Here is a 63,381-nt window from a genome sequence, read left to right as displayed (position 1 = left end):
TAACCCACCACTTCAAGCCTGTCAATCCTTCTATATATAAGCAAATGGTTCTTTGTCTTTTGCAGGTACCTCATTACTTTCTTTGCCGCTCTCCAATGATCCATGCCAGGATCACTTTGGTATTTGCCTAGACCATGTGCAAACCTCAGCATACATCAAACTCCCAATTGCAGATGCATAAGGAATGTTTCTCATTTGCTCCCACTCTAGGTCATTTCTCGGACACTAGAATTTACTAAATTTATCACCTTTTACTATAGGGGCAATTCCACATTTACAGTGTTGCATATCAAATCTTTTAAGAACCTTTTCTATATAGGTTCTTTGTGACAATCTAAGAATTCCACGAGATCTATCTCGATGAATCTCAATACCAATGACAAATGAGGCTTCACTAAGATTTTTCATTTCAAAACTTTGAGATAAAAAATGTTTAGTCTCGTGTAACAGGCCAATGTCATTATTAGCAAGTAAGATATCATCAACATACAACACTAGAAAAATGAACTTACTCCCACTGACTTTCATATAAATACACTCATCAATAATATTTTTTTTAAACCCATATGAAGTAATTATCTCATCAAATTTTATGTACCATTGTCTTGATGCTTGTTTTAACCCATAAATAGATTTTCTTACCTTGCACACCATATGTTCTTTGCCCTCAATTTCATAACCCTCGAGTTGTTCCATATAAACTTCTTCGAGCAAGTCATCATTTAGGAATGCAGTTTTTACATCCATTTGATGTAACTCCAAATCAAAATGAGCTACTAATGCCATTATAATTCTAAAAGAGTCTTTCTTTGAAACAGGAGAAAAAGTTTCTTTATAGTCGATACCCTTTTGTTAAGTAAAACCCTTAGCAACAAGTCAAGCTTTATATTTTTCAACTGTACCTTTTGAGTCTCGTTTAGTTTTGAATACCCATTTACAGCCAATGGGTCTGACTCCATCTGGTAAGTAAACTAGATCCCAAACTTGATTATTTTTCATAGAATCTAACTTATCTTTCATTGCATCTAACCATTGTTGAGCAAAAGTGCTACTTTTGGCTTCTGAAAATGATAGTGGATCATCTTCTTCACCAATGTTGAACTCAATCTCTTGTAGATAAACTTCATAGTCATCTGAAATAACACTTTTCCTTTCTCTCCTTGATCTTCGTAATGGCATGTCAACTATTGGTTCATTTGAGATTTCTTCTATGTGAGGTGTTTGCCTTTGAGGCTCTTGATGACTTAAATCACCATCTTGCATGGTAGCGAGTGGGACAACTACATCATCCCGAGGAACTAAATTTATATTTTGATTTTCCTCAAATACCATGTGCTTGGGCTCTATACTCCCACCGGTATAACCATCCTCAATGAACATAGCATTTAGGGTCTCAATAAGTTTTGGTACTATATGATGGACAATAAAACCTATAACTTTTTGACATTTCTGGATATCATACAAAATAACAACTGATTGTTCTGGGATCAAGTTTCCTTTCATGTAGGTTGTATAATTTAGCCTCTGCTGCACATCCCCAGATACGCAAGTGATTTAAACTGGGTTTTCTTCTTATCCACAACTCAAAAGTAATCTTTGAGACTGCCTTAGATGGCACTCGATTTAGGATATATGCAGCAGTCCTAAGAGCTTCACCCCACAAAAAATTTGGTAAAGATGAATTACTCATCAGAGCTCGCACCATATCCATAAGAGTGCGATTCCTCCGTTCAGCTACACCATTTTGCTCAGGGGTACCTGGCATGGTGTACTGCGCAACTATACCACACTCCTATAGATACTTAGCAAACAGCCTTGGATTACGACCTGTATGATCGTGCCTTCCGTAGTATTCACCACCACGATCAGATCATACTACTTTAATTTTTTTATCAAGCTGACGCTCGACTTCTGTCATATAAATTTTAAAAATATCCAGTGCTTCAGATTTCTCACCAATCAAGTACACATAGCCATAACGAGAATAATCATCAATAAATGTTGTAAAGTATTTCTTCTCGTTTAGTGTAGCAGGAATGAAAGGACCACATATGTCTATGTGTATAAGCTATAAGAGGCCATTACTTCTAGTAGCACCCTTATGTCTAGACTTGGTTAACTTTCCTTTAGCACAAATAATGCATATGTCATAGTCTGAAAAATCTAATGTGTTCAGAACACCTTCTTTAACCAATCTTTCTAATCTCTCTCTAGAGATATGACCTAAACACCTATGCCATAACATAGAAGAAGAATCATTGGTAAAACCACGTTTGGTACTCACATTAAAAGACAAAAGAGATTGTGAAAAATTTAGGTCAAGATTTAGAAGATAAAGATTATCAATTAATGAACCAGAACCAATAAATTTGGAATTATAAAAGATATTGATATTACGATTACTAAAACGAAATTCATAGTTCAACATATCAAGTTTAGGTACAGAGATCAAATTCCTGGACATTTAAGGAACATACAAAACATCTTCCAACTCTAATACAAAACCACTACTAAGGATAAGATGAACAACTCTCACAGCTTTAACTTGTACTTCTACCCCCTTACCCATGGTGAGTGTCCTTTGGATGGGATTGATTTTTTAGCTCCTTATGAATCCCTGCAAGGAATTAGAAATATGAATAGTAGCCCCGGAATCAATCCACCAAGTATTTGGCGGAACAATGGCTAAATTAAATTCTGAACACACTAGACAATGGGTGCTACCTTTCTTTGCTAACCATTTTTTGTAACTAAAGCATTCATTTTTGACATGGCCTCGCTTGTGACACCAGAAGCATTGAACTTTCTTTTTCCCCACTTTATGTGCCTGACTGAGTCCAACATCATTAACCTTTGTACCCCTTTTCCCAATTTTCTTATTATTTTTCTTGACTATTTTCTGATCCACAATGTGTGCCATATAAGGTTTATTGTGTCGGGTTTGCTCTTCTTTTTGTGTACACATACTAATTAGTTCTGTTAATTTCCACTTATCTTTTTGCGCATTATAAGTAGTTTTAAAAATATTGAATTGTGCAGGAAGATAAGTCATAATAAAGTGAATAAGAAAAGAGTCACTAACTTCTATATCCAAAATTTTCAATTGACATGCAATATCAGTCATTTTCATGATATGCTTACGCACACCGCTAAGACCATCATATTTTGCGGTTACTAATTGGGTCATAAGAGTGCTAGCCAATGACTTAGTTGAAATAGTAAAATGTTATTCTAGAGCCTTAAGGTAATCCTTAGCCAATGGTTTATCAAGAATGGCACCCCTAATATATTTAGGAATATTATTCTTAATATACATTAGACTAAGTCTATTAGACCTGTCCCATTCATCCCATTTCTTTTTCACTTCTGCACCACTAGTGTCTGTAGGCTTAGGTGGTTCATCCTACCTAATGGCTAAGTCTAAATCCCCAAGTCCCAAATTAAAAATTATTTCATCTTTCCAGTCCGAGAATTTAGACCCACTCAGGGCCTTCACACATGGTAATGAACCAACTGCCATGTAATAATAATATAAAATATAATTCACATAAAATCAAAATAATTAAGGCCATAATTAAATAGTTTAATTGATGGGAAAACAATCAAACTTTCCAGAATCAATAAGTAATGACTCAAAATAATTGACTCCGAATGGGATCAACATCACATTCAACAATATTTCCTTTGGGCCAATATTGTTAAATTTTAGTCTCCCACTAATGAAACAAATTTCACCTTTGAGACTAATTAATCATAGATAATATAATATCAAAAATAAATTCCTTTGAGAATAGTATATTAACTATTATATATTTTACATTAATTATCTCAATTCGTTTAATTGGACAAATCTCAATAATCCACCTTTGGATTAGATTATTGCTCGTCTCAACTAAACGCAATTCCAATCCTTTAACTTTAGCAAAAAATATAATTTTACCAGTAGATCCAAATACTATTGAAATTGTCATAAATGTGACACTTTGGTGACTAAACACACATTCCAATTTCGAGAATATTTATGCTTAGGATTGTTAAATGATTTAATTTTTCCAAATGAATCCAATTTATATATACACAATATGCATCAATATAAACATGAGGCAATATGCATAATAATGTATATGTTGCCAATTTCAATACATTTATAAAATAATATCCAATTTAATTAATCCATTATAATAACTTTAATTGGCAAAGGATAACAAAAGTAAAAGAAATGTCATATTATAAGACTTTTACATCACTGTAGCATAGACATACACATGACCCATATATATATATATATATATATATATATATAACAACCTTTAGATCAACAATATTTATAAAACCATGCATTATTTTCCATCATTACTTTATTGTACAATACCTGGGTTAAACAATAAATATCAATATATAATCATTTGACATATGGACATATATTACTTATATGCGAAATTATAAACATATACTCAAATAGTAAAATTCATACTGTTTAAAATAATTACTATATATCAAATACCAAACAATGGATTTCAGATAAAGTTGACAAATATATATTTAGTATATTCTATACACATCAATATTCTATCTATTTTATTCATATGCATGAAATAGAGTGATAGACTTCAGAACCAATAATATATATACATATATTTATATATAGATATAGATAATACATATATATATACACACACACACACACACACACACAACCAACCGTGTCCAAGGCATGTTCAAATATCATGTCAAGTCAATTTAGGTATCTGGGTAGTGGCAAGTCCAAGTTCTACTCTTTTGAACATGTGACCAAGGTATCAGTCATGCCAATAAAATGTATGCAGCACAATTTCACTTCAAGTAGAACTGAATAAAATGTATGCAGTACAATTTGACTTCAAGTAGAACTGAATCATTGTAGAAATTGCTCATATGAATTTTAGATGTATTTTTTTATGCTCAAACCCAAAATATAATGAACTGTAATAACGGTGTCAATGCTTGGAACGGTGTCCAATAGATACAACCCAATATGCTGGACATAGGAAACAGAAACTTCTGCTTCATGCATGTGTGTACATATATATAAACGTGAGATGCAGAGTAATATAAAATTATTTCATCCACAATATATATCAGTGTCCCTTTTTATCTCAAATAGGTATATAACATACTGTACTAATAATATATACAACCAAGAAATTTCATACGCAATATCAAAAATAAATTTATGCATTAGAGTCCATGTGAGGCTATGATATCGCATGTAAGCAACGATATTAAAGTACATGGTTCTAATGCATAAAAATTTAGTTTAGAAAAACATACCTGCCATATTTAGCAATTTGAATTTGAGATGAATTATATTAGAAACACTCTTCAACCCTCTATCTTTTCCTGTGAAACTGAGATGGTTTCAGACCTTTATTTCACGTATATATAGAGGGCTGGGACCGCCTCCAAAACCTTACCAAAAGGAGACATGTTGGTTCCATTAACCAACACATCCCTCTGTAATTAAATAACTGTTATAAAGTAAACAGTGTTCATATGATACAACGTTATATCTCCTAAATATAGATAATTATAAAGCAATTTAAATAAAAGTTAGGATTAATTATTATAATAAGACCATTGTATTCTTACATTGCATTTTTAGTATTTTTTGTAACGATCCAAACCTGAAGTCCGAATCACTAACCGGGTTCTTATCCGAACCTGAGAACGCCCATGAATAAAACGGTTAACTAAGGCATGTAAATGAATGATATGACTCTAAAACTAATGTAAACTAACCTCAATATATGAGGAGTAGTCCGAACTGAACACTCATTTTACGCAACATACCCTACCCTAACTACTAACTACTAACTATGTAACCGGTTCAAGGATGCCCCTAACTACATAACATCGTAGTATCCTCCAAATTGTTTGGGATAATATGCGAAAATTAAAATTAGGCATTGTTTGTGGTGGGATCTTGAGCTTATTTGCCAGACATGAACTTGATAATTTTAAAAAGACTTGAAGTGGATGGTATTTAATGATCCTTGACAAGTCCATTTTTGGTGTAAAACTTCAAAATGAAGTTCCAAATGTTGATAAACTTTTTTCACATACCAATCTAAATTCAATTTCAGTATTGAGGATCTCAGCTCTTTAATAAGTCTTTTAACACTAATTAGGTTACTAATTAAGTTAATAATGCATAATGAATTAATGAACTTAGTTCTCTGTCCAATTCAATCACATATATAGCCTTATGCCAAGTAAGATTCACGCATGGAGGTATAATTGTATTCATGCATGTATATACCCTTCTAGCACTTGCTAGCTAGTAGCTATTAATTAGAATTGTCACCGTATAGCTATATGACCAAAATACTGTCTCTAAAATCCGAAGCATATGTTAACATATCTCACACACACACACACACACACACACCCGTGTATATATAGCAAGGGTGGAGGTAGGTCAAGCCCACCAAAAATTTTTTTTGACCATATTAATTTTAGCCCAGTTAAAAAAAAATTAAGTAATATAGTATTAGCCCACTCCAAAATTAGTCCACCAATAAAGCCCAAATCAACTCAGTCACTATACTAAAATAAAGGTCCAAGCCAAATAAGTCCAGGACCGGCCCTGACCCAAGGCTCCAAAGGCGGTCGCCTAGGGCTCAAAATTTATAGGCCCATGGATGATGGGTCACCAGAAAACAAAATATTTAGGGCAAATCATTTCAGCCTCCCCAATCGCCTCCATCTCTGTTATCCTTCTCATCTCTGAACTTGCCCCCCCCTCTCTCTCTCTGCATCTGCAAACTACAAGATCTACAAGAATTAGAAGTTCTAAACCCCATATATTTCAGTTTATCTATCTGTCTGCAAGAATCAAAAGTTCAAAACCTATTACCTATATCAAAACCCATATTGGCATATCATTTCAGATTGTTCAAAAAATCAAAACCCATATTTCAGTTTCCATCGCCCGCTTCCCCAGTTCGGGTTCGCCGTTCGCAAGCTTCAGCCGCTGGCCCGCTACCTCTCAACTGTCAAGCTTGCCCCCCCTCTCTGCAACTGCTAAATTGTATGTATGGGTTTTGTTTTAATTTTATTTTATTTTAATTTTATTTTTTATTTTTTTTCTAAATCAACTAATCAAGATCTGTAATTCTTGTTTTGCAAACTAAATCCTATTTGGTGAAATTTTTTATGATCTTTTATATATATATATATATATATTTATATATTACCATATAAAGTAACAAAAATTGTATTGTATTTTGAGGTAATCACCGTAATCTAAATTTTATTTCAGCAAAACAAAATTTATTTATTTCTATTTCTGTTTTTTTTTTTTTTTTGGTCAATTATGTCTACAAGAAAATTTGAATCTGGCCATGAAAAAAGAAAAAAAAAAAATAGAATCTGAATTGGATTAGAAATGTGCAGAGATTGAATCTGAAACAATTTTTATCAACATGCCAAGCTTTTTGAAGATGGAAATCTTTTCAGAACTAAAAAAAAATCATTACAAAGAGCTTGTAAAGCTCTAAAGTTACTTCTTGAAAATTAAAATACTTACAAAAAACATGCTTTTGAGTGAATTGCATAGTGTTGGAAGGGGCTTGCCATGAACTACCTCACACTCTGCTTCCACTAGTAGATTCTCAAATAGGATTCTTAAATTGGTCAAAATAAGAGATAGGGTACTGAGTGGTGAATTGTTCAGAAATAAATTGGTAATTTTTTTTTATTAATTACCCAAATAGGATTTTCTATGCCTTAATCAGTCAATTGTCTAAAGAAACAATGTTAGTTAACTCAAATTGAATTAAACAACAGTTGATTTTGGTTGATATATTTTGATTTAGCCCATCCCATTGAGAAATTCTGTGTAATGCACGAAGGATATAATATTCAATCTTTCTGCCATATTTTTATTTTCAAATTTTGGTTTTTGATTTTCTTTTGTTATTAGAATGCATAATATCAGGATATTGATTTGTTAATTTTGAAGATGATTCCTAAACTGATGTATTGTACTTTGTTATTGGATTAATTTAACATATGAGCTGAGTATAATATGTGCTAATCACACCTCTTTCTACAGAGAGGTGTCCAACATTTTGACTGAAAGCGTAGTTGGGTTGGGTTGATACATGATACAAATAGTTCTTAGAGGTGGTGTTTTAATTGTTATGAGTGAGATTGTGAAACCTTTTCCTCACAACTTGAGTGTTTTCTAATTTGTAGGGTTAGCATGGGGCCTTAACATTCAAGAAGAACAAGGTTCAAGAAACATGCCTCCTCAGTCATCAGGTAACAAACTCTTACTTTTTCTAAAATTTTAATTTGCATTTTTAGCTATTAGTTACGTTTATTTATTCATGTTTTACATACTAATTTTTTGTTTTTGTTTTTGTTTTTGTTTCTACATACATATATATAATATTGATATGATTTGATGCTCTAACAGTTTATTAATGGGAATTAAAGACTTAGAAGTTTAGTTTTCAATTTCAGAATATATGTTTTACAAGTTTATTAACACTGTACTACTTTTCCTCTTTTGTCTTAATAATATAGGTGTCTTTTCTGAAAGAGGAGAGTTGAAGGGAATAGGTGGAATAGGGAAAAAGGTATGTTTTTTTTGCCTAGCTAATTGAACCATATAAATCCCCTTATCGTTGTAGCAGTGATGTTGGTTTTAAAATGACCAATTATGATAGGAAGTCTCTTTTCAATTTATCTTAATCAAATGTATATCTATGCAAGAGGATTACGTGATTCTAGATGACAATTCTAGATGAGGATGTTAATGTCAACGTTATGAGGATGTTGATGTCAACGTTGACTCTAGTGATGACGACTGATGAAGGAAATTTAGAGTTGAAGACATGCTATTGAGCGTAGTGTCTAATTCTTTTAGTTACAAGAATTTTGGTCACTTCACACACGATTTTTTAGTTCCTGGGTGTGTAATATGATTCATCTACTTGGGCTCTCTTCTTTTTTATCTTCTAAACCTTAATTTTATCTGTGAAAAAGAAAAAGAAGACTATATGCAATTTTAATTTAACTTTATCAATTTGAGCATTGACAAAGCTTCTGAAATGTTGAAACTGAAACAGCAAAGAAGAGAGAGTCCACCAATAAGAATTACCCAACTTAGGACAAAATAAGCTCTCTGAGCGTCTTGACTAATATTGGCTTGGGAGACTTCTATAGATATGGACTTGTAGAGAGAAAGATATATGGTTGGGGGCACAAAAGTGTACGACAACTGTGAACCAACGATAGGGTTGTGAGCTTTTGACTTGTTTCATGCATCGGATCTAGGAAGTGTGTAACAATGAAATGGAAAGTTCTGATGCACTCAAAGTTACAGACAGAGACAATAATTAATATTATATATTTGTAACTTGCTTTACTAATCTAATATGATACTACGTATATCATACATACATATATATATATACATACATACATATATATATATATATATATATATATATATATATATGTTTGTAACTTTATACTTAGATATATTTTGATTTAGCCCACCCCATTGAGAAATCCTAGATCCGCCCTTGGATACAGAGGTAGAAATGCAAGTTTCTTTAATCATATATATATCATATATGTGTGTCATACTATGCGTGTACATAGCATAGTGCTGTCAATTGACAACTTATGGAGATGCATGAATTCATATACCGATTTGTTTCATTATCGAGAATCTTCTTTTTTTGGTTTTCTAGTTGTTTATGTTATTAGCATATCTGAATTGTCTCTAAATAGATAAGTTGAATGCATATCTGACTTGTGTATAATGCATTCCTCAATAATCACTAGATTCAAAATCAATTCTACTGAATTCCGTTACATTTTTGAAGATTCCACTAGTCTCAAATGCAAAATGTAGCACTCAACACTTCAATTAATGATGCATATTTACCGGAATAGGGTCCCACATGCTCTCTCTATAGAACCTTGATCCACATGCTCTCAATAACCCTAGTTAAGTTCAATATAACTAGGGTTAAATTGGTATGTAAATAACCGACTCTCAGCTCGGAACGTTGGCGCCATTGTTGAGAAACAGAATCAAGCTTTGATCAAATCAAGGGCTTTCTCTATAGAACTCTCTTTAAATAGATAATGAAACGTTGATGGATATTTTTGTTGTCGTAAATACAGTTTGAGAAATAAATAATGTACGTTCCTTGTCCAAATCAAGCATACATAGCGCATACACACACACACACACATATATTTTCAGTACTTGTCCATATCTCTGAATTGTCCTTGATTTACCGAGTTTTGTTATAGGATTTGGTTTCCCCTTATGGTGTTTATATTCCTTATTCTGTCCTATCCTTATGGTGTTAGGCTTATTAATTATAAATACAGATTTAGGACCATTTTTTCTAATCAAATTAGAATTTCTGAATATTAGCATCTCTGAATTGTCCAGTTGATGGATATTTGAAACTCAAGGATGGCATATCTGAATTATACCTATTTGTTTCATATGCATCTCTGAATTGTCCTTGATTTACCGAGTTGATGGAAGTTTCCTTATATTGATAGGTTTTGTTATAGGATTTGGTTTCCCCTAATGGTGTTTATATTCCTTATTCAGTCCTGTCCTGTCCTTGTGGTGTTAGGCTTATTAATTATAAAGACAGGTTTAGGACCATTTTTTATAATCAAATTAGAATTTCTGAATATTAGCATCTCTTGATGGATATTTGAAACTCGTGGTGTTTTAAAATATACTTTGACATTTGACAATAAAATCATCTAGCAGTGCTTATGAATTCTTCTTTTTGGTTTTCTGAATGGTTGCTTTTGTAGTTGATGTTATTAGCTATCTGAATTGTACAAGTTGACTTGTGCTTCATGCATTAACTCTTGTTGTTTAAACAGAAAAAAAAAATCGTCAAATGTGCGGTGTGTAGACATAAGGGGAGCGTAGACATAAGGGGAGCGATGCGTGGCTGGATCCTGTATATACGAACAATTCTTGTGTGAAACCACTCACACAAGAATCTCTCTATAGGACTCACTTTCTGTAATTTTCACTTTTTATAATTTTCTATCTCTCAAACTCTATTGCGAAAAGATGGTGAGAAGGAAAATTCGTATGCCTAATTACTCCCATATTGCCTGACTTTCTAAAGCTGCTATTCATATATATATATATACAGCATCTGTACCATATGTATCTTATTGAAGAATCATCTAACACATTCTAGCAATTAATCTCATTTTCTAAAAAAAATAAATGAAAAAAAGAATTGTTTATGTTTTCATTTTGCAAAAAAATTCTAATTATTTTGAACTAGAGATATGTTATTATATTAAAATCTGAACTGTCAAAGTCATGTATTCATTGGAGTTGCAAAATGCTTGTGATTTGTGAAGATAATCATAGATAATGTTAGAAGTTCAAGTTAATTTTTCTTTTTCTTTTTTTAGTTCATGTAATATTTAATTAAACCACAAAAAAATTATTTGATAATTTTATACCATTTAATATTTGGTGGACTTGTTCAATTCACACTGTTGTTTGTTAAGATGTGCCAATGGTACGGACTCTAATAGTTTCTCAATCGACCCATTTGTTGTTTGTTAAGATGTGCCAATGGTACGAACTCTAATAGTTTCTCAATCGACCCATTTCTTATTTCAAGCCCATTCCCCCCTTTAATCTATCATGTTATCCTCCTAGTCTTGGTCCAAAAACCCTAATTACAATAGTTGAATGGTGGGTTTAAATTTTCTAGTGTGTTTTTTATTGCAGGATTTGCAACCACGTGTGAATTTGTACACGTGTAACGGTGTAAGGATCATGGTGGTTGTTAGATGATGATGAGGAAAGCTGATAATCTGATGGAATGTTTTGTTTGGGGTTTGTGGGTAAATTGACTTTCTTGCACTTTTAAACTTTGTTAGGATTTTCGGTGCGGACTGCGCTAACTTGATGACAAATCGACTTTAAAATGACAATGAGGGGAGGGCACCAAAGACCAAATCAAATGGGATTCTAGAGAGGAAGGATAATGACTTCCTCAAGAAGTTTGAAGGAAATGGTGAAGCTAAAGACTCTTCCCACCCTCTTTCATTTTTATTTTTTACAGAACACTTCGTAATTCCATCTATTTTGAATAACATATTTTAACCAAGGGCTTTGCCTCTAATTCATTAATTTTTTCTTACTTCATAAAATAAAAGATTAACAATTCAAGTCTTTATAGAGGGCAAAAGTAAATGTACCTATATATATTTATGTTTCCTGTCAAGGTATAAAAAATAAAATACATATTTTAGATCTTGAATAAAATTTGAGACCTAAACATTTCCCGCTAGAGTATATAGGTAAATAATGTTTTTGGTAAATTTCTATTTAAGGTTAGATTTTTTTAAATTTAAACCACCTGAGCAATGCAGAATACCTCAAGAGTAGATGTCTCGATAGCCCCGTGGGTGCTAGGGTTCGACTCTTTGTATCTATCAATCTAACTTCTAACACTTCTTGTCTTGAAAATAAAAATAAAAATACCCCAAGAAACTTGTAGCAATAAGGTAGTTGATAACTTTCCAAAAAATAAAAAATAAGGTAGTTGATAATTCTTAAATTTTGTGAGTCTTAAAGTTTGGTGTAGACAGTAGTAAACTATGGAAATTGCACAAACACCCATTGAGGTTTCGGTCAATACCACGCAGATGTTTGGTTAACGGATTTTTGGACAATAACACTTCCTAAGGTTTCAAAAAAATTCATTGACACCCCCCCCCACACACAAAATGACCATTTAACCCTTTGACTTGTCAATAACCATTAAATTTACCAATATAACCCTTTCTAGCTAATTTTATAGGACAAAAATAACCTATCCATCTCAAGCTAATACCCACACTGGCCGCCACCACACCCACAACCAACACCCTCCCACACTTCCAATAGATTAAAAACTTTCTACAAAATTTGGAAACAAGCAAATAACATGATTGATCTTTTTGCTCTGTGAACAAGATTCTAAATTTTCATTTCAATCTCAACTTTCGTTTTTTTTACTAATTTCGCTCTTGCTATTCGTCGGATCTCTTAACGACGACAACAACTGCTACGTCGTTCGGGTCGCCATCCAACCAACACCGGCCACCCCATCCTCTAGCACGGTGGTTTCCCCCTTCATAAATTGATCCATGGCTCAATCCCAGCACTGGCCGTGCTACATCTGTGCCGCACTAGTTGCACCTACTCCAATGACCGCTTCTACTGCAACATCGGCGACTATGACAGCGGTTTTCAGATGGTAGCGATGTTGGTGGTTCCGGCTATTTGCCATATTTTTCCTTGATTTGATTTTTTTCTTCTCCGATTCAAACTTTTAAGAGTTCTAAGACTGGTTATTTATTTATTTATTTTCCCATACTGCCGCGGCGGTGGAGAGGTGGTGGGTTGAGAACAAACCAATTGGAGGTGTACAGTTTGGGTGGATCAGTGGTTGTAGTGGGTTAAATCGGTGAGTTACATAGAAGATGGGGGTCAGGTAGTGGGTCTGAGGGTGGCAGTGGGTTGTAGTAGCGATGGTGGGGGTTGTGGTTGCGGTGGGTTGTGGTGGCGATGGTAGAGGATGGGCGGTAGGTTGCGGTGGTGATGGTAGGGTTGTATCGATGGTGGGTGTAATACCCCTAGTTTAAAAGGATATTCCTGGGTTTTTTTTTAATTTTATTATTTAACTGCATTTTATTTTATTATGTGTGATTAGTTGAATTAATTGATTAATTTGATTATTTAATAGGAATTATTTGTTTAAGTGTTTTAATTAGTTAATTGACTTAATTGTCTTATTTATATGTTATTTTTTTAAAATTGCTTGATTATTTGAGTTAACTGTTCTAATTATTTATTTGGCTTTAATTTCATTAAATTGTGTTATTTGATTAATTACCTGATAGAATTGTTATTAATTAATTGTTTTCATTTTTGAATTTGCATGTTTATAGTAAGTTAGGTTTACAATTTACATGGGTAGCCGACGTTGATTATAACCTAGGTACCTATGGGCCGAGTTATATCTTTATTGACTTAGGGTTATCAGGATTCACCTATAAATATAAGCAATACGGTGGTTTAGGGTTTTAGAAAACTAAGTCAAATTCTGTAAAAAACAGAGAGACCTTGAGGTACGGAGAACAACTGAATCTTTTGTGAGACAAAATACAGAGAGAACCTTAAAAGATTAAAGGAGGGATTCAAGGAGGAGTTCGGGACTGAATTAGGAGCAGTAGAGGTAGTTTAGCACAACCGACGTTGCCGGATTTGATAGAGACGACGGTTAGAGATTTTAATCTAAAGTCTCAAAGGCAAGTCTCTGTTTTTCTCTATCCCTTTAATCTGTGTTCTGTGCATGCTTAGGAAGACTCCAGGGATTAAACTAAGTTTTAATTACATCTTTTAAACATGTTTAATCAGAATATTGAAGCATTGAATAAATTCGGTTCCAATTGTTTTAACAGTTCAGTGTTGAATCTTATCATCATTGCTTTAAAAGTTGATGTTTAATTAAATTCTAAGTTGTATAATTCTACCTTGTGGTCAATCTGGGATGAGGATGGAACCTTAATACATGTAATTTAACTATATTCAGTGTCTAGAAACCACCGGAGTCGGATAAGACAAGCAGTACAGGGGAAACGGCTCTTAAGGGTGAGAGAGACGACTCTCAAAAGGAGGGAGCCGCCTCCCACAAAGCTAGAGCGGGCTCTCTAGGGTTGAGAGCCGGCTCTCAACAGCCTAGAGCCGGCTCCCAAGGGTGGGGAGCCGGCTCCCCTTGAATGGAGAAGGCTCTCCAAGTTTTAGAGCCTTCTCTCTCTTTTGTTTTTGCGCGTACTGAGTTTTAATGGACTGTTTGGCTGAGACTGAGTTTCTGAAACTGTTTCAAGGCTACTGAATGATGTAATACACTGCTTAAGACTTGTATATGAATTGAGAAGCAAGCTTATATCCAGGAATTTGGGATGGAATTAGCCTAGGTTTCAAAATAAACCTGTATGGGGTAAGGTTTGACATAAATTAGTAATTACTAATTGTTTTAGTAAGTTGGTTTCTCTGCATGTCTTGGAATTATAAATCATGTTTTGCAGCTGTGTTATAAGCATATTGTTGTTTAATAATATGCATGCTTAGTGGGGATTAACTGATGACTAAATCTGTTATAAATTGTATCTATTATGACACTGTTCGGAGGAGTTAAGTGTATAGTTTGATTTTGCCATATTAATGGACGGTAATTGCGATTTAAATTCTTATATTGGATGCATAAATTGGTTATATATATGTTAAACTGTATTTATGCTTGTTCTGGGAATGGTTGATGACTATTCAACACTGTATTATCAACCGAATTAACTGAAGGATGGTATGTACTGGTATGGGACGGTGACATACTAGATATGGACTAGATTAAATACTAAGTCCTATCTAACATGGATTAATCATATAGGTTAAGTCCATCACCTACTTATGTCATATCAATTGAGAATTGAATGACCTACTATGGTTTCAGGATGGATTGGTTATACATATATCAGACCACTACACAAATGGATGGTATTTTGTAATAGGAGGAGTACGGACTTTATATATATATTATATGGTGCTGTGGTATGAGCTTGAGTCTCATAACCATGGTTAGGGCGCGTATATCACCTAGGATGGATAACTGGACATAGGTGTTGTTCCCTGGTAGGTCTAGGTACTCATGCCCACCCTAGGGTGCGTATTCGCATGTTGCCTTCTATTCAGGCTGAGACAAACCTACTGGACTAGTGAGCGTCTTATAGTGTGTACAATATACATATATGGACTACTCTAGATATTGTTGAGTCTTCCTAGGATGTATCTGCGTATCGGATTACTGTTTGGATTGTAGTAAAGCAGTACTTGCATGTGGGCCTGACCCACTTCTTTATTTTTCAGGTGCTCGTCAGTTCCAGGGTTAGAGTTTGGACGTGCAGAGCAGATACAGCTATTCATTCCTCCGATTATGTAAGAATCTTCTCTATGTTAGCTTTGGATTTTATTTTTATTATTATTTCAGTATCTTTTGGAGAATTTTAATAAGGGGTTCAATGGATGGATTCCCGAGTTGTAAACCTATAGAGTTTGGGATTTAACAGTTTTCAATAATTATATTATTTTAAGGATTTTAAATTAGCATTATTTCAGCTTATTATTATTATTATTATTTATTTCATCTTGTATTCTGTGTTCGGTTACATATTAATTGTTTGGTATCCCTCGGGTTTTGGGCCTGGGCCTGATCAACCCGTGTCTCGGATCCGAGGGGTATCACAATGGGTTGTGGTGGTGATGGTGGGGGTTGTGATCGCCATGGTGAGGGTTGTGGCGGCAGGGGGATTGTGGTGGCGGTGGTGGGGGGTTTTGGTGGTGATGGTGGGGGTTGTGGCTACTGTTTTATGGTTGTCTGAAATTAGGATTAGTTCATTTTAGGTTAAATGTATTGTAAATTTTTAAGGGAGGGCTAGTTTGGTCATTTCATATGGTTGATGTTTTTTATATAAATTAATTTGAATTAGAAGTTCAGGGGCATTTATGACATTTCAAATGAGAGGGGGTGTCATTGAAATTTTTTGAAACCTCAAGGGGTGTCATTGCCAAAAACTCATTGACCAACATTTGAGTGGCACTGACCAAAACCTCTGCGGGTGTCAGTGCAATTTACCTTATAAGCTAACCAGAGTGGCACTGACCAAAACCTCTGCGGGTGTCAATACAATTTACCTTATAAGCTAACCAGAATTCCTTGAGCGCCTAGAGCGGACTAAACCCCTTGTTCTATGCAATTGGCCCCTTGAGTGACACCCCTAAAAGCATTTCCAGTGGGTAAAGGTTTATAATAAGTTAATAACCCGGGTATTATACCTCCAAGGCTTTTAATAGTTAAATATGGTGGTGGGACCCACCTAAGGATGGCAACGAGGGCGGGTTTGGGCGGTTGTACCCTCTCCCGTATCTAAAACCATTTAAAAACCCCACCCTCGTCCACGCCCAAAACCACAAAAATGGGGGGACTTTCCACCCCATCCATGCCCCCGTTTAACATCTTTACTCTCGCGAATACCAGCCCTGCCCCGTTTAAGACCAAAAATTCTCTTCCATTTATTTATTTATTTTATTTATTTATTTATCAACTAAAATTATAGAATTATTGAAAAGATTTATAAAAAAAAAAAAAAAAAGACAATAAATAGTTTAACATAAAATTCAACGTTAAAAATATTTTAAATGGTCGCGCATGCTACTTGTTCAATATTTTTAGATTTTGTTGCAAAACAAACTATCTCAATATATATACTAATGAAATAAGGGTACTAATGCAAAATATATATATATATATATATATATATATACACACACACACACACACACACACACAAATGAAATAAAGGTATTTAAATAATTTATCTATCTAAACGGGGTAGGGCAACCTCCCCCCGCCCCCGCATCAAACCCGCGCGGGTTTTTAATACATCAAACCATCCTCGCCTAATTAAGCTAAACGGTTCCCTAAAACAGCCAAAATCGGGGTGAGGCGGGGCAGGTACTCGTGGGGGCGGGGCAAATTGCTATCGCTAGACCCACCGGATAGATGATCCAACAGTTAAGAGAGTAAGACTTTCTCAGCCATAGTTGTGTTATTTAGCAATTTTGGGTCAAATTCGGCGAGTCTTGCTCCAATGGACTCGTTGAATTGGACCCAATTTTTTGGGGTCGCGAAATTAAAAAATGGTGACCTGGTTGCCAATCGTGGGCCTGCTATGTGAAACCACTTCCAATTTTTATTTTTTATTTTTTAAAAGACCCAACATTGTTTAAAAGCTTAAGCTTTAAGGGTCCGTTTAACTGAAAAATATGCCAAATTTTTTGTCCTCTAAGAATTTTTTTTCGGTTTCTTTTTTCCCTTGAAATATATTGAGATTAAAGAGTCATAGCACCCAAAGATTAATTTTATTTTTTTAAAAAAAAATTTTTTTGAATTTTTTTAATTTCATAATGGATATTATATTATTTAATTTCAATTTAATAACCCTAGGAAAAAGGAAAAAATAAAAATAAAAATAAAAAATTATTATTTTTGGAAAGTCGAAAACACACAAATGGAGCACAAGTGATAGTTAAAATTTAGAGAGGCCAAAATACTATCACTTGTGCTCCATTTGTGTATTTTGGCCTCTCTAAATTTTGATTTGTAACATACCCTGCCTTAACTACTAACTATGTAACCGGCTCGAGGATGCCCCTAACTACACAACATCGTAGTCGTTAGCATGTAAGTAAGTATTGTATTTTTCTACATTCTGTATATAGTGTTTTTTTATTTTTTTATACCCACCTTAAATTATGAGTAAAGTACAGAGACACCCCCTGAGGTTTGGGATAAGGACAAGCAGATGAAAGTTTGTCTATTTTTGGACAACCACACCCCTATGTGAAATTTGTCATCCAAACAAAGCTTTAAACCATGTGAAAAGTCCATATTACCCTTCACTATTTTATTAATTTTAATTATAAGCTATCAAAATACTTAGATGACAAAATTACCCTTTTCACACACACATATATATAAAGGGTTTTTCAGTGGATCTCTCTCTCTATATATAAAGGGTTTTTCAATGGGATTGTTGTTGCTGTTCTTTGAAGATTTAATGATTGATGATGAAGGGTTGGGTGATGGAAGGCTATCATAGAGACACAATTCATAAATCCGTGTGTATACCAAACCAAAGTGGTTAAAGGTATACCAGTTACCAAATCACAAATATACAAATCTACACACACACACACACACACACACACACACACACACACATATATATACATTGTTCGAAACCCTGACCCAGTATTTTTTACCTTTAATTGACCCTTTATTCCATCCCAAATCAAAGTCAAACTATGGGGTTTTCATTCCAATCTTTTCAAAAAAAATCTCGAGGTCGTCAACTCGGTCTTTGAATTGTATCAAATGTTGGCCCTGAAGCAGTGCGATAGAGAATGCGTTGTTCGCGGTGAAGGAGATGAAGCTGAAAATAGTGATGAAACTTTAGCACGGAAATTACAGAAAACTTCAGGATCACTACTGGAATTCGAAATTGCAGGCTCTTCAGGAAACTTTTCAACTGGTTTAGCACATTGCTTCCCTTCAAGCTCAAAGCTATTACCATGAATTTCGTTTTCCTCTTGATTGATTATGTTCTCAGTAGAACAGCCTCCTACATTATATGCAATATAACCCATTTAAATACCAAAAGCTCAAAACCAAAAGTCTCTTGATCTCCTCCGTCTTGGCCACCACAATCCGCCATTTTCGACAGACAATATATATTGTGTGGGGTTAAGTGTAAAAAAAACCCCAGATATATAGGGTTTGTGCAAAACTAGTCCCTACTTTTTGAAAATGTGCTTGTTAGTCCATGAAATTCAAAAAAGGTGCAAATAAGCCCCTCTGACCACTTTTTGACAAAAACTAAATATGAAAATCCTATTTTACCCTTTTAATTCCCATTTTGCTTCTCACGCATATGTGTATTAAGATTGGCAATGCCTATTTTTACGGGATAAACCCGTTTCCATTATCAGTCAAATCTCACACATATATACTCTATAGTCTATATATTTCTCACTCTGTCTCTCACTCCTGTTCATGATTTTAGGGCCTCTGTTCATCCTCAACTGCCTCGACGGAGATTTGATTCCACCGCTCACCCATATCTTAGTATTAAATCCAGAAAGCATTGCTCTATATATAAAACGAGTGTGTATTTATTTGATTCCACCGTTCATCCATATCCTAGACAGATGGGAACCAATGCTTTCTTTAGCTAGCAAGGAATCAATTTTGTTTACCTCTCTTTTTCATCCACAAGCCTTAAACCAGTTTATACTTTAGGCAATAGTAACCAAATCTTCGTTTGGACGAAAAGAGCAATACTTTAAAGATGTAAACAACATTAAAGTAAAGTTATTGAAAATGTAAACAACATTAAAGTAGGCATTCAATGATGCCTTTAATCATATTCACCCCCACATACTTAATTCAGAACCCAAGTTATTAATTCACTTTTCTCTGTAAATGATTCAAGAATTCTCTTTTAGACCAAATGTGCAACGTACTCTTGAATCACCAAGTACAGGTACACCACTATCTCCAAAAATCATCATGGCCGTGGTCACCACCGTCGTGAGCCACTAATCATGAACCTGCCGTCACCGTGAACCACTTTACCGACGTGATTAAACCTGAAATTCACCGCGAACCAACCTCGCCGCTATTGTCAAAGTTACAGCGATATCGCTTCAGATCTACTCGCACCAACAACAGGGGCGCGTCACGTTCACGCGTCGCCCTCAATATCACGCACGTATCGCCATCTGCCGCTACTCTCTGCTATTCTTGTAATACCCCTAATTTTAAAAGGATAGTCTTGGTATTTTAATTATTGTTTTCTTGTATTTTGTGTGCCTATTTGTTTATTTGATTAAGTGTTTAATTGTTTTACTTCTTTAATTGTTGAATTATCTTATTTAAGTGAATTGTTTTAATTTAATGGAATTGTTTATTTAATTGACTTATTTGAATTAACTGTCTTAATTTAATTATTTGTCTATTTTATATGCTTAGATGGATATTTAATTATTGAATTGTTTTACTTATATTAAGTTATGGTTTTATTTTTATGATTCACATTAGCCGCCGTAGACTTATGTTGTTTTATGGGCCGACTGGGATGGATATTGGAGCTTAGCCTCTAAGTATACATGAACTAGGGTTATTGTTATAAGCCTATAAATATACACATTACGGTGGTTTAGGGTTTTAGAAAACATAAGCATAATTCACGTATCAAAGCTACAAAGAGATACAGAGTGAGGTTTTGAGAGAACAGAGCACGTTCGGTGTGCGATTCGATTGAGGCTTCAAGGTCGGACCTAGGAGAAGGGAAGAGCAGAAGTAAGAGGAGGATAGATAGTAGTTCAGTGTTGCCGGACCAGTGGACACGACGCCGAGATTTCAAAACTGAAATCACAGGCAAGTTCTTTTCTTCCTCCTTCCCTCTGGCTTGTGTTCTGTGCACCTAGATAGTCTCTAAGGTTTAATTAATCATTAACTGAGTTTTACATGTATATTAGATGCCATATTGATGATATATATGTGTTGAAATCTGTTAAATTATGGTTTGTGCATGTCTGATTTCAGTTGTATTCTTAAAGCATACTTGGTCTGTAGAACTTGTAATTTTTGTATTTAATTTCAACTGCTGTAAACACACCATGGGGATTATACTGGACACAGTTGGGACCCTTAGAAATAGTTTAAAACCAAATAGACAGGTTGGGAGCGACCGGAGATGAAACAAAAGGTCGCAGAAGTTGCAGAGGTTGAAGACGGCTCTCAGAGGAGGTGAGAGCAGGTTCCATAGAAGTGGGAGCCGGCTCCCACACATGTAGAGCCGGCTCCAAGGTCCTTGGAGCCGGCTCCAGGCTAATTGGATCCTGCTCCCAAAGTCTTGGAGCAGGCTTTCTCTCAAATTTGCTTCCTAATGTTTTTTTTTATGCACTGTTTTGAACTGTGCAATGATTGAACTATTCTAATGGTTCTGGGATTTCACAGAGGGACTAGGAAGTTGGTTTAGGGTGTCATTATGATCTTAAATTAATTTAGGATGACCTCTAAGTGAATGGGATAAATAGTAAAGAATTAACAAACCTCCTATGCTGTTAATGGATGGAAGATAGACTAATTGCTTAACTAAATTTTAGCAAGTTAATGGGATTTAACATGTTATAAAACTGATTTTAAATGCATGATAGGGTCATGTATTTATTAGTTTTGACCTATGCATGTTTTGGACTTTGGTTGCTAAGCTACTGTTCATAATTCTGTAGTTTACTTGGTTGTTTTAAACTAGATTATACTTTGGATTTAATTGCTGTAATATCACACACTATTTTGCAATTATCGGGACTTTGGATTTGGACTGGATAATGGTTTTGGAATTTAATTGTTGGAATATAAAATCTTTTTTTGCAATTAGCTGAATTGTGGTTTAGATTTAAATTGCTAGAATATTAACTATCTTTCTACAATTATTTGAATAATGATTTGGATTGTAAATTACTTAACTATTATTTATGTGTTGTAATTTACATGGATATGAAGGATTGTATGCATCGGTATGGGACGGTGGCATACTAGGGATGGTTTAGCTCAAAACGCTAACCTAACCTACCGGATTAAATGAATGGATTGTAAAATATTGAATCCTATTTGTGTTTGAGTCAGATCAACTGACGAAGTTGAGTGACTCCCTGGATTAATTGGTTGTTGTTAAGTCATATTAGCTGAATAAGTTGAATGTCTAACTGAACTGTGTTTCGTATGTCACCTCAATGAATAATGGAATGACATACTCTGGATTTGGACAGACTTTAGATATATGATTATAGTACCACGAGATGAGCTTGAGTCTCGGGCTCGTTGGTTAGAGTGCGTATATGCAGTGGATGCGTAGCTGGAAATAGTAGATTGAGGTGTACCCTGTTAGGTCTAGGTACTCATGCCCACCTTTGGGTGCGTTTTCGCATGTTGCCTTTTATTCAGGTTGAGACCCCTAGTATAGTCCAGTGAATATCCCTTAGTGTGGATATATATATATATATATATATATATATATATATATATATATATATGTATGGATTAAATAGATATTGTGAGGTGTCTAGGGTGTATCTGCGTATCGGGTCACTGTATGGATTGCAGTTAGATTAGAACTTGTTCGTGGGCCTGATCTACTCTTTTATTCTTTTCAGGTACAAGACGGTTCCAACTTTAGAGTTTAATCGTGCTGATTGAGGACAGATTCTCATTCATCGGATTACGTAGGACTTCTCTTTATGATCTAGCTTAGTTTTATATTTTTAGTTCAGTTGACATTTTATTTAGGGGTCCATTAGATGGATTCTCAAGTTGTACTCATGGAGATTTTGGATTTGGAGTATTATTATTCAGTTTTAATTTGGAGGATTTGATATTGGATATTTTTGATAGCTGGATTCTATTTCTTATTTCATTTAATATTCTGTGTTCGCTTTAAAATATTTTAATTGTTTAATATTTCCCTCGGTTTGGGCCTAGGTCTGGGCCTGATCAACCCGTGTCTCAGATTCGAGGGGTATCACAATTCTCGCCCTCAGTTCCGCTGCGACTATTCACACCACTCCAGAACCCTATTCATCTTCCAAGAAAACCTTTTCTTTGACGGCGCTGGCTCCGAGCTCTCCTCCATACCGCCAACTCGCTTACAGATCTAAGATCCTCCAAGAACTGTCCTTCACCGTCCTCATCTCTGCCGGACTCTTGCATCGCCATTTCTCTTTACCGTTCTCATAAATAGGAAAGATAGTCAGTGAAAGAAAGAGAGAGAGAGAGAGTTGATAAGTGTGAGATTTAAGGGGAAACGGGTTTAACCCGCAGAAATGGGCAATATCCAATATAAGAATTTTTTTACACAATTTGGACAAAAGGGTCATTTTACATGACCTGTATTTATAATCATTAATTTATTTAACTGAAGTGAGGGTATTATCGTTATTTTACACCACCCAGGGACCTATTTGCATCAAATTGATAATATAGGGGGATTTTTACCACACAGGGACTGATATGCACTATATCGATAGTAGAGGGGTTTTTTGCACTTAACCCATATTGTGTACCTGTGTATGCATTTAAATTTAGATGGGTTTTACCTAATAACCCATTTAAATTTGAATTTATCAGATGGGTTTTTTTTGATAACCTATTTAAATTTATTTGATTCAAGGTATTAAGTCAATTGTATTTATCAATTTTATATCAAAGAGTAATAAAAGTCAATTCACCATTATCAAGGTATTTTTGTCCATTTATCAAACTTGAGGAGGTGTGATTGTCCAATAATAGAATAACTTTGGTCTATTTATCTTTAAGTCAAACTTCAAGCGATGTTGGTGTACGCTTAATTTAATTTAATTTTTTTCAATTTTTTTCAACTTGACAAAAGCCGTTTAAAAGGAGTAGTTTTCATTTTTTCACCATTGGGTAGGTTGTCTCTCTACACATAGACACGTGCCTGCAGGGATGCATAGGATTGTTAAAATATATAAAAGAAATAAAAAAAAAAAAGAAAAGAAAAAAAGATTCGAAATATTTAAAGTCTAATAATTGATGTCTCCTACCAACTAAGTGCAAAAAGAGACAGAAAATAATGGTTGCATAATGGGTACATTGTTTGTGGTATACTCCCCTGACTACATAACCGATTCGAGATGCCCCTAACTACACAACATCGTAGTAGCCTCTAAATTGTTTGGGAATAGTATGCGAAAATTAAAATTAAGCATTGTTTGTGGTGGGGCGTCGAGTTTATTTGCCAAAACATGAACTTGATAATTTCAGAAAGACTTGAAGTGGATGGTATTTAATGATCCTTGACAAGTCCATTAGAAATTGTTATAACAAAGTTTGGTGTAAAACTTCAAAATGAAGTCCCAAATGTTGATAAAACTTTTTTCAAATACCAATCTAGATTCAATTTCAGTATTGAGGATCTCAGATATTTAATAAGTCTTTTAATACTAATTAGGTTAGTAAGTTAATAATGCATAATGAATTAATGAAGTTAGTTCTCTGACCAATTCAATCACACATATATAACCTTATGCCAAGTAAGATTCATGCATGCTGATATAATTGTATTGAAAGCAAAATCAAGAATAGAACCCCCTTGCACCTGCTAGCTATTAAAAAAATAATTATAATTATCACCCTATAGCTATATGACCAAAATACTCTCTGAAGTCCGAAGCATGTGTTAACATCTCTCTGTCTCTCTCTCTCTCTCACACACACACACTCACACACACACACGTGTATATACACACATATTTACATAATGAATATACAATTAAACATTACAAATGACAAAGAAAAAAAAAAAAAACCTTCTAGCACTTGTTAGATATAAAGAAATAAATAGAATTATAAATCTACATGGCCAAATTAGTCCTAAACTTCTACCACTTGCAAAATAAATAGAATTATAAACCTATAGGTCCAAGATCTGAAGCATATGTTAACATCACAAACCCACATATGTGTATGCATATTATACTTAGTATACACTAATACACACATTTCTACCTATACATGAATATACAATTAAACATGACAAATAACAAGCCCTATACTTCACTTCAGTAAAGATGGACATCGTACGGCACGTAAGGCCACATCTCGGCTTTCTTCACCGTCCGATGCCTGACACATTGCAAGACCTTGTTTGGATCCATGCAAGGGCGGATGTAGGGGTGGGTTTTAGTAGGCTTGAGCCCACCCAAAAAGAAAAATTTTACTACACTAATTTTAGCCAACCAAAAAAAAAAAAAAAAAAATTATAAATAATATTAGCCCACCCAATCAGACTCAAATCAACTCAGCCACCATACTAAAATAAAGGTCCAAGTCAAATAAGCCTAGGGTCGGCCCTGACCTAAGACGACAAAGACAATCACTTAGGGCCTCAAAATTTATGGACTCATGAATGATGGCGCACCAGAAAAAAAAAAAAAAAAAATTAGAGCAAATTGTTTCAACCAACTAGTCAAATGGTCAAAACTCCAAACACGTTACTATATTAGAATCAAATCAGCCAAACCTGTAACTCCAGAACCAAACCAGCTTTTTGACCACTAAATTTGACCATTTGACTAGTTGGTTGTTTTGCCCGTATATATATATATTAGGGCAAATCATTTCAGCCTCCCCAATCGCCTCAATCTCTATTCTCGTTCTCAACTCTGAACTTGCCCCCTCTCTCTCTCCGCGTAACTACAAACTTCAAAATCAACAAGAATCAGAAGTTCAAAACCCATATATTTTGTTTATCTATCTGTCTGCAAGAATCAAAAGTTCAAAACCTATTACCTATATCAAAACCCATATCGACATATCATTTCAGATTGTTCCAAAAATCAAAACCCATATCTTTCAGTTTCCATCGCCCGTTGCCCCAGTTTGGGTTTGTCGTTCGCAAGCTTCAGCCGCTGGCCCGCTATCTCTCAACTCTCAAGCTTGCCCTCCTCTCTCTTTGCAACTGCTAAATTGTATGTATGGGTCTTGTTTTAATTTTTGAATAAGAAACAAATTAAATCCTTGATTTTAATCTTATCATGAATTGCCCCTAGGAGCATAGCAGCGTTAGTAGGGATTCGGGATGTAAATTCTTGAGGTCTTACTTTCGAACCGCACTTCTGACTTGAATGGTGTGTATTGTGGGGTCGATACATGTGCTCTAAGACCAAAAAAAAACTTGTCATGAATTGTTCAAGGCAAAAATGAACATAACCATAAGAACCAACTTTGTACTGTGTGTTACCTATTATCTTGGTTTACATAAACGGTGAATGGTTCAAAATATCTTGTACATTGGTTAGCAATTAAATCCGAGAGCTATCTACTAGGAAAGATTCAAAAGTCTAAAGTTATCTATCCCAATGTAGTAACTTTCCAACTATATTCTCTCTACTATTTGCATTTAAGTAACCAAATTCCATTAAGGTGCAGAACATTAAGGAGTTTTTAACATTCCACAATGATAAATCTTCCTATTATAATCATCCTTAATGAAACTCAACCTTCATGGTGGCTTGGTGATCGGATTTTACATGCCTAAGACGTGTTGTGAGCACCACTGTATTCTTCCTATTGGGAAGGGTAATCTCATATATGTTTTTTAACGCTGATAAGAAATTCCGTCCGTCCTTTAATGTATCATTTAATAAAAAATATAGTTGATACTATAACATTTTCTCTGCAATGTGATGGGGCTTAAGGGTAAGCCTTGCCATCACCTGACATTACGTGTGTAGTTACTGTACGCGTTTCGCACATAGTCGGGTAGGGCTTTCCTGTCGTACACCCCAGGGGCGTAAAGGTGTGCCACTACATCGTACGGCACATAAGGCCACATCTCGGCTTTCTTCCCCGTTCGATGATGCCTGACACGTTGCAAAACCTTTTTTGGGTCCACGTACCTAATCACCGTAAGCTTGTGCTGCTTTGGCTCCATCGTTGCTTGTGTCACCCCTTTTATGCCTTCCACTGATTTCCTCACCCCTCCCCTTACACCCTTCACAATCAATCTTCACCTTTATCTTTAAAATCCAATCATAACATCACAAAACACTTAAAAACCCATGATATACCCATATAACACAAACACATATATTACGCATATATATATAGGTATATATAATGATAAAATTTCAAAGTTATATAATTGAGCATAATAAAAATTACAACTAATTATTCAGCCCTTTCCACCCTCGTAGCTTCGTCCTGGTCACAAAGATTGATTCAAATGGGATTCTAAAGGATAATAAATTGCTTAAGTGAGTTTACCTTTGTTGGTTTTGTTATTTATTTTTGGGTAATTTACACAAACGTCCTCTATGATTTGCCATAATTATAGGGACCTCCCATCGGGTTTGGAAAATTACTCGGACCTCCCTTAATTTTGAAAATATCCTACACGGACCTCCCTTTTGTTAGAGTCAACGACAGTCAAGGACGAAAATTGATGACGTCATCTACCATTTTTACTAAAATCTCTAAAATGCTTTTATCTATATAATTTTATATTATATTTAAATAATATATATATATATATATATATATATATATATATATATATATATATAAACCAGAATATATATCTCTCCTCACTTTTTCTCTCTAAATTATTCAACCGGCGACAGAGAAAACTTCCAACTATGAGTTTCGGCGAAGGAAGTGATCAGATTCCAATGAAAAAGAAAACTTGAAGTTAGGGTTCGACCCATAAAGAATTTATATGCCCTTTATATCATCAAACTTCAAATCCACCTTTTTATCACTGGGTTTCAAGCTAGGGTACGTAACTGCCTCGACCTATAAAGGATCTGGGTTGATTTTCCCACACCGTCTCTTCTTTTTTGTCATTTTTCCCTCTCTCTCCCTCTATCTTATTCTGTTTTTCCTCTCTCCTGGTTTCGATTCATTGGTGTTCCTTTACTCTCTCCAATTCTCAAATATATTTATGGGTAGTGGTCATCTCGGTTAATATTTAAATTGAGATTGGTTACTAAATCTCTAGCCTGGTATTTATTATTTTATTTTATTTTTCTGTTTGTGTTTAGATTTCTTTATATATGTACCAAACGAGGGATACATCAATTAATTAACCAAGAGCCAAAATTTTAAATTATAATTTTTTTTTTTTGGGATGAGTAAATCATTGTATATAAAGAGATAATAAGGCTTTAAGCCAGGTAGTCAAGCCAACAAAAACTGCATAAACAGACCTCTGTAGATGACAATCAACAATAACAACAACAATCAAAATCAAGGTAGAAGGCTAGAATGAGAGAGAAGAAAGAGAACCAAGAACCGATGATGAATAGGAAGAGGGAATGAACTAGAACCGAAACCATGGTTGGAGAAAGAGAGAAAAAAAAATAGACCGATGAAAAACAAGAATACCAACAACAACTCTCTCTTTCTAAACATCCCTTATTTGAAGCATCAAAGGGAAAGAGAAAGATGGGGAAATAGAGAGAGAAATTATATATATATATATATATATATATATATATATATATATAATATAGTCTTGGGGCGAGGAATTAGAATAGCTGACATGGAGAGAAAAGGAAAGGTATAGAGAGAGAAAATATATAATTAAAGTCTAATCAATAATATATAGAAGGGTAGTTTAATAATTTACTGTAGTAATTGGAGGGTATTTCAGTAATTTTGGCAGCTCCGTTAGTGTATTTGACGGTCCGTCACACATAAGGGAGGTCCGTGTAGGATATTTTCAAAATTAGGAAAAGTCCAAGTAATTTTCCAAACCTGATGGGAGGTCCCTGTAATTATAGCAAACAATATAGGAGGTTTGTATAAATTATCCTTTATTTTTTATATATTTCAACACTGGACACATATAGTTCATTTGTCTCACATGAACAGAATCATTATCAAGAAAAATTTATGAGAATAGCTCCACAAGAAATTTGAATTCCTAAAATGTGCTCATTGGTTTCTCTCCATTCGTTAGATATATTCAATTAAAATGTAGAGCTTTTGAATGTCCATTTCATTCAAATTATTCATCCTCAATAATTACTGAATTCAAAATTAATTATACTGCATACATCTGACCGTTACATTTTTTTATGCAATCCATTAGTGTCAAAAGCAAAATGTAGCATTCGACACTTCAATTAGTGTCGAAAGCATTTTTTTTTCTTCTTAAAATAATATGCATATTTATCGGACTAGGGTTTGATATCTTCATTAACCTTTATTATGCATTTTGACGTACCGAATGGACCCTATGCACATAGCTTCAATTTCACTTGAATTTAAGACTTGTGATATAACTGTTAGGGATTGTAGTTTAGTGGTACTTCTTCACCTTTTAAATTTAAAAATTGACAATTCAAGTTTCGGGACAAAATAAGTGTGTGAATATATTTTTTACCAAGTTTTTTTACGCAAATATAAAAAGGCAATAAGACCTTTTAGGCTATGAGAGTTAGTAAATTAAACGTACCAAAAGTTAGAGTGATCAAACATTTTTTAACTGCTACATTAGCTTATAAGAAAATTTGAACACTTATCCTTTGAAAAAAAAAAAAAAAAAACACAATTTAAAAATACTTCTACTTGCTTTGCTCTAAACATGGAAGACCCTCTTTGGGCTTGGCCAGCTCCAGCCCATTTTTATATTCTCTAATAAATTTGCTTGATCATTTAAAAAATAATAATAATAATAATAATAATAATAATAATAATAATAATTAATTTGAATACTTTAATTTTTTATACATTGATGAATCGAGTTTGATCCGTCGTGTAATTTTTTTGATCGATGGCAAAATTTTAAATGGAGTAAGATTTAATGTAGCAATTTATTTTAGCATTCAAAATGGGCCACAATATGTTTCACTAAACTGTGAAATTGATTTTATCAGTCTTGGACTAAGACTCAATTCACTATTAAGGCCGAGTGGAATAAGTCCAGGGCCGTCCCTGACCAAGGGGACAAAGGCAGTTGCTTAGAGCCTCAAAATTTATAGGCCCATGAATGATGGGCCACCAGAAAAATGGAGAAGAGATGCTGTAAAATTCCTTAACTACTATAAATCCGCATCATACCTAAACAAGCCTTCACGACCGTTGATTAATTTTTAATCCAAAGGCTATCATTCAAAATTTTTTAAAGTGAGTTCGATCCATGTCATACCTAAACAAGCCTCCACAACCGTCGATTAAAATTTATCCAAAGGCCATGAACGATGGGCAACAGAGAAGGAAAATTTTATTTAGGGCAAATCATTTCAGCCTCCCCAATCGCCTCCATCTCTATTCTCCGTCTCAGATCTGAACTTGCCCCCCTCTCTCTATCTGCAACTGCAGACTACAAAATCTACAAGAATAAGTTCAAAACCCATATATTTCAGTTTATCTATCTGTCTGCAAGAATCAAAAGTTCAGAATCTATTACCTATATCAAAACCCATATCTTTCAGTTTCCATCGCCCGCTGCCCCAGTTCGGGTTCGCCGTTTGCAATCATCAGCCGCTGGCCCGCTGTCTCTCAACTCTCAAGCTTGCCCCCCTCTCTCTCTGCAACTGCTAACTTGTATGTATGGGTTTTGTTTTAATTTTTTTTCTTTTCTAAGTCGACTAATCAAGGTCTGTAATTCTTGTTTTGCAAACTAAATCCTATTTGATGAATTTTTTTATATAATATATATTTTTTTACACTATAAAGTAACAAAATTTGCATTGCATTTTGAGGGTTTTTTTTTCCTGTTGTTGTTGTCAATTCTGTCTACAAGAAAATTTGAATCTCGGCATGAAAAAAGAAAAAAAAAAAAGAATCTGAATTGGATTAGAAATCTGCAGAGATTGAATCTGAAACAATTTTCATCAACATGTCAAGCTTTTTGAAGATGGAAATCGTTTCAGAACTATAATAAAAAATAAAAAAAATCACAACAAGAACTTTGACGAGCAAAAGTACTTAATATAGGGTAAAGCTCTAAAGTTACTTCTTGAAAAGTAAAATACTTACAAAAAGCATGCTTTTGAGTGAATTGCATAGTGTTTGAAGGGGCTTGCCATGAAATACTGAGTGGTGAATTGTTCAGAAATAAATTGGTAATTTTTTTTTTTTTTATTAATTACCCAAATAGGATTTTATATGCCTTAATCAGTCAATTGTCTAACGAAACAATGTTAGTTAACTAAAATTGAATTAAACAACAGTTAATTTTGGTTGATATATTTTGATTTAGCCCACCCCATTGAGAAATCCAGTGTAATGCCCGAAGGATATAATATTCAATCTTTCTGCCATATTTTTATTTTCAAATTTTGGTTTTTGATTTTCTTTTGTTATTAGAATGCAGAATATCAGGATATTGATTTGTTAATTTTGAAGATTATTTCTAAACTGATGCATTGTACTTTGTTATTGGATTAATTTAACATAAGAGCTGAGTATAATATGTGCTAATCACATCTCTTTCTACGGAGAGGTGTCCAACATTTTGACTGAAAGCATAGTTGGGTTGGGTTGATACATGATACAAATAGTACTTAGAGGTGGTGTTTTAATTGTTATGAGTGAGAATGTGAAACATTTTCCTCACAACTTGAGTGTTTTCTAATTTTTAGGGTTAGCATGGGGCCTTAACATTTAGGAAGAACAAGGTTCAAGAAACATGCCTCCTCAGTCATCAGGTAACAAATTCTTACTTTTTCTAAAATTTTAATTTGCATTTTTAGCTATTAGTTACGTTTATTTATTCATGTTTTACATACTGATTTTTGTTTTTGTTTTTGTTTCTACATACATATATATAATATTGATATGATGTGATGCTCTAACAATTTATTAATGGGAATTAAAGACTTGGAAGTTTAGTTTTCAATATCAGAATATATATTTTATAAGTTTATTAACATTGTACTACTTTTCCTCTTTTGTCCTAATAATATAGGTGTCTTTTCTGAAAGAAGAGAGTTGAAGGGAATAGGTGGAATAGGGAAAAAGGTATGTTTTTTTTTTGCCTAGCTAATTGAATCATATAAATCCCCTTATCGTTGTAGCAGTGATGTTGGTTTTAAAATGACCAATTATGATAGGAAGTCTCTTTTCAGTTTATCTTAATCAAATGTATATCCATGCAAGAGGATTACGTGATTCTATATGACAATTTTAGATGAAGATGTTAATGTCAACGTTATGAGGATGTTGATGTAAATGTTGACTCTAGTGATAACGACTGATGAAGGAAATTTAGAGTTGAAGACATGCTATTGAGCGTAGTGTCTAATTCTTTTAGTTACAAGAATTTTGGTCACTTCACACACGATTTTTTAGTTCCTGGGTGTGTAATATGAGTCATCTACTTGGGCTCTCTTCTTTTTCATCTCTTTAAACCTTAATTTTATCTGTGAAAAAGAAAAAGAAGACTCTATGCAATTCTAATTTAACTTTATCAGTTTGAGTATTGACAGAGCTTCTGAAATGTTGAAACTGAAATAGCAAAGAAGAGAGAGTCCACCAATAAGAATTACCCAACTTAGGACAAAATAAGCTTTCTGAGCGTCTTGACTAATATTGGCATGGGAGACTTCTATAGATATGGACTTGTAGAGAGAAAAATATATGGTTGGGGGCACAAAAGTGTACGACAACTGTGAACCAACGATAGGGTTGTGAGCTTTTGGCTTGTTTCATGCATTGGATCTAGGAAGTGTGCAACAATGAAATGGAAAGTTCTGATGCACTCAAAGTTACAGACAGAGACAATAATTAATATTATATAGTTATAACTTGTTTTACTAATCTAATATGATATTACGTGTATCATATATATATATATATATATATGTTTGTAACTTTATACTTACGTATATTTTGATTTAGCCCACCCCATTGAGAAATCCTGGATCCGCCCTTGGATACAGAGGTAGAAATGCAAGTTTCTTTAATCTTATATATATCATATATGCGTGTACATAGCATAGTATTGTCAATTGACAACTTATGGAGATGCATGAATTCATATACCGATTTGTTTCATTATCGAGAATCTTCTTTTTTTGGTTTTCTAGTTGTTTATGTTATTAGCATATCTGAATTGTCTTTAAATAGATAAGTTGAATGCATATCTGACTTGTGTTTAATGCATTCCTCAGTAATTACTTGATTCAAAATCAATTCTACTGAATTCCGTTACATTTTTGAAGATTCCACTAGTCTCAAATGCAAAATGTAGCATTCAACACTTCAATTAGTGATGCATATTTACCGGAATAGGGTCCCACATGCTCTCTCTATAGAACCTTGATCCACATGCTCTCAATAACCCTAGTTAAGTTCAATATAACTAGGGTTAAATTGATATGTAAATAACAGACTCTCAGCTTGGAACGTTGGCGCCATTGTTGAGAAACAGAATCAAGCTCTAATCAAATCAAGGGTTCTCTCTATAGAACTCTCTAGAATTACCATTATCCGCATGCTCTCAATAACCCTAGTTAAGTTATATTTGACGAGGGTTAAATAGATTTATAAATAACCGACTCTCAGCTCCTTAACCTCCCAGTGGCGCCATTTTTGACAATAATCAAGCTCCGTAAGCTCTCCAAACTCTCTCTCCCTCTCATGGTGAGTGCTTCTGTTTACAGGTATTTTGGTTTATATATATGGTATTTTCAGAGTTTATTAGGTCTATTCTCATCCTCAAATTCAAATGTTCTCCATATTTTTCTCAGATTCGAATTATCTTAGGTTTTCTAATGAAAATTTTCTCAGATTCGAATTTTCTCCTTGTTTATAATTTCTGAATGTTTGTTTTTAGCTGTGTTTTTGTTATTAGCATCTCTTGAATTGTCTTTAAATAGATAATGAAACATTGATGGATATTTTTGTAGTCGTAAATACAGTTTGAGAAATAAATAATGTACGTTCCTTGTCCAAATCAAGCATACATAGCATATATATATATATACATATATATATATATTTTCAGTACTTGTCCATATCTCTGAATTGTCCTTGATTTACCGAGTTTTGTTATAGGATTTGGTTTCCCCTAATGGTGTTTATATTCCTTATTCTGTCCTGTCCTTGTGGTGTTAGGCTCATTAATTATAAATACAGGTTTAGGACCATTTTTTCTAATCAAATTAGAATTTCTGAATATTAGCATCTCTGAATTCTCCAGTTGATGGATATTTGAAACTCAAGGATGGCATATCTGAATTATACCAATTTGTTTCATATGCATCTCTGAATTGTCCTTGATTTACCAAGTTGATGGAAGTTTCCTTATGTTGATAGGTTTTGTTATAGGATTTGGTTTCCCCTAATGGTGTTTATATTCCTTATTCAGTCCTGTCCTGTCCTTGTGGTGTTAGGCTTATTAATTATAAATACAGGTTTAGGACCATTTTTTATAATCAAATTAGAATTTCTGAATATTAGCATCTCTGAATTTTCCAGTTGATGGATATTTGAAACTCCTGGTGTTTTAAAATATACTTTGACATTTGACAATAAAATCATCTAGCAGTGCTTGTGAATTCTTTTTGGTTTTCTAAATGGTTGCTTTTGTAGTTGATGTTATTAGCATATGTGAATTGTACAAGTTGACTTGTGCTTAATGCATCAACTCTTTTTGTTTAAACAGAAAAAAAAAAAAAAATGGTGGTGAAATGCGCAGTATGTCGACACAAGGGGAAGCAATGCATGGCTGGATCCTCTATATACGAACAATTCTTGTGTGAAACCACTCACGCACAATGTTGTCAAAAATGTCTTCACTGTCGACGTCTTCTCAAGGTGGCTTACCAATGCCGAAATTCCTCCCCGCAGGGATGCCTTGACTCGACAGGCAAGCGAAGTCATCCGGGATTCGGTCAATGCTTGGACAAGCATTGATCGGAATAGAGCTGCAGTTGCAATTCGAGCAACACGAATCCAAGTGCTTGAAGCTATGGTGGAGGAGCGGGATAGAATGTTGGAAGGAGCTTGAAGCTCAATGATTCGGAAGGACAAGGCAATGGCAGCTGTACAAATTGCGATGAAACATAAATTTGCAGAACGTGAAGCAAGTGAGGTTGCAAGGGCTGGAGAAGCCAGCTGGAACATTTGCTACTGAAGCTGCAGCAGTCGCAGTTAACACAGGCTGGAGCTGGAGCTGGAGCTGGAGCTGGAGATGGAGATGGAGCTGGAGATGGAGCTAATCTGTTTTGCAGTCGAAGATATAGTTGTCAAAAAAAATAGGTGGAACACAGGCTGGAGATGGAGCTGGAGCTAATGAGTAGCCTTATGTTTTTGTTTGTTTAGTAAAGCTAGGTATTCCTGTTCTGTTTTGCAGTCTTAGAGAGAAGATATAGTTGTCAAAAAAAATAGGTTGTAAAAAAAAAAGAGAAATTCAATCATTGATATGAGTTTTATTGTTCTTATTCTTTTTATCCCCTTCAGGGTTCCTTTTTTTTCTTCTTGCCTTTATGATTTTGAGGTTTCAACAATTCAAGTGTGTTGATGACCTCTTTCCCCCCAAAAAATAACCGTAAAAGGAAAAAGAACATACAAGTTGAATCAAGTTTCACAGCTTTAATATAGGAGTGTTAAAAACTCTAGTTTCCAATCACAGTAAACATAACACCAACTATATATCTCAGCTAACGGATACAATTTTTCGGTTTAAAGTCGTCAAACAGAGATTAAACTAAAGTAGGCCATGCATCAAAGACTTCTTTTAAAAACATTTCACTTTTGCCTTTGCCTCTCAGACCGTCTCATCAATCTTCTCAGCCTCGGCCTTGATTGAAGTCGGCTCATTTCTCTGCTAAAAGGACTTTCTCCTTTAAAGTTAGACTCTTCTGCTGTAAAGCTAGAATCTCCTCCGGTGAAGCTAGAAACTCCATGTTAAAGCTTTTTAACTTTTCCTCTTTTCTCTCAATGACTTTAATTCGTCTTCTTTACGCCTCCTCCAGGCTGAAATACCATTGAACTGATGCATGGCCTAAAAAATTTCATCCAGCCTCTGATGCAACCATCTAACCTCCAGCTTTACAGTTTCCATATCACAAACATGGATTTGAGCTCTACAGGTGTGATATGTATGAATTCTGTTATCCTGTAATTTCCGGATGATCTCACAGATTATCCCCAGGAGAGATGAATGGGATTTCATACCCACAAGAGAGCAATCCTTAGCAATGTCTCCATGTCTAAAAAATATAGTGTTAAGGAGAGATGCCCATTCTGGCTTCACTCTGTATCCATTAACCGTGACCAAAGCAGAATCAAGAGAAGTTCCAACCTCATGGAGATCAAAAGATTTGTCATCCAACATTTCAGCCGTTTCCGTCAGGTCAAGACTAAAAGTTTGGCCTAGATGCTCTTCCCTTTGATTACAATTACTGGCACTCCCTTCTGGTCTGCTCTCAACTATATTTGAGGCTTCATTAGACTCCCTTACTGGCCTATGGTTGTCAGACACAGCCTCATTGGATGCACAGAGAGCAGCAGCTGGTTGGGCCTGAGCTTCAGGGAAAATCATTTTGGAATATAAACTTTCCAATTCCGCTTCATCATTGCTATGTGATTTTGATACAGAATTGAAGTTTTCTGATTTTTTTCCCCTTCTTTGCCAACCTTGGGGTGCCAATATAATTGGTAATTGCCTATGAGAGGAATGAAAAGCAAACTTAAATTAAGAAAAACAAATAGATTCCTACTGTGGAATGTCAATGTGTGGGCTAGTAACCACTAAGAATTTATATCTTGAATGGAATTGAAATCATGTCAAACACAATTGGAAGATATGTCAAAAGGAAGGGCAGTGCTCTTCTTTATACCTGATTCTGAATGGGGCTTCGCTTTGGATATCTTGAGGTAGAAACCTGAACAAGAATCACCTTTGCATTTTTGAGTTAGTTATCGAGATAGCGGATAGTTTAAAGAGTCCTACTCAAATGATACCAATTCATAAGCTATTATTCGACATCAAATGTATAACTACAAAAGCTTCTATACAACAATGAAGAATTTTAGACTTGTTGAAATTTCATAACCCATTAACAAATAATCAGTATGTAATATCTAAAGAGTCCAGTTATATACGTATGGTTGTAAAGAGCAACAGACATTCACATTTGATGAACCGAAAAAAGTGAATTCCCAATTAACCATGTAGTTCAACAGTTACAAACAATGAGTTGAGCTTCCTGAAAGTAAATGAGTTCCTTCCAATGGTAGTGATTATGGTTCAGCACAATTAGGGTGATTTATACATGTACTCTGGCACATATACAAACACAGAAGACTTAAAATGCTTGGCCTTGGCAATAAATGTCTAATTATATTATTGAACCTAGGAAATTCAGTTTAGTAAGATGATCAAGGATGCGAGCATAGGAAAATTAGAAAATAAACATTAATACTCCACTTTGGTGAATAGAAAATCCTCAGATTTTCCTCTCCGTGCAGGACAACAAAACAAGCAAATTTTTATTTTTATTTTTATTTTTATTTTTTTTATGACATTTCCATTTTTTTTCTCACATTCCTTGAGAATGATAGAAAGGGGATTTCACTTTAATCTAGGAATGCCACTTCATATCAAAGCAAGAGATGGATATAGAGTGTGGGAAAGGTTGGGGATGCCCAGGTTAATGGTTTTGTAAAAGAGCATGGTGAAGAGGAAGGGTCAATCTATTATGCATGTGTTTTTTCATTACCAACAAAACCTGCTGTCCACAATCACCATAACCACCACAACAAACTCCACCGTGAACCATCAACTACATCACTATTGACCCAAATCCTTGCTCACCAAATGACTCAGCAACCAGCATACACAACCATTTACCCTCCACCCCACCCATCACCAATTTTTTTTTTTTGATAAGTCACCCATCACCACTTTTAATTCAAATCGACTGCCACCAGCAAAACCACCATTGTCCACCACTCAACAAATATCACCACCATTCAACCTTATCTCCATTTAACCACCAACACGACCACCGTCAACTTTCCAACTTTTTTACATCTAGATTAATTCTTACCCCACCACTCACACCCTCAACCACCAATATCACCACCAACAAACTCTACTAATATGTCCAAACCACCACCCAAAAAAAACAAAAAAACTTTCATCTCCATCACCAGTTTTCTTCTTCTTCATGACTATAGATAAAAAAATATAGCACTAAAAAATTGACATGCTTCCTGATGTTGCAAAGTTGATTCCTTGACAATCAAATTCCATGGTATTCATTTTGTTCCCAAAGTCTCCAATTTCCTTTATAGCAATATTAATAGCATGAGTAGCAGCAAAAGGTCAAATCAGTTTTCTTTGTGAATCACGCAGTTCTGACGGCCAACATTTGAATTTTGAGTCCTGCACACTCCTGAACTGATTGATTCTTGCACAACCCATTCACAGCACCAAAAGATCCAAAATAGACACTGCAGTATAATTAAGACTTCCTTTGTTTTCTCATTGTGTTTGCAAAGCATGTTTACTAACCAGGTGCATTCCTGGAGCCTGAGGAAGCTATTAGCCATGACCGTCATGCAGTTGGAGCAGCAAAGCTATCCCAACTATTTGGGATCAGCCATTCTGTTCTATCTACGAACATTACTTAAAGCACTTCCTATCACATCTTTACTTGCTAAATCCATCCATGTTAAATTTATTCTACCACTTCCCTTCAAATTACTCTTAATATAGGCAATGTCACTCTTCCTCAGTAGTGCAATAATGGTCTTCATTGCTCATGACAAAGAAAAACTATGTTAACGCTACTGAAGGAGCAGAAAGAGACTATAAAAGAAGATTGTGACATTTAGGGTCTCTTTTTTGTGAGGCAAAGAATTGCCACTACCAGTCGACTTTTGCATAAAACCTCTTCTACCATCAGTGGATCTTTTGGGGGACAAAAGGTTTGTTTAATTGACTTCAAAAGGAACTAAATATTTTATTAGAAAACTAGTTTTCCTGTGGATAAGTATAGCCTTCTGTTTCAGTTCATTCAACAAACTCTCTCATTGTGTCACTGATAAAATAGTGAATTAGGTAGTCCACCAATGGTGGGTTGTGGGTAAGGTCCCAACCTTAAATGGCCATCAATGGTTGCCACCTAATTATTTATTTAGATATTCAATATGAGAGAAGAAGCTTCTGCTTGCTACCATTGAAGACCATTTTTAATAACTTTCAGTAATATGATGGAAATTACATAATTATTTAAACGTTGTTTTATAAAATAAATTTTATATTAAAATAAATAGATATTTACATCTATATTTTAGTTCTAAGGTTCAAACTCTTGCACGATTATATTTGACACTTGGCTCTCCCACCAACCAAGCTCGATGCTCTAAAGTGCTCCCACAGTCCATCAGATGCAAATATTAGACCGATAAAGTGGTTGGAGTTCACTGACAGAAATTGATGGTTCAGAACTCAATAACGGCCTTCTAAAAGGTTCACAAAGGCGAAACTTAGCATACAAAGGCTCCCTGTTAAATTCAGCCTTTTTTTAATAATACATCACCAATAGATCTAGAAACCTGCAAGACCATTAATCCCAAAGAGAAGATACAATTAATATGCCGTGATAAATCATGTCACAAAGTTTAGAAACACATGACCAACTAAATTCTATGAATTGACATTCCTCATCAAGGATATATATATATATTTATATATATATAAAAACATACCAACATGTATATAAATTATTCTTATTGGCCATGCAATATCAAATCAGGTAATGGCAATCAGAGAAACTAAAACTAATCCAAAAAATTTATTCACATTTGGATTAATTGATCTATCCTTGAATATCACAAATTGTAGAGCCAGCATGACAAGAAGATTTTTCTTGGGTAACACAAGAAGGACGTGGCAATATATAAATCGAGATTCCATTTTGAAAAATAGCATGTGACATGAAAAAGATCAAATTTTGTAAGCTTTGCCAATAGAAAATGAAAGGACTCTAAGGCACAAAGACGGTTACTTTTTATATTTCTGGGTAAACCAGGACCATGGGGCACAGTATCTAAAACTTGGGAAGTGGAATTATATACAGACCGCACCCATCATGGAAGCGAGGTTCAGATTCTTATAGAAGTTGATGCATCATAATTCTGTCATATTTTACTCAGCAAAAAATGTAGAAATAATACACCTCAAATATTGTACAATAACCTGGAGAGAATCTTTGAACTAAATACAACATATATTCAAACTTCTCAAGGATGTTATTAAGTTGAAGAAGTAGCATCAGAATGAGGTTGAGAAAAAAGAAAAAAAAAAATTACGTGTTTGAGTTTAGAGAATTAAATATATATTTTTACCAAAGGTGCCAAAAAGGAGGCACAGCTCATATCCACACGTGATGTGAACACAAAGAATTTTTTCTATGAGAAAATAATTCAACAAAAATCTGGAAGACTCAATGGATAAGTACTCCACCCTCCTCGTTACCCAGCTTTAAATATAACAAGACTAGAATATACTAAAGAAGTGTGGGATAGAATAGATAGATAGGTACATAGGAGGAGCAACTCATGAAGATAAAAGGAAGGCACAATAATGATAAGTTGATATGTTACCTTCACCTCTTCTTCATAGATCTTCTTCTCCCAAGCCTCAATGAATGACTCCCTAATTCCAATCCTCTATATTCATCGTAAGAGAAAGATTGCTTTCGAATTCTGTCCACGTTGAAGAACTTTTGGAGCTGGATGCTTGCATGACGAAGATTACAATGGAGTGAACGGACCTCCTCCATGTGACCCCGATTGAATGAGTTTATTTAAGCTCTCTGTTACTAAATGGATCGAGTGCATAATGAATAAATTAATAAGATTGATGTTTCCTTAGCCAGAATGACTGCTGCATTCACTGTCCTAGCTCTATCCCACACATTTGGGGCTGCCAATAAGGTTGAATATATATCATCTACTAAACAAATTGCCAGTTATTATATAACAATAACATGTCATATGTGCAACATAGTTAGTTAATTGCAGACAAGGAGGAGGACTCTCAACTATTTGCAAAACAATTGATATATAGTTAACTTTAGACAAGCACACTGATCAATACATTAGATAAGTTGGAGACTATTACTATTGAAAATCAAGAGGAATCTACAAGAAAAATGAATATCTTTAATTTGGCTTTTGGAGAAAATTAGGTCGAAATGAATATATTTATGAAAGAAAAAAAAAAAAAAAATTAGGTCGAAATGAACTTGGAAACCTCCACTTGCTGCATAAGAATATCGATCTCTATGCCTTGTAGCTAACCTTTTTTTGGATTCTACTTTCTAGGAATTGCAATGGACACATACCCGGCCAATCAATCCCATTTTGTTAGCACATAGCATGACCCCATTGTTTTCTTGATTCTCTTTCTATAGAAACAAACAAATATAGAAATTGAATCCAAGAATCACACATTCAGGGGATAGTATGAAATCAAAAGTGAAATAAAAAACAAAAAGATATAGGTACTCAAATTGGATCAGTAATTGATTTCTAGGTTTCGTCCTAAACCTAATACCTAAATCAATAATAGTACAAACTAAACTCAAAGGTAGGGCATTTGCCCTTTTTATAGGAACTTTTAATATATTACTGATACCTCTTTTGTGGAGGCTTTATTTTTATTATTTTGGTTGGTATTTTATGTCACTTATGTGGTGCTTCCATGCATTTTATTTGGGTTTAAATTTTTGTTGGCTCATCAATAAGAAAAGTTCATTTGGGTTAAAATGCCATTTGTAACACAAATGAAGCTGTGCTAATTCGGCAGAACCCAAGAATAGGTAAAAAATGAGATAGTTGGGGCAATTATGGGAATTTAGCTCACCTTATTAATTTATCTTAACTGATGATTAAACTTTTTGAAGCTGTTAGCTGTTTTCAATGTTTCTGAGTAGTCCAATTGTAAAAAGAAAACATAATGCAAGCACAAGCAAAGACATGGCTGGATCAAATTACTAATCCCTGGACTTCAATGTTTAATATGCAACATAATTTTACAACGAAATACTTCTGTTTTCGATCTTATGAGCATTAAGATGTGATGAAAATTCCTTCCTCACTATTAAATGGAACTTAGGGCTCTCCCATATCTTAATGGTTGATCAAAAAAGGGGTAAATTATGCAACATATATAATTTGTAGTTTATGATTCGGTCTGACCTTGGTTATAAATTTTCGGAACGTACAGTAATGTTAGGTTCTGTTTGAGTGTGGAGTCCTTCAGAACTAGACTGTTAGGTTCGTTACAAATTCATAATTTATTTCTCATGCATAATGAAGTACTCACAAGAACACACCTACCTCGATCTCTCTCTCCGTCAGCCACCGTCGATCACTGTTCAGCCACCATTGATCGACCCACACTACATCTCTATCTCTCTCATCCACAGAATATATATAAATCAGATCTACAGAAACCATGGCATCCTTTTGGTCATTATGTACCTGTTGGAATTTCTAATATTATATGAGGAGAAGAAATTTAGAGAAAGTTTTATAGATGCACCTGTTTTTGCATAGGGTTTGTGCTTCTGTCCATCACGTTGGAGAGTTACAATGCCTTGTTCTTGCATATGGTTTTTGGAATGAGTACTATTATTTAACCCGGACTTAAAAAACCTAGTTATAACCGAGTCTATACTTACACGTATGCAAGTATCACAGTTCTCAAGTTTTTGATTTTTCTAGTGTCACATCTTGTGAAGGTATCGGCTGGGGGTTTAAAAAATTACTTTGGTTACAAACACGATGGTCCTTTCGTTAATCCAATAATCGGTGATCTAACAAGATCTGTCAAAAAAAACTCTCTAACAATACTCAAACACACATTTAATTTTTATCAAATTCGTCTTATGTTCGTACCATTCCAAAGACACACATTCAATTTTCATCTTTTATTCATAAAATACCAAATACACACAGATTCATTTATCATAAAATCTCAAATAGACACTCTCTCTTTTTCCAAAACCGCAACGTGGTACTCACTCGTAACCACATAACAGGACAAGAACATTCTTGTTAAAAAGAGCCCTATTTTTTTTTTTTTTTTTGGCCCTTTTTTACTTTGTGTGTTGAGAAATGTATGATGTAATTATGGAGTCCTAATCACCATCCTCTCCCAGAAACAAATTTGTTGTCCCATAAAGTAGGTCTCTCCCTATATTGAATCAGTGTGTATTGAATTTGTCCCATAAGCAAATTTGGTGATGAGTGATGAACGAATAAGAAGTAAAAAAAAAAATTTTTTTGAACGAATAGGTGTTGCCGGTGGTAGAGTAATAATGCTATGGTAATTTTTTTAAGGAGGTGAGCCACCAGTGATGGAGGAATTGTGAAACTCTATTTTTTTTTCTTTATATATTAATACGTGTTTTGGTGAGCAATAACATACAGTCATATATCTAATCAGTTTTTTTTATCGGTACAGGCAAGTTGTAAAAAATATTATTTTTCTTTTAGAATTTGTTCTTTCCATTTATTTATTTTTATTTTTAAAGGTTGCTTTCTTTGTCGTTTCCTTGGGGTACGTAGTTGGAACATCATCATATGCTCTCTATTACGAGTAACTTCAGTTAATTACACTGACATTTTTTTTTGGCCAAATATAACAGTGAAATATCTTTCAAAAATAACTACGGAGTATCACTTATATTATAAATGTTTGGTCCTTTTTTTACTCACACACCAAAAATTACCTTTCAGATGTGTCAAATCACTTTTACATATAAAAAGACATTATTACCTCCTTTGACTTTGGTTTAACCGGGTTAAGTGTTGTTAGATAATAAAAATACAGTAACATTTCTACCCTTCATTGTTCCATGTGTGATGCTGCTTCACATCATCCACATTTCAGATTTTTGCAACTACATGTTTCATCATAATACATAATATATTTAATTTAGGAAACTTTTTCTAATATTATACATATATATAATACATAAATTTTATATATAATTTATTTAATTTTTAAATATATTTAATATTCACATGCGTTTTTATTTAATGTTAATATTATTATTTATGTAAATGAATAAATTTGAATTTAAATCTATAATTAAATTTAAAAACATGAAGTTGAATATTATAATTTTTTGGGTAAAATGCAAAAAAAACTCCCCTGAATTATTGGGGTTTTGCAACTAACCTCCTTGAATTACAAGAAACCTCCTTGAACTATAATTTTGTTGCAAAAAAACCCCTAAACTATTGATTTGTTGCATTCCGGTGGGTGACTTGATCGGAAATATTAAAAGACAAATTTATCCTTACTTAAAACTACGTGGTTTTGTTACCCTCCTACCCAAACGCATCATAACATACCCAAACACCTCCATTGCTTTCAGACCTCAAACAGAGCAAATCGGCCTTCAAATAGAGCAAATCGGCGGCGCTGATGATGGTGACAAAGTGGCAAAGAACGCTACGACGCTTGAACTTCAGGACTGGGGTTGTGACACGATCAAGGTTCTTAGAGACGTCGGCCACATCAATGGAAACACCTCTGTTTTCAAAAGCTCCAAAATCAATCACTTCGTTTTCAGAAGCCCCAAAATTAGTAACTCCTCAGTTCTTCATCTTCTATTCACCCCACGGCCCCTAAATCGACTAATTGCAAAATCCCTAATGAGACAAACCCAATCAGAGCATTATCAAGCAAATCATCCTCGTCGTTGCCGGGATCTCGCTGCCGTCGTCTCTTACGCCTGCCCTGCCACCGTCTCTTACGCCGACGTACTCGTCGGTGTTGGTATAATATATATATATATATATATATATATATATATATATATACATATATATATATATATGTCTGTGTGTATGTCCAATTCCTCTTCAATCAAGCACGTTACACCGGCGGCGGCACCGGAGGATATATGAGTGTGTTTGTGTGTGTATATTATATATGTGAGGTGGCGGTAATGGTAGTGGTGGAAGTAGGGTGGTGGTAGTGGTTGGTGATAGTGGGTGATGGTGGGTGGTGTCCCTCTTTCAACTCAATTCCTTTTTCTTTCCTTCATTGTCAAATCAGAGAGATTGGGGAAGGGGTAAAAAACGAAAACCCAGAACAAAACAAATCAATTCAATTCAGTTATGTGCAAGGCTGAAGACGGTGACGTGATGGCTCGACAGTGGATGACGGCGACGGCGACGAGCTCGGCTGGATTGAATTGGCTGTGGATGATGGATTGAATCGGCCGTAGAAGAATTGTGGCGGTGAGCTCGCTAGCTGAAGTCGCGACAGCGGTGGTGGTCGGCTGTGATGAGGAACTGCGGCTCAGATGGTGGAGAGCTCGGCTGTGGCCGACGAGCAAGGGGGCTTTAGATAGCGGCCGACGAGCAAGAGAAGCTCGGCTGCCGCAGCGGTGGACAGCCCCATCAGGTCCGGTGTCTAGTTCAGACCCTATACCTTCGGCGTACTCAATTCCAGGTCCGGCCAATCTTCATTCTATCAAAACAGTTTGGTGAGCTTCATTCCAATTATCACCGACCGAACCATTGATATCGACCACCGTCGAGGTTCAAAGACCAAACCAAAAGCTACGGCAGCTCTGGCCACAGTTTACATCATCCATAACCTCCGGCGAGCTTCCCCATATTTCATAACTGAGTATTTTAGTCTGGTGAAGATGCTACATCAATCAACTATTCCGGCGACAGCTCAAATCAACAAGAGCCAAAACCGAAAGTATAAGGGTGTGTTTGGGGTTTATAAAAAGGGGTATGGATTTAATAGTTATGAGGGGCATTAGTGTCTTTTCGTGGTCATGAGGGCATTATGGTCATTAAAAATATAATATGTGTCATGTGACCATCACGTGATCACTTTAATGGCAAGATTCGGCAAGATCCGACCAGAACAGTGACAGATGGAGTGATCTGCAACTTTTTTGCATAGTTCAGGGGGTTTCTTGCATTTTTGGAAGTTCAAGGGGTTAGTTGCAAATTTTCCCATAGTTCAGGGGTTTTTTTTACACTTTACCCTTTTAAAAAATTCTTAACATATATATTTCAATAAACATATATATATATATATATATATATATATATATATATATATTTAAAAAATAAAATAAAATTTATTTAATGTTAATGTTATCTGATGCTATTCATGTTTGAATACCACATTATCAACATAGAATAAAAAAACTCATTTGAAAATATTCATTTTATATGGCATGAATAGAACAAAGTAAAGCAAATTAAATTATATTTACCAAAAAAAGAGTAAACTAAATTATTAAATTAGTAATGTATTATATATCCAAGCCCATGATCATGAATGATATCAATTTCATCAATTAATTAAGGAACTATGTAAATATGATGATATATAGATACCCGGTGTATTAGCTGTCTGTTTGTTTGTTTGTTTATTTATTTATTTATTTTCTTTCGGTTAGAAACCCATTTTATGAGGAAGTGAAGGCATCAAAAGAAGAAGATGGACCATGAGCGGTAAGAATTTTTCTTGAAAATATGTATCATTTATTCGTGAATGAGCCTACCATGAATCTATTACATTTGTAAATGTATATAAATGAAACTTCTTTTTTTTAATAAGAGAGAGAGACACGGAAAAAGTGGTAAAGAGAAATGGAAATGGAAATGGAAATGGAAAAGGCAAGGCATTTAGCAGCCCCTTGAGCAGATTGTTAAGAGACAGAAAGAGAGGGTCAGTGTAGTTGGTAGGAGCAATAATGAGGGGTAAATTGGTTATTTAAGTTATATGATATTTTGGAATAAATGAAATTAAAAAAATAAGGGTAAAGTTGTCTTTTTGTAAATTTTTAACGGTTCCACTGATGAAAAAGTAATATTTGGACATAAGTGATATTTATTTTTGAAACATATTTTAGTATAATATTTGGCCGATAGGTCTCTGTAATTAACCCTCAAAGTATTTATATTTGAAAAGGAGAAAGACAAAAAGGAAGATAAAATTTTCAGTAAAATTAAAAATAAAATATATCTTAACATTATACATTGAAGTTGAAGTGAAAAATTGTAAATGAAGCATACTTCATGCAATGCTCCTTGAAGTTTAGCATCAGGACTAGAAGCAGGAATTTAATAATGGAAAATGGTATAATTGACAATCGCCTTCTTCTTCTTTTTTCTCTTTTTTTTTTTTTTAAACCGACTATAGAGATTAATGATTCAGATAAGTAGCTAAAAAATATAACGAAAAAAATTGATGCATCACTCACTTATTTCTTTTTAAGTGCATAAAAAGGGACAAGTTCTTCAAGAAAGTGTATCTTGCATCTTGTCGTGGTAATAATTGTTGTCAACTCTGTCATAAATGATTATGAGAAAACTATAATTAAGTAAAATTGACAAGAGCTTGGTGTGGGAGATTAAAAAAGAGTACTAGGTGGATGATTTGAGTTGCGTTCCCTAGGTTTGTGGTGTAGAAGATAGGGTGGGTGAGTGTCACTGAGAGTGATTTTGGTTTACAATTGGCACCTAAAATGAGCTTGGGCATAAATGACTTTTCCTACTCAAAGATATTTGCAATATAAATATATTATTATAATATAAGGGCATAATAGACTTTTCATGTTATCCCTTAATGTCTTTACCTCCTTGAAGGATTTAGGAGAGATGTTTGTAATAAAACATCAAACACTCTGCCCGAATGAGATTTGCACAAACTTTAAGAGAGGTAAGTGTAATTTACTTAAATTTTTTTTGTTTATTCTTGTGAAGTAACTTAAAGTATTTAAATTTGAAAATGATATAGAAAAAAGATAAAATTTCCAATTTTTAGAAAAAAATTTCCAATTTTTCAAAAAAAAAAGAAGATAAAATTTCCAAATATTCAGAAAATAATTAATATGAGATATATTAACATTGAAGTTGAAGTTGAAGTTGAAGTAAAAAAATATTTTATAATACTAGAAATCAAATATGTAACAAATCCAAGAATCTGGTAAAAAAAACAAAAAACAAAAGTCCAAGAGCCATATAAAAAAAAAATATTAAAAAAAATGCAATGAATCTTTTCGTGAATAGTTAGTAATACTTGTAGCAATCTATAATATATACTAATTACTCCTCTGTTCCTTAAAAAGTGTTCATCTTCTTCTTTTTTTTTTTCTTTTTTTTTTTATTGTCCTGATATCTAATCAAAATTCAATGAACTTTATTTTTAATTTACCCCCTTGTCTTGAAATAAGTGTCTTACTCAAACAATGACAAGACAAAATTTTAAAAAGGCATATTAGGAAATTTATTTCATACCAATATAAAAATAAAAAATAAAAAGAAGGGTGAACTGCATTAAACCCTCTTTTTATTTTTTTTGCCAAAAACTTCCCTCAACTATTCGAGCGGGGTGATTTAACTGACAGCAATTAGCTACTCCATTATCACTCTTAGCCTCAACTATTCGAGTTGGCCGATTTAACTGACAGCAGTTAGCTAAAAGGGGGCTATTTCGTCATTGAGTTTTCTCATATATTTTTGAGATAAAAATGCCCTTGTGCCTATTTTAATATACCTCACATATATAACTACTCCATTATCACTCTTAACCGTACATCCTTCACCATTGCAGCAACATGTACTCTTCTTTTTACCCAACTTCTTTTATTTACCTATCATATATATATTATATATATACCATTATAATATTATATATAATACGTATCATAATATAATGGTATATATAATATGTACAATTAAATACTATTTATACTATATTTGCATTTCCATCCAGCATTCAGACTTATATAAATCTAGCTTTTTCCTTAAAATTTATTTATTTATTATTTTTTTTTTTTTTGAGAATTATATTGTGCATTCATTTCTTTGGTTTTGTTTTTTTTATTAATTTTCATTTTATACAGATTTGTTAAATAGAGTCATTTTCTACCGCTACGAGAAATAATGCATAATTTTTTTTTCCTTTTTTATTATTTATGCCTACATGTTTTTCTTCTCTCTCTCTCTCTTTTTCTTATATTTCAAAATAATTTTTTCTATAAAAAATATATTCTTTCCATGTGATTAATGTAAACTTGACGATTATCATGACAATATTCTGAAATTGTTTAACCCATATTGTTACAAACAAAATATAAGATTTTTAATTAAATAAAAGATTGCTTTCAAAACCTTATTTTATATCTCCTTGACAGTCCAGTAAAATGTTAACATATTAAAAAAAAAAAAGTAGAAGTGTTAATTTATATTAACGATGTCGTTTAGCTTATTTAATAAAAAATAATAATAAGACGTACCCACAAAATATATTTTCAAATAGACCGAATGAATATTTAAGTCAATTTCTATTTCAATTCCTTTTCAGCTAATATTTGATAAGTCACCCCCTTAAATAGTTGAGGGGTTTTTTTTGGCAAAAAAAAATTAAAAAATGGGTTTAGTAAAAAATACAAATAGAAAAAAGGGGGTTTAATGTAGTTAACCTAATAAAAAAAACATAAAAAGTTACACTCTTAATAAGTTATATTTCCCAAAAAGATAATTTTTTTTTTGGAAGAGAGAGAGAGTATATAATAATAATACAAGTTTATTCTAAACTTGCTTGGGTTAGTCCCATCCATGTCTCACCCTTACCTCCAATGTTATACAATAGTGGGGACCACACATTTTCTCCATTCAACTGTTTGTTAACGATAGGATGTGATATTTATTTATTTTTCTTGAATCAATTCTTTTATAGAATTGAAGAAAAAAGATACAAGATGTGGCGTGGAGAGGGCTGTGCAATTCCTAAGCCCGAGAAATTTGAATGCACAAGCGAGGGAAGCTAGAAGGATAAAGGACAAGGATGTGCTAGTTAAAAGGCTCATTCATTCCCTTTTCACTGTCAAACAAGGGCGGAGCCAGTATTGCAAAGTAAAGGAAGCTAAAAATAAAAAAATTTGAAGATAAACACAATCAAAGTTATGAAATTAGAAAATTTTCTTGTAGAATTGAGATATGATAAGGGCATATTGTGTTCAATATGGTCTTAGTTCCATATCCAAGTAACTAGATTATGAAATTGATCATTTTTTGCTTAAGATCCGATCCGAGGGGACTTAGAAACTTAATTTATTAAGTTTAGATCTCAACTTAAAATCAGGTATAAAAACATGTTTGTTATCCACCATCAAAGTACCCATTGGAATTCGTTTTCCTGGTAAAAATAAAATAAAAGATTATCCAATTGAATCTTGAACATCCATTTAACTATTAATTGATAAAGGTACGTAGATTTTGAAATAAGACTGCCCATGTTCAAGGAAATATGAGTTTATGTCCTAATTTGAATGAAAAGTTGGATGTTTCCTCATTTTCTAATAGTTGTAAATAATTGTGCTTTCTAATTAACATAATTTATGCTCTTACTTAAGGGGGAAAAAAAAAAAAAAAATCAAAGACATACACAGACAGTTCGAAAAAAAATGATAGTAGCCGCATATAGCCCAGATAAACATATGAACAATTGGGTTAATAAGAAGATGAAGAGTAGTACTACAAATTGATTACATATATATGAGTAGTAGTACTATTTAAAAAAAAAAAAAAAAATTAAACCTGGGCTATAGCTTAGGTTAGCCCATTAATAGTTCATCTCTTGCTGCCAAAGATGTTTATTGTTGTTATTATTATTTTTCTCTTGAGTTGATTAATGCAAGCAGCAGCGAAGGCATGGCTTGATCAAAATATTAATAGCTGGACTTCAATGTCAAGGAATTTCATGTTTTTATAGGGGAACTGAGGGGTCCTTGAATTGGGGCCCTCTCTTCTATGTAAGCCTGACCGATCGGTTTGTGGTTTTTGGATCGATATGGCCTTGGTTCTAAATTTTTGGAACTAAGTCCGGCAATGGCCACTGTTGATCACTCTATGGATCACTGTTCAGCCACCTCACCTACACTACGTCTTAGTTAGCGATTACCTAATCATTTTACCACTTTTTTTTTGGGGTCCTAAACCATGCATCTTGGACCATGCCAAATGACCGTTATGCCTTTATGGACTCTAAAATCATTACGATGACGTGAAATGACTATAGTGTCCTTACGTGTCATCAGATTAGCATAAAGACCCAGTTAGCGATTCAGATTCTCTAAATTTGGGTCGTTACATAGTGTTTTCATAACTAAAATTCAATTAATATAAATAATTAAATATTAAATCACCTATTTTTATCTTTATTTTACACAAACAAGGTATAACATTAAAATATTAAAATATATATTTTCTTGTATTTCAAGTTCCTAGGGTTGTTCGGATTAGTAAAATCTTTGCCCAAATCCCATCCAAAATAAATTCTGATTTTAAAATTTTAACTCAATTCCAATCACAATCCTATGATCTCAATATCTTGCGCACACATTTAAAATTTTCGAGCAAGAATCGGATGGCTCGGGTTAGTCCCACTCCCACCTCCAATGTTGTACAACGGTGGGGACCACACACTCTCTCCATTTGACTGCTGGTTGAAGAAGAATATATATATATATATATATATATATATATATATATATATATAACAATAGATTTAAAGGGGAAATGGGATTGGAATAAGAAATGGGTCGATTGAGAAAATATTAGATGTTCTAGAGTCTTATGAAAGTAGCGGTTTTAATATATAAAAGTAACGGTTCCAGGCAATTAATATACATAAAAGTACGTGTATATATATATATACACGTACTTTTATGTATATTAATTGCATATATATATATACGTACTTTTATGTATATTAATTGCCTGGAACCGTTACTTTTATATATTAAAACCGCTACTTTCATAAGACTCTAGAACATCTAATATTTTCTCAATCGACCCATATCTTATTCCAATCCCATTTCCCCTTTAAATCTATTGTGTTATATCCTCCTAGTCGTGGTCTAGTCCAAAAACCCTAACTACAACAGTTGAATGGTCGGTTTGATTTTTCTAGCTAGCTAGCTAGTTGCGTTTTTTATTGCAGGATTTGCAGCCGCGTGTGAATTTGTACATGTGTAAGGATCGTGGTGGTGGTTAGATGATGAGGAAAGCTGATAATCTGATGGAGTTTTTTTTGGGGTTTGTGAATGAATTGACTTTCTTGCCCTTTAAACTTTCTTAGGTTTTTCGGTGCCGGCTGCGCTAACTTGATGACTACCCGACTTTAAAATGACAATGAGGGGGGCACCAAAGACCGAATCAAATGGAATTCTAAAAAGGAAGGATAATGACTTCCTCAAGAAGTTTGAAGGAAATGGGGAAGCTAAAGACTCTCCTCCCACCCTCTTTCATTTTTATTTTTTTATTTTTATTTTTATTTTTTTTACAGAACACTTCATAATTCCATCTATTTTGAATAACGTATTTGTCGGTAATTCATTAAAATTTTCTTACTTTTTAAAGTAAAAGATTGAGAATTCAAGTCTTTGTAGAGGGCAAAAAGTGTACGTATATATGTTAATACAATTGTGTGACATGTGTATGTATAATATAATTGTGTGACATGTGTATGTAGAATACGTGTATTTGAGAAACAAATAAATTAAATAATGAATGTTGCATACAGTATTGTGGAGGGAAAAAAACTCCCTCCAATAAAAAACGCACACGTCACCACTACCCATATCTACAGGCCAAGGACATATAAGGCCCATCATGCTCAAGCCCAAGTTGAGGGTATTTACAGCCCAAGACCATTCCATCAAGGCCGACTCAAGAAGCCATCAGCCCAGCTTGTCGTCAGCCCAGATATGAGTATTTAACATCCGGCCTGTTACCCAAGCTCAGCCGGATCAAACTATATTCAGCCCAAGAATGCACAAATCCTACCATTTGAAGAATTTACCTAGAAGGAAAATTCAGATAGGAAGTTCTGTACAAGGCAAGTTCTATGTATGGAAAATTCAACAATGGAAAGAACTCTATTAGAAAAGTATGGTTACATAGAAAGAATTGGAGGGCAAGCAACGCGAGTCCTACCATAATTTTGCAATCTTTTGTATATAAATAGAGGCTAAGACCTCCAATAAAGGATCAAGCAATTCCACACTTCTCTACACATTGTTCTTATTTATTTTTATTGTTTTTGAGTGAGTTGTTTTATTTTTCTCAGTCATTATTGGTTGAGCGAAATTTTGCACCTACACTTTGGCGCCGTCTGTGGGAACCGTATAGAAATATACTCCCACTTGTTCTTCAAATTAAATCCTTTAATCGTGTCTGGAATGTCAAATGGAGAGTCAGTAATGAATCAACAGATAGAATTGATGCAAAAGATGCGAGAAGAGTTCTTGCACCAATTTGAGACACTCCGGCAAGCAAACGATACGAGTGTCGCCCAGATAGCTGCGCTTCAGCAGCAGACTTATACGCTGCACACGGCCATGGCCAGGCTAACGCCACAACCACCACCAGGCGATGCTGCGGCACCACCTCCCACCCGGAATTTACCTCCGGTTCACGAGCCTCCAGCCAACGAGACACCACCCAACGGGGCTCGACCTAGTGAGGTTCAGCAAAAGCAAGGGACGAGGTCCGAGGCGGTTGCTTCGGATAATCTCCCGCATCGCACTCAGGACGAACAGGCCGAGTCCAGCCGTAGGCTTACGGTATGGTCCAATGGCGTTCCGGATGGCGCACGTGTACAAGATGCCTTCGACGAAAAGAAGCTCTTGAGAGTCCAGACACCAGCCGAGATGGCTAGAGAGCACAAGAATTCCTTGGTCAAGACCCCCTTTACTGACGAGGTGTACCTTGTGGAGAGGCCGAAGAAGTTCACTATGCCATCCTTCACCCAGTTCGATGGGGCAGGAGACCCCTCTCGGCATCTTGATCATTATGCGCAAAAGATGGCACTGGACGATCATAACGATCCGTGGATGTGTAAGGTTTTTCCTACCAGTTTAACCGGAGCAGCGTTAGAATGGTTCAGGAATAGGCCACACAAGTCTATCCCTGACTATGAGACCTTGTGCACCATGTTCTTAGCCCAGTATTGCGGAAATAAGAAGCAGAAGAAAAGTATCGCCAGCCTTTTCACCATAAGGCAAAGGAAGGGAGAAACTTTGCAAGATTTTTTATCCAGGTTTAACATGGAGGCCTCGGAGATAGCAGATTGCCATCCTGCCACGGCAATCGAAACGTTTAAGTTGGCGATGATCCAGGGAACCAAGTTTCACACATCCTTAGTCAAATATTCCCCCCCCGGATATGCAGACTTTGAACGCTAGGGCACAAATCTACATCCGGTTGGAGGAAAACGTAGCCCACCGTGCACAGCACGCTACCCTCGTCACGGTGGAAAACAAGTCTCGAGAGAAAGCTGCGAGCACAAGGATGCAGAAGGTCCCTCATACCGTCACACAAGTCACCCAAGCGTCTGAGAAAAAGCGAAGGACAGAGGACAGGCTTACCCCTCTCCGTACTACCTTGGCGCGCCTATTCCAAGAGAATAAGACGAGGTTCGCAACTCCTCAGCCCATGAAGCAACCCTTGGAGCAGAGGGACAAAAGCAAACATTGTGCCTACCATAGAGATTATGGGCATACCACCAATGACTGCAGGTCCCTACAGCGACAAGTAGAAAGCATGATAGCGAGAGGAGAATTAGTGGAGTATCTCGCCACAAAGGAGCACGTAAGACCTCGGGAGGTTAACCCTCGACGGGTAGAGAGCGGTCAGGTAAAGGTTATCCATGCCATACACGAAAGGTCAGAGGATGATGAAGAATCTGAAGAGTTGTGCAGATCCAGGCTGCGAGAGGCTCATAAGTTACGCAGGTTGTCTTCGGTAAACACAGTTGCACCAGGCAGCATCAACATTGGATTCGGTAAAAATGACCTTTCTAGAGTCCAGCGCCCGCATGAGGACCCCTTGGTCATCAGCCTCCTGGTAGCGAATTACATGATCAGGAGAGTGCTGGTAGATCCGGGAAGTAGCGCCAACATCATTACAAAAACAGCTTTTGATCAGTTGGGGATTTCACCATCATCCATCAGGCCAACTTCCGGCCCCCTAATGGGATTTGATGGTACTAAGGTGAATCCGCTTGGGGTGGTCGATCTATCCGTTACTGCAGCAAAGAGAACTCTAAAGGAAAACTTCGTCGTGACAGAGATTCATCCATCTTATAACCTCATTATGGGAAGAGGTTAGATCCATCGTATGAATGGAGTCCCTTCTACACTTCATCAGGTAATGAGGTGTTATCCTCAGATGGCAGGGAGGTCATCGACCTCTGGGGAGACCAGGTTGCTGCCAAAGAATGTTACATGCTAACGCTACACGAAGCAAAGAAAGCATCGAAATCACCTCAGTCAGAGGCGAATCCCAAAGACGCAATCAAATAGCAGCTACAGTATCCTCTGCCCAAGTATCTCAAGGCAGAGGAAGAAGCCGAAGTTGAGGCACCTACCGAGTAGTCCCTCGAAGCTGTAGAGGTAGTCCTCGGAGACCCTCAGAAGATCACCTACATTGGCTCATCTTGCACAGCCGAAGAGAAGGAAGCATTGATCAGGGTTATTCGGTGCAATTCGGATGTCTTTGCCTGGGATCACTCAGATATGGTGGGGATCAATCCTACAGTCTCATGCCATAGTCTGAGGGTTAACCCAGAATTCAGGCCAGTCAAACAGAGGCACCGACGGTTCGCACCTGAACGCAATCGCATAATAGCCGAGGAAGTGAATAAACTGTTACAAGCAGGATTCATTCGAGAGGTGCAATACCCACAATGGCTCTCGAATGTAGTAGTCGTTCAAAAGAAGAATGGGAAATGGAGGGTGTGCGTAGATTATACCAACCTTAACAAAGCTTGCCCAAAAGATAGCTTTCCTCTGCCCAAGATTGATCAAATGGTGGATGCTACAACGGGTTATGAAAGGCTCACATTCCTCGATGCATACTCTGGTTATAATCAGATTCCCATGAATCCTGAAGATGAGGAGAAAACTGCTTTCATCACAGAAACGAGCACTTACTGCTACAGAGTGATGCCCTTCGGTCTAAAGAATGCCGGAGCCACCTACCAGCGACTTGTCAATAAAATTTTCAGTAATCTGCTGGGCAATACAGTTGAAGCCTATATCGATGATATGGTGGTTAAAAGTATACGGAAAGAGGACCACCCGAAGCACCTCCAGGATGTCTTTGATACTCTCAAGAGATACAATATGAAGCTGAACCCCACCAAGTGCTCCTTCGCCGTTTCGTCAGAACAGTTCCTTGGGCACGTCGTAAATAAAAGAGGAATAGAAGTAAGCCCAGCTCAGGCAAAGGCACTCATACAGAACCAGGAACCGAAAATTCGCAGGGAAGTGCAAGTTCTAACCGGCCGAATTGCGGCTCTCAGCCGGTTCATATCCCGATTATCTGATAAGTATAAACCTTTCTTTGATGCTATTCGATCCAAAAACAAAGATATGTGGGGACCTCAGCAGCAGGAAGCTCTCAATCAATTGAAAAGCTACATGGCAAAACCCCCAATCCTTTCTGCTCCAACGCCCGGAGACACTCTCATCCTGTACCTGGCAGTATCAGCTGTAGCAACAAGTGCAGTGTTGATCAAAGAAGAAGACAAGGTTCAGCACCCAATCTTTTACACAAGCAAAACTATGACGGATGCCGAGACACGGTACAGCAAGACAGAAAAGGTAATCCTGGCGTTAATTTATGCCAAGAGGAAACTTCGACATTACTTCGAGTCTCACAGCATAGTGGTACTTACAAATTACCCTATACGGGCTATCCTAGCTAAACCAGACCTGTCTGGTCGAATTACAAAATGGGCTATTGAACTTAGCTCTTTTGACATCACCTATGCACCGAAGGTATCTCACAAGGGGCAGTCGGTAGCGGATTTCCTACTAGAGTACGAAGATCAACCTGAGGAACCGACACTTCCAGAACCATACTGGGAGTTACGAGTTGATGGCTCGTCCAACCGGAAGAGGGCAGGGGCTGGTATTGACATCACAACACCCGAGGGTACCAAGCTGCAGCAGTCAATTCTGCTAGATTTCCTATCTACTAATAACGAGGCCGAGTATGAGGCAATGCTCGCCGGACTTCGGCTAGCTAAACAGCTACAGCTACGATGTTTAAAAGTTTTTAGTGATTCACAGCTTGTGATCAATCAAGTGACAGGGCAATATTCTCCCAAGGAGGAACGTATGAAGTCATACAAAGATGCTGTAGAGAGTGCTATCCGAGAGTTCGATCAAATCGAGTTCCATCAGGTACCACGAGATGAAAATGCCGAAGCAGATCGATTGGCCGCAGCCGCATCGTCTTCAGATGAAGAATTGGTTCGGCTTGTTCCAATCGATGTTCTCGAAGGACCTAGCATTAATCCCCAGCAAGAGGTGATGGTGATCCCGGAAGTACCACGCGAGCCCTGCTGGATTGATCCAATCGAAGCCTACCTCAAGGAAGGGGTTCTCCCAAATCAGAAAGCTGAGGCAAGGAAGCTTAGGCTTACCGCGGCTAAGTATGCCATCATTAATAACCAGTTGTACCGAAGGTCATTCTCCGGTCCCTATCTCAAGTGTGTAACCCCTACTGAGGCTCTCACAATTCTAAAACAAGTTCATGAAGGAGATTGTGGAAACCACTCCGGAGGAAGATCCCTTACACACAAAATTCTGACCCAAGGTTATTTCTGGCCATACTTGGCTCGGAATGCCGAGGAGTACTCAAGACGATGTGACAAGTGTCAGCGTCATGGTCCAATAAAGCACCAACCTGCCGAGGGTTTGCACGCCATGGCTAATCCATGGCCGTTCGCCCAGTGGGGGATTGATATAGTAGGACCATTGCCCAAAACCATGGACAAAAAGGAGCATGTGCTTCTGGCTACGGATTACTTCACCAAGTGGGTGGAAGCTGAAGCCTTCTCTAGCATCACCCACGAAGAAGTAAAGCATTTCATTTTGAGCAACATTATTTGCCGGTTTGGGGTACCAAAAGTCATCGTAATGGACAATGGTAAGAACCTCGATAACAGAAGTACAAGGAAATTCTTTAGCGAACATGGAATCTTGCAAAAGTTGGCTGCAGTTAGTCATCCACAAGGCAATGGGCAAGCTGAAATAACTAATCGCACGATATTCGGGTGCTTAAAGAAAAAATTGGAGAAATTGAAGACAAAGTGGTACGAGAATCTCCCTCAAGTGCTTTGGGCCTATCGAACCACTCCAAGACGACCCACGGGAGAAAACCCATTTGCTATGGCCTATGGGTCCGAAGCTGTCATTCCTACCGAGTCCATAATCCCAACCCTTCGGACATCCTTGGTGCTGGAGGGGAACAATGAGCAACAACTCGAACATAGCCTTGATTTGGTGGACGAAAGGAGAGATGCAGCAGCAATTCGACTCGCGGCCTACCAACAACAGGTGTGTAACAGTTATAACAAACGCGTCAGGATCAGGAGTTTTGTGGTAGGCGATTGGGTGTTGAAGCAGGAGACAGCTCATGTAAAGAAACTGGAACCTCATTGGACCGGACCCTACAGGGTTACCGAAGTAGTGGGGAAAGGAGCATATCGTTTGGCCGAAGCTGGCGGACGCCCCATTGCGCGTCCTTGGAACGCAATACACCTGAAAAGGTATTTCCATTAGTTAAGTTTGTCAATTTTGCTATAAGTTCTTCACAAATAAGGCTGAATATGTCCGCGGTTAGCCAAACTTTTCTTTATTTTGCTTCTCTATTCAATATCACTCTCCTCTGTTTTTGTTTCTTTTTATAAAAATGGGGAGTCATACGAACTTTATGATTACGCAATTTTTATGCGCATGCCAAGTCGCACAAAACAATGATTTTTACAAAACAAAAACAAAAACGAACAAAACACAAACACAAAAACCAACAAGCACACAAGACACAAAACACATGAATTATGGCCTGTGCTTAAAACTTTCTATCCCACATCGATAAAACAGTATGTGCTACATTCTGTTATATATGGGAATATTCAAATAGTTAATTACGGTGTAAGGAGGGCCCACTGGTATTTAAAGCTGTCAAGCTCAATACCAGAGGCATTCCTTACACCGACTTTTTTGACAAAATTTAGTCTATGTCCCACATCGGATAGAAATAGAGAATAAATGCGGTTCATATATGCGCGGTCCACAACATTTGGCTGCCAAGAAGGGAGTATCAGTGGAGGCAGGTCTCTAAAGTCGACAAATGGAGAACTTCACAGCCACTGTTACTCGCTTTCTTGGCCTCCTATCATTTTTGAGTCTTCAGCCTCATAATAAGTGATTTGAGGAAAAATATTGAATAAACCTCCCCTCAGGCTCAGCGCCGGGGAGTAATTCATTCGCCTCGGACCCTAAGTGTCCGGCTCGGCAAAACCTCCCTTCTGGCTCAGCGCCGGGGAGTGATTCATTTAAACCTCCCCTCGGGCTCAGCGCCGGGGAGTAATTCATTCGCCTCGGACCTCAAGTGTCCGGTTCAGCACAACCTCCCCTCAGGCTCAGCGCCGGAGAGTAGTTCTCTCGCCTCTGACCCTAAGTGTCCGGCTCGGCAAAACCTCCCCTCTGGCTCAGCGCCGGGTCAGCACCGGGGAGTAATTCATTCGCCTCGGACCTCAAGTGTCCGGTTCGACACAACCTCCTCTCAGGCTCAGCGCCGGGGAGTAATTCATTCGCCTCGGACCCTAAGTGTCCGGCTCGGCAAAACCTCCCCTCTGGCTCAGCGCCGGGGAGTGATTCATTTAAACCTCCCCTCGGGCTCAGCGCCGGGGAGTAATTCATTCGCCTCGGACCTCAAGTGTCCGGTTCGGCACAACCTCCCCTCAGGCTCAGCGCCGGGGAGTAATTCTCTCGCCTCGGACCCTAAGTGTCCGGCTCGGCAAAACTTCCCCTCTGGCTCAGCGCCGGGGAGTAATTCATTCGCCTCGGACCTCAAGTGTCCGGTTCGACACAACCTCCCCTCAGGCTCAGCGCCGGGGAGTAATTCATTCGCCTCGGACCTCAAGTGTCCGGTTTGACACAACCTCCCCTCAGGCTCAGCGCCGGGGAGTAGTTCTCTCGCCTCGGACCCTAAGTGTCCGGCTCGGCAAAACCTCCCCTCTGGCTCAGCGCCGGGGAGTGATTTATTTAAACCTCCCCTCGGGCTCAGCGCCGGAGAATAGGTCATTCGCCTCGGACCCTAAGTGTTCGGCTCGGCGAAAATCTCGCCTCGGACCCTACGTGTTCGGTTCGGCAAAACCCCCTTCCGGCTCCACGCCAGGGAATGTATAATTCGCCTCGGATCCTGAGTATCCGAGGCAGCTTCGGACCCTAAGTGTCCTATTCAGATCAGAACTCTTTCCTTCGGACTCCAAGTGTTTAATACCTTGTGTATGCGGATATGTCATAAGTTCATCATATTCCACCCCACATCAGGAACATATGAGAAGGAAAGAGTATGTATACTGAAGGCAAGTAGAAGGCGAGGAAGGTTCATTTAACAGTTAAATCATTGTCCATACGACTCGTCCTGCGATATCAACTAAACTGTTAAAAGGATCTCCTTCTTCCCACAATTCTTGCATTTTCACGGATAGCATAAATCCGAAGTATAAAGACAATGTTTAGTGTTTAAACACATTACCAGTCAGAGAAATATATCAAGAGCATATAGCAAAAATAAGTCAGGCAAGCCTAAAACGAAAAGTTCTATTCATTATCCCAAAACAGGCTGTTCATAAAAACAAAATACATAGTTCTACTTCCTCTTCGGATCGAAGGGAGTAGATTCAAAAGCATCCACTACATTAGGACTTAAGGTAGCCGCAGGAGCAGGGGAGCTAGGAGTACCCTTCAGGTGTGCCTTCACCATCTCGGTAAAGCGAATTTCAGCTTCCAAAGCCTCCGGCCCTTCATCATATGGGAAGTGCACCCCCACCTGCTTGTCAAAGGCGTCCGGATCCATCGTCTTAGGGCCTGAGCCCTGATTATAGCCAGACCGGAACGCCTTAGCACTAGCCAGGTGCGCCAGAATGGAGTAGCGCCCCTGCATTTGCTTCCCCGCCTTGAAGCAAGTAGTAAGAGCCTCGGTCAGGCGTTGAACCTCGGCCTGAAGAGAATCCACCTTAGCCTCAGAGGCTGACAACTGCCTCTTATACGCATCCTTGGCTTCAGAAGCTATCTTCAGATTGGTAAAGGCAGTAGTGGCTCTCTTCTCTGCATTGTCAAGATCCTTTTCCAACTTCTTGATGGAGAGGGATTGAGCTTCAGCAGTGGCGCAGAGGGCCATGGTGTGGTATAGACTCTGTTTAACAGGGAAGCAAATATAAGCATAAATAGAAGCACAAGCAAGCAAGAGTAGCATAATTCTGAAGGTGCAATGCGAACCTCTATGGCCCGGACTGGGGCAGAGGGGAGTAGTTGCTCCAACCCCATTTGGCTGATGGCTTCCTCGTCCTTTGGGAGCCACATTCCTCGAGCCACCGCCAGTGCAGCTGAAGGGTCTGTAACCACAGAATCCCCTGAGTATAGGACTGACCTGTCAGCCCTGGTGAAGGAAGGAGTCCAAGGAGCTCCAGTCTCAGCAAGAACAAAGGCCCTGACTTCATCTTCAGGTTCAGCCTCCCCAGCTTTTTTCCCTCTGCTTTTAGAGGGGACTTTGCCCTTGCCAGAGGAAGAAGGGTTGAGGCGAGATTTCTTCAATGGTGGTTCCTCAACCTCCACCTCATCCTCAGTTGATCCAATGACGACCAAGGGTTGGGCATCTCCGGCTTTCTTTTTTAAAGCCTCAGCCCGCCGTATCTCCTCCTCGGTCATAGGGAAACTGTCAAAGGATGGTAAAGCCAGGTCCATGAGGTCTGCAGCAACGGCACTGGAAGCAATGTCCTTGAGGTTGGAGGAAGTTAGCAGGTCCTCGATAGGCGAGGGGTTACTCCAGACTCGTTCCTCAAGAAAAGAAAGTCTGTTCCTTGCTGCGGAGGCCGGGAATGTAGCTGAAAAAACACCAAGAAATTCATAAATACGGCGAAATATTAAGACTTGGCAAGGAAAACAGCCAGAACACTTGGTATGAAGGGAGGTTAAATATTCTATACCTAATTTCCCGAATTTGCGCGGAATGGGAAGCGCAATTGATTGGGACACGAACCATTTCCCTTTAACTACAACCATCATTTCTTTCCATTTCTTTTCGGATGAAGGAAGGTTCGTGCATATCCTTTGATGAAGGGGAGAGGTAAAAAAGAAGCGACCAGGCTCGGTCCCATGCTTAGATATATTGTAAGTAAGTAGAAGGTCGGCAAGGGTCAAATCCAGAGCCTCTAATTTCCGGCGCACCAACAACGCCGAAAGGATGCGAAAGAAATTGGGATTTACTTGAAGGGGGGCAAGACCTAGCTTATTGAAAGCTAAATGATAGAAGGGATGAAGAGGGAATTGGAGGGCGTTAAGGTGCCCTACAGAAAGAAGCAACTCATCCTCCTCAATTCCCTCGCCGGAGGTGAAATCGGCACCCTTGGGATATTCTGCAATGTCTACTCCTTCAGGAACATCAAATTCTTCCATTACCGAAGCAATAGAGAATTTGATGCGGCGAATAGAGATGATTGCTTTCTTCTCTTCATGGGTAAGAACGTAATCAGAGCCTGAGGTGGATGTTTCGGTTGGAAGAGGGGAAGTACCTGATGGATTCAACGAAGGGCGATCTGTAGAAACCCTAGGAGGGGGAGCCCTAATGCGAATGGGGGAAGATGAAGGTGTGGATTCAGAATCCCCAAGGTCTACACGTTCGGGAGTAGATGAAGTACTCATAATGAAAGATTGAAGAGAAAGATGCGAGACTAACCTGACAAAGCGAAGGAAGCGATGAAATGAAGGACGCAGAAGTGCAGCAAGGGCAAATGTAACTCTTGCAAAATCTTGTGCGACAGAAGTAATAACGAAAGGCCACGAACCGTTTCTGAAGCAAAGTGAAAACCGGTTTCAATTCCCTCTTTAATAGGAGCCGTCACTCAATTAAAAATGGAATTTGGGGCAAAGTGTGGAGGGAAAAAAACTCCCTCCAATAAAAAACGCACACGTCACCACTACCCATATCTACAGGCCAAGGACATATAAGGCCCATTATGCTCAAGCCCAAGTTGAGGGTATTTACAGCCCAAGACCATTCCATTAAGGCCGACTCA

General features: G+C 36.3%; 2 protein-coding genes and 1 long non-coding RNA gene across 3 annotated transcripts; 2 read left to right on the top strand and 1 right to left on the bottom strand.

The window, feature by feature from the left end:
* Positions 1-6,264: 6,264 nt before the first annotated feature.
* Positions 6,265-9,414, top strand: LOC132316317 (uncharacterized). Its single transcript, XM_059814813.1, has 4 exons — positions 6,265-6,270; positions 6,727-7,069; positions 8,239-8,304; positions 8,572-9,414. The coding sequence occupies exons 1-4, from the start codon at positions 6,265-6,267 to the stop codon at positions 8,649-8,651; spliced, it is 495 nt and encodes a 164-aa protein (XP_059670796.1). The 3' UTR covers positions 8,652-9,414.
* Positions 9,415-30,485: 21,071 nt separating this feature from the next.
* LOC132266560 (uncharacterized) lies at positions 30,486-35,650 on the top strand. The gene is made up of 4 exons (XR_009468642.1): positions 30,486-30,806; positions 31,847-31,912; positions 32,173-32,225; positions 34,873-35,650. It is a non-coding gene; the product is annotated as an uncharacterized LOC132266560 (long non-coding RNA).
* Positions 35,651-35,758: 108 nt separating this feature from the next.
* On the bottom strand, positions 35,759-37,106 carry LOC132266559 (uncharacterized). Its single transcript, XM_059767464.1, has 2 exons — positions 37,052-37,106; positions 35,759-36,877 (listed from the first exon to the last, which is right to left on the bottom strand). The coding sequence occupies exon 2, from the start codon at positions 36,751-36,753 to the stop codon at positions 36,214-36,216; it is 540 nt and encodes a 179-aa protein (XP_059623447.1). The 5' UTR covers positions 36,754-36,877; positions 37,052-37,106; the 3' UTR covers positions 35,759-36,213.
* Between the last annotated feature and the right edge of the window lie 26,275 nt (positions 37,107-63,381).

This window comes from Cornus florida, unplaced genomic scaffold (assembly GCF_030987335.1).
Source record: "Cornus florida cultivar Cherokee Brave unplaced genomic scaffold, ASM3098733v1 CherokeeBrave_3.0.0_Hap2_Chr07, whole genome shotgun sequence".
NCBI lineage: Eukaryota > Viridiplantae > Streptophyta > Magnoliopsida > Cornales > Cornaceae > Cornus > Cornus florida.
Note: the sequence above shows the minus strand (reverse complement) of the source record. Positions and strands in the feature narration are given on the sequence as shown.

Coding starts and splice junctions, on each gene's coding strand:
- LOC132266559 (XM_059767464.1), bottom strand. CDS start 36,753: ATGATTTTCCCTGAAGCTCAGGCCCAACCAGCTGCTGCTCTCTGTGCA.
- LOC132316317 (XM_059814813.1), top strand. Junction 7,070..8,238: donor CTCTCTGCAACTGCTAAATT/GTATGTATGGGT, acceptor TCTAATTTGTAG/GGTTAGCATGGGGCCTTAAC. Junction 8,305..8,571: donor CATGCCTCCTCAGTCATCAG/GTAACAAACTCT, acceptor TTAATAATATAG/GTGTCTTTTCTGAAAGAGGA.